The following is a 72089-nucleotide window of genomic DNA, read 5'->3' on the forward strand; positions in this document are numbered from 1 at the left end:
ATGGAAATCATATATTTTTCTCTTTTCATTCTCCCTCTGTTATTTAAATACCTTTTTCTTTTCGTTTTTTTTTTGCAATTGATCCTGACGCCAATTACCATCTTTACAGAGGTTGGTACAAAATCATAGTATATTTAGGTTATCAAAAGTGCAGTTTGTTAATGAGCAGCTACTAGCAGAGGTTACGAAATCATGTTCATATATTATGCCTTTTTGTGTGTTAGCAGCAGCTGCAGCACATCACAATGATTTTTATGTTTCTCCCCATGTTTGTATTGTGTAGGTTTGATTTGGTTGTGGTAGCAAATGAGAGGAAGGAGATCAAGATCACCTCCGTCTTGCCCAACCTCTTCGTGGCAACCCCAAGGCAAACCAGGAGTGGATTGCCAAGGGAGGCTACACCATCCTACTCCAGCTGGATCCGAAGGATGGTACACCATCGTTCACCAACGTCACCGTCGTGACTCGTGAGGTTCGTCGTCTATTTGTCGGTCGTCGTGTGTCTGTTTGCCGGTTGCCCACGACAACTGTGGAGTCGGCTCATTTTGGCGATTTCTTATTGTTGGCAGGTTCATCCAGCACAACGGAGTTTGTGGAGCAGGTGATGACCATCGAGTCTGACATAGTGCCGCTTGAGGATACTACTGTCGTCGAGAGCAATGAAATCTTGCATTGATATCTGTAAGCGGAGTATATATTATAACCTTCAAAATAATGTGCACCTGTTGAGAGATCTCTGATTATGCAATATATCCTCTCTCCTCCTTTGGATGTTGATGTCAATTCCCCATCTCCAAGGTAACCAGACAATCATTTTCATACAAATTTACAAGCTTTGTTTCTCTCAAGTCATGCACTCACCCCCGTACAATATTTCATCGAGTCTGTGAATTTTCTCCTGAACTAATAGAACCAGTTGCAGGTCAAAATGTTCTGATATGTGGAAATGGAAATATTTATGGAGGAAATTTACTTTTACACATTCTATAGATTATCTTTATCCAAATCATGTGGTCTTTTTTCAATTATGAGTTGCAGTAGTATAACATGAAGATTATAAATTAGGTTAGATAGTTTTTGCTCTCTAATTCACAAGTACGTGAGTATAGACTTAGTATCTAATTTTTACCATGTGATGGCACATACACCGTGCAGCGAATATGATTGAACCTTATAAGCTGGCCTCAAGAACACAAAGATATGTTCATTTTATTTTTCCTCAACCTCATAAATACTTGTTTTGTTTATTACAGTTCCAAAGTATGCAAAAGAAAGCAAAGAAAGCAATGTTTGCTACAGATTCCTGTATTTGTCTTTCTTAGAGATAAAACCACATAATCTAGCTGGGGTCTAAATTTATGACATTATTTTTTAGTTGTCGAACAAGGTTTCACAACAGTGGTAGCGATAGTTCAAACTTCAAACTTGCAATAGTTCTGTGTCAAATGAAATAAATACAAGAAACGAGCATGCCAATCAAGGGTAGACTGTTAATGCTCAACTTTTTCAGTAGTGTTGCAGTAAACCTGATTATTGCCAGTTCAATAGATGTTATGTTTTCAACGAGGATTCAAGTTTCCTCTTCTATGTATGTAGATACTCATGAAATAAAATTTGATTGAATCTTTGGTGAAATGTATTTCTGTACTAATGCATAACTAAGTAATGATATCTAGCTTGAGCAGCTCAAGTACGGCGCACTGGATACGTGCTAGGTGTACTGACATCTTACACATAATTTACATTTATTTCTGTTATCATTTTTGTTGTAATACTCTCTGTCTTTTATCTTATACATAACGTTACTTGCTATATCAGCTACTTGTCTTGACCGGGAAGTTCTTTTTTTACTGTATGCAATATAGGTGGTTGCTGATTGGTGGACATTTCAATTTACGCCTTACATAATTCATGCAAGTGAGCGACACCATTTTTCATGTTGGTTTTGTTTTGGTAAGATTTTTCATGTATAAAACGGAATTGCCCGTCTACCACTTTCTTACATATAGCTTTCAGCCTGGTTGCTCTTTAACAAAAAGCCAGCGATTTTTTTTGAAAAATATGAGTACCACATATACGCGTTGCTGCTCCTATGATAGTACTTAGTATATTGTTATTTGATATTGCAACTAATTTAATCCTTGTTAGGACTCTTGTTCCTATGAATGTGATGCCCCCCTTAAGCAATGGCTAAGTGCATTAGGCTGACATAATTCTTCTTTGTTTCTGAACGTTTGGCCCTTTGGTAGAAGCATGTGAAGATTTTTTTTATGCACCGTGTATACAATTTATTTATTATTGTCTATTGTATTTACTTATTAGTTCTATTTTACAATCTAAATTGTTGTGTATGTTGTTACACCATGACAATTTGTATATGTAACCTTGCTTTTACAGAGTATATATGAGATTCCTTGGATTACCGAGTAATGTATTATTATGTTTAGGCAAATTCAATATATTTCATGTGATCATATATTTATCAAAATTAATACCACTTCATTCTATAAATAGACGGGTGCGGCAACGCGCGCCATCAGTGATCTAGTAGTCGCAACAATTAGGACCCGTCCAATATTTGTAAGAGAATGAATTGATTGAACCATCTATTTCATCCATGGTAATTTAAATAAATATATTTACAAAGAATAAATAAATCTATTTCATTGATGGTACACACGATTATATAAACGGCAACTGACACTACAAAGGTTATAACATCTGATCATGGGGGCTTAGGTTTCTCGAACGGTTGACATAGGCAAACCAACGGTAGTTTACACAAGGGAGGATTATTCCTAATTATACTCCCTCCGTAAACTAATATAAAAGCATTTAGATCACTACTTTTTTTATCTAAACGCTCTTATATTAGTTTACATAGGGAGTAGAAATTAGTTTAAATCTCCCAGTAGGCTGCTTGGCAAGCACGACGCGAGAAAAAGAGAATATTGTTCCCTTGTTTCGGTTTGCAAGTGAAAACAAAAACAAGAGAGAAGTGCCTTCACAACTTGGGTTGTCAGATCATTTTACGCAACGCTTAGTCCCAACCACTCTAGAGAAAAATGGGCGATTAGGGTGACGGCAGAACGCTGGTGAAGCCACGACCTTCGCTCACTCTGCCGGCTGCTCCGGTTGTGGATGGAGGGGGAGGATCCCATTCCTATTCCATGGTGTTGTGTAGATATCAGGTTTATGTTTTCATTTGGGCCATACATTTTTTTGTCCGGACCATACATTCGGACCTGGTAGTATCACCTGGTAGTATCCAGAGGACGCATCTATGAACGACACGCGTTCGCATCTGGCGGTGTATAATATATTATTTTATCTATGCGTGGTAGGGGGAATGATTCTTTGGGCAGGTCCAATTGATGTGCTTGAAGTCGTTACACATTTGGAGTGAGTTATTTTTCTTAGGCATCATGACGACGTTGGCGAGCCACTCGGAGTGGTACACCTCACGAATGAACTCGGTGGCTAGGAGTCAAGCGATCTCTTCGCCAATCGCCTTGCGCTTCTGTGTGGAGGAACGTCGAAGGTGCTCTTTGACAGGCTTCATCTTCGGATTGACACGGAGTTGATGCTCACCCAGCTCTCTGGGAACAACCGGCATGTCAGATGGCTTCCATGTGAAGATGTTCCAGTTCTCACATAGGAACTGGATAAGCTCGCCTTCCTATTTCTCACCGAGTGTGTTGGAGATATTGGTCGGAGCTGCACTCGGATGTGACAGATGGATGTGAACTTGCTTTGTCTCTGTAGCCGTCTGGAAAGTGGACTCCGCAGTCGGCTTCTTCGACCTGAGCAATTCAGAAGCATCCACTGTCTTCTTGTACTCCTCGAGCTCGGCGACTCTTATCTGCTCGTCAGCGATCTGAGAGACTTTCTGAAGGCATTCTTTCGTGATCTTGACATCTTGAGTTTGAGATATACGTACATGGTCGGCCCATGAAACATGCGTATGCGGGCCTACGCAGGATATAGTGGTATGCACTATGGAAGTCCACCACCTTGAAGGTCAGTCGTTCCTTCCGGTAGTTCTTCTCGTCGCCAATATGACGTTCAAGGCGATCCGACCGAGAGACTACGCGTAATTTCCAGGGATGACCCCGTGAAAGTGCATGTTTCTCTTGCTCAGTCGGGACAACGAGATATCCATCACACCGAGTCTGTCGACATAGATGATGTTGAGCCCGCTGCCTCCATCCATGAAGACTTTGCGTAGTCGGGCTCCATTGACCGCCGGATCCACTACCAGCGCTTGCCGCCCGGGGATCGGTATTTGGGTTGGGTGATCTGACGGAATGAAAGTGACGGGCGTCTTGGCCCAACCAAAATTTTTTTGACAGTCGAAACTGTCATGTTGACCTCTCAGTTTATCACCTTCAGTTGGCTCTTGCTTTCGATATCCACATTTGGCGTTCGGTAGATAGTTAGAGCATGGTTAATAGTATATCCAACTGTTGGCTATATATAGGACAAATTTTATCTACCACCAGTGGTAGTTACCACCACTTGCGTTTTGGATGTTGTATGGAGTATGTATCAAATTGGAGAGTATGTATGCGTAGTATGTAGTATATAATCATGTTTAGGTAGTATATATACTGTTTTTTTGGTAGTATGTATTATATTTTGTGTATGCTCTTTTTTACATACAAATATATATGTATTTCACAAATATAATAAAAACTATGGTTTAACTTGTAATTTTTTCATGTAACTCACTTTAAATTTTTTTGTATATAGTATATGAACATAATTAAAATGATAAATTAGTATATATACTCCGCATGGTAGTATATTGAACATGTGGGATAACTACCCTGGATGATAGGATGTATTTTTCCTATGTATATATATATAAGCATGCGCAAATATCGGCTCAGCTCGGATCTGTAGGGCGAGCGGACAGCCTGGATAAAGTCCTTCGAGGTGCTCGGCCAACGTTATTCCGTCACTTTTAGTCCCTAATACAAGAATGTTAGCTGTAAGGTTCGCTATAAAAATACTGTTTTTTTATCATCTTCTCTTTCTTTTGAAATATTTATTGCACTTGCCCACAGGGACGAAGCCAACATGCAAGCATAGGGGGGGCAAGTTTGTTCATGGAAGAGGCAAAGTTCATATAAAGTAAAAAAAATTAGATACAACAACCATTATTATAGTAAAAAAAAATCAATTTATAGACCCCCTTATCCCCCCTAGAATCGTCCCTGCTTGCCCAGGAATACGTATATAGTAGGGCCCTTGCATGAAAGTCCATTTCCATCATTTTTTCATGTTCGTTTCCTTTTGGTGTTCTTTGTATTATTTTTCACATGATGGACAGGTTGCAGGTTTCTTAAACAAACATTGAATCGTTATTAAAAAAACTTGTCTTTTGCAATCAAACCAATCAGGACCCGTGCAATATTTTTTTAACAGAGTATAAATTTGAAGCTGCTCATACACACGATCATACACTTATCTCTATAAATGCATACACGTACAATCAAAGCAATTAGGACCCGTGCAATATTGATGAGAGAATGAAGTGATCGAATCATCTATTTCATTGATGGTAATTTGAATAAATATATTTAAAATAAATAATGAATCTATTTCATCAATTATACAATATTATATAAACGGGAACCGACACTACGAAGGGCATATCATCTGATCGTGGGGGCTTAGGTTTCTCGGCCGATTGACATAGGCAAACCAATGATAGGTTACACGAGGGAGGATTATTCCTAATTATAGAAATTAGAGCATATTTGGGAAAACGTAAGGCAAACAGAGTAGCTCCACGATATACCGCTCTGCAAAAAAGCTAGAATCTGGAATCTAACTCCTTGTTTTTTGTGAATCACTCTAGGAGGTGCTTCGAAAATTATAGAAGCTGGAGTTGGAAGAAAATTACCCACCACTACCACCAGTAAGTAGATACCCTTTCGTTTCTCCCTTCTCATCCAATCAAATAGATCCTTGCCATCAAATTTTCCATTCGTGAAGCTGGAGCTAAATGGAAGCCAAACATTCTCTTTGAAATGGTTGCAACTCCTGTATGAAATCGCTTCAAAGTGAATTTGGTGAACTGGAACTGATTTTAATGGGGTAGAGTTGTCCCAAACAGTCCCTTAGTTTAAATCTCTTAGAGCATCTCCAACAGCCGCGCTATACTAGCGCCGCGCCGCAAAAAAAGGGACTATAGCGCGCGCGCAACGCGGCCGACAGCTCCAGCGGGCGCGCAAAAAACGCGCGCGCGCTAAAACGAGTTGGGCGCGCTGGCCATAGCCTCATCCCGCGCGGTTAATTTCGGGCGTCCACTTCCGCGCGCGGCAGACTCGAGCGCGCGCGCGAACTCGCCCTTTCCTTCCTCCTTCGCACCCGCGCGCGCCGGCGCCAGCGCCCCGGCCACCATGGACGCGCACACCGGCGCCGCGCTGACCCCGCTGTACAGCCGCGACCCTCCCGTCCCCGCCGCCGCCGCCGCAGACGCCGCCGCCGCCGCCGAAAACCCTAGCGCTGGCGCCGCCGCCGCCACCGGAGCTCCGCCGATCGTCGGCCTCGCGCGCAGCCTCTTCTTACCGCCGCGGATGACCACGCCGACGGGTGGCGTCGCGCCGGCGCCGTCCCGTGCTGCTGCCGCGCCGTCAAAGCTCCCCAATGCGTCGGAGCCGAAGAAAGGAAAAACATCCGCGAAAAAGAAGGCGGCGGACGGCTCCGGCAGCTCGAAGGCGAAGAAGAAGCTTGCAGGGCGGCGGACGGGCGCGGCGTCTACCGAAGCGCCGATGAGCTCACTCTTTGAGCCGGCGGCTGACGCGCACCACGTGTTCGACGAAATGCTCCCAAGGTGAAAAAAATTCCAACTTTTATTTTCTTGTTATTTTTTCAATGCATCATCATATAGATAGCTTATATTTGCATTTGTAGTCTCAACGATGATGCATACATGTCAACAATGGGTGTTGGGTCCAACAATTCGCATTGGTCTCAAACCAATGACATCCATTTGGACGACCATGAGTTTGAGGTGGACGAGGAGGGTGAGGGCATTGTCGAGGCGCCGAAAGGAAGAGCGGGCAATTACACCACCAACGATGACAAATTACTATGCAATACTTGGTTGCAAGTGTCGAGGGATCCATCCATTGGAGGTGATCAAAGTAGAGATGCTTATTGGGGGCGAATGAAAGAATACTTTGATGCTCAGAACGTGAGTGGAATTGACCGCTCCGAGAGATCACTTCGGTCCCGATGGTCGACAATCAACTCGGATTGTCAAAAGTGGGCGGCCGCACAAAAGGCAGTTGACAAGCTTAACCCAAGTGGCACAAACGAGGATGATAGAGTAAGTGGCATCTCATACATGTTCATCATACTTGTTTTTGGTGTCCGAAGTGCTAACTTGTTTTGTTTTTCTTGTAGTACAACATTGCACAAAACTTGTTCAAAGAAGAGACGAGGACAACCAAGAAGGGGAAGATCAAGAAAGGAAAGATCTTTACCTTGCCTCATTGCTATGAAGTGTTGAAGGATGATGAGAAATGGAAGAAGCGTGAAGATTTGGATGATTTGCATTTGAGCAACAAACGCAAGCGCACAATTGAGTTGAATGATGATGAGGAGGAGGATGATGCATCAAGTGATGACGGCAAGAGAAGCCACACACCCAACTCGGTTTCATACTCGAAACCAAAACGACCGGATGGGTGCAAGAAGGACAAAACCGAAAAGAAGAAGAGGAAAGGAGATGATGAGCTCACAAATGCTATGGAAGCTATTGTGAAGGCAAGAAAAGAAGCGAACGAGGTGAGGAAAATGGCAAGGAACCAAGATGCCGCGGCCGAGGAGAGGAGGTTGGCGGCCGAGGAGAAGAGGGTGGCCGCCGAGGAGAGGAAAGTGACATTGGAGGAGAGGAAGGTGGGCATGGAGGAGCGAGCTAAGTTGTTGGAATGGGAAAAGCACTTGTTCTTCTTGGACACATCTTTGTTCAATGATGCGCAAAAGGAATATGTCAACCTTGCCCGTGAAGAAGTCTTGATTCAAAAAAGAGCCATGATCCGCGGTGGCCTTGGCGGCATGGGAGGCATGGGCCTCGGCGCCATGGGAGGCTTGGGTGGCTTTGGCGCCATGGGAGGCATGGGTGCACCTCCGGCCGCCATGGGAGGCATGGGTGGCTTTGGAGCATCCTCCAACGCTATGGGAGGCATGAGTGGCTTTGGAGCACCCTCCAACGCTATGGGAGGCATGGGTGGCATGAGTTTTGCTTCTCTCATGGGAGGCATGGGTGTACCTCCGGTCGTCATGGGAGGCATGGGTGCACCTCCGGCCATGGGTGGAATGTCTTTCGATGTGCCTCACACACATACCCATGAAAATGCCATTGAAGAACTTGCCAAAACCGTCGGAGCTACACGTGATGCGGTGCGTGATGAGGTTAGGGAGGAAGATTCATCTTCGAAGGCGGAAGAATCGTCGGCGGAAGAAGAGGAAGAAGAGGAAGAAGACGAGGAAGATGGTTGATGTGTTTATGTCTTCAACTTTGTTGGATGAACTTGTATTTTGAACTTGGTTTGCATTTTGAACTTGGTTGGATGAACTTGTGGGCATGACTTTTATTCATCAACTTGTTTGTGTTAAAAATTTCACATGTTCATTGCATTTTGATGAATGTTTCAAACTATTTTGTGTCCATATGCCCTATATTTAAAAGCTGCTGGAGCGGCGCGCGCGCTGCATTTTAAAGCTGTCGCTGGAGCCAGCGCTGCGCGACGCGGCAAACCAGGCGACCAGCGCGCGACAAACAGGTTTTTTAGGCGCGGCGCGTAGCGCGGCCGTTGGAGATGCTCTTAGTAGGCTACTTGGCAAGCACCGAGCGAGGAAAAGAGAGTATTGTTCCCTTGTTCCGGTTTGCAAGCGAAAACAAAAACAAGAGATAAGTGCCCTCACAACTAGGGTTGTCGGATCACTTTACGCAACGCTTGGTCCCAATCACTCGAGAGAAAAAAAGACGATTTGGGTAGCAATTGACTCCCTTGCAAAACGCCGGTGAAGCCATGACCTCCGCCCCCTCTCTCCGTGCTCCTGTGGTGGATGGAGGGGGAGGATCCCATTCCTCTTCCATGGTGTTGTGTAGATAGGTTTATGTTTCGTTTGGTTGCGCCGGAGCGAGGAGGACGGCGTCACATCGAATAAATATGCTTCGGCCTTTTCCTCTCCAGGACGACGATCTTTATGACGATGTTAAGAAGCCGGTAGCCTCGTCTTCTTCCCGGCTATTTCAGATGGTGAGACCTATTGTTCTTTGTGTTGTTCATGGCTTCGGTCTCTCGCAACGGTGCCATTGGTCAAGACAAGGTGATGATATAGAAGCCAGTGGTCCGACGACGGCGGTTCCAGCGTTCTCTCCAGACTTCATCGGTGGGAAGCGATGGATGCGGGTCCAGGCCAGCATGGGGATATTCCCCAACCGACATGCCATAATGACAAGTGCCTTGCTGCATGTAGGAGGTCTGTTCATCGGGTTTGAAAGCCGTTTCGGCGATGATGATTATGCCCTGGATCTTTGAGATGTTGGAGGTTGCGTTTCTCTTCTGGTGAGCGCTTCTGCGACGTCAGAGTGTGGAGACGGCTGTTGGTTTCAATATGCGCGGAGATCTCTTGGGAAACCTTTGTAAATTTTATTTACTTGGGATCCTTGATGCATACTTTTCTAGCGATTTTTAGGTGTGTTTATATTGATTGCATTATTTTATCTTTCCCTAATACTCCCTCCGTTTCTAAATATAAATCTTTTTAAAGATTTCGTTAGGAGATTACACACAAAGCAAATTGAGAGAATCTATATTCTAAAATATGCCTATAAACATTTTTATGTAGTCATCTAATAAAACGTCTTAAAAGATTTATAATTAGAAGGAAAACACTTTGGATCAACCGACTGATTTTATCCAAAAATCAGTCGGCTCACTGCTTCCTTACGTGCCCCCCTGCCATCTGTTTCCTCCACACCTTTTCCTCCACACCTTATCCCTTCGAGCGCTCTCTCCTCCATTCATTCTCCTCCTCATCTTCTCCTCTTTTTTCCTTCCATGGCCGGAGCCCCGTCCAAGCCCGGTCCGCCATGGCCTGCACCCTGCTGCTGTTCATGCGCCCGGTGATGCTGTAGTGGAGCTTCACCGATGGTTAATATGGAGCATCACCGGCGGCGTCAAGATCTGCGATGCAACACTCCGAGCTGCAATGGAGCTTCACCGGCGGTGGGCGGCGTCAAGAGCTGCGATGCAGTCCCGAGCTGCAATGAAGCTTCACCAGCGGTCGCAATGGAACTTCACCGGCGACGTCAAGATCTACGATGCAGCGCCCAAAGCTGGAATGAAGCTTCACCGACGGCTGCAATGGAGCTTCACCGGTGACGTCAAGATCTGCGATGCAACGTCCGAGCTACAATGAAGCTCCACTCGCGCTGCAATGGAGCTTCAGCACGACGAGCGGTCGTTGCTCACGTTGACCCGATCGAACGTCTATGTGAAACACATCTAGTGGCTCGGGCAGGCCCGGGCCCACAGTGGTGCCACATGTGCAGCCCGCACAGGGCCCACGATTTTGGGGGCCCCAATATATATATATATATATATATATATATATATATATATATATATATATATATATATATATATATATATATATAGTTGTATATAAAGGAAAATCGGCTGGACGTGGGCGTGCGATCGATCTGGGCATGCCAACCGCGCTGTAGGCCGTAGGCTCCTCGAGCGAGCTGGGAAATCGAGCGAGCGACCTGGGCGAGCTGGTGGTTTAGGTCATGGACTGGCTCATGCAGTCTTTTTCTGCCTCAGCCTCCTAACCCCAGCATTTGGTCGAGCAACATTTTATGTCGAAAGGTGCTCAAGGATGCCATTTTTCCTTGTGTCAGGTATGTCCACATTTTCTTCACTCCCTAATATGAGTCAGCAAGGAGGTGACGAAGCTTCCTTCGAATTAGATTGCTGCCGAACAAAATTTCTGAGACTACTCTGTTGGTTGTAGCGCAGTTTATGTTATCTTGCCAGCATAGTTTGTTTCTCCAAGATCCTGGTTGTATTGCAAGCCAAATCTTATTTTCCTGATTTTGTTCTTCTTGGCTAAACCTTATGTGCTTTTTGGCAGCAATTATTTCACTTGGATTCTTGGTCATCCATACTTCCTCGATGATTATTGCTTTTAATGGATATGGAGAGAGAAAGAAGAGAGACCAAATTTTTGTCCCAGTGGTTCACCTGATTGCTGCTGTAATGGTAAGAACTAGGTCTTAAATTGTTTTTGCTGGATGATGAAGTGCCTCGCTGCCCCTTAACAACGGACCTGACAATGCTTGATCAGATTTATGTTCATGAACAGATGACTGAATAGTTAAAAACATTTTCATATTTGCACTATTACAATTTTTGTGGCATCATTTTTTCCCGTCTATATCATATGACTGAGTTAGGCTAGGCAGCAATGTCTTTTATGCTGCAACCAAGTACTTTTGTTATCAAGTAGTTACTGCATGGAAATGTTGGTGTCATACTTGTTGCTATTTTAGACGGTAAGTGCATGATTCAAACTATGTCGTATACACCACTGATTTTGCAATATGTTTGTTTCAGACGTTAATCAACCTTGTGCCAGGGGGTTGCCTCATCGGTACACCTTTACTGTGTGTGACAGCTGCGATGACCTTGTACCACTCCTGGCGAGTGGTAGGGCAGAGAATAACCGAGCAGCAACATCGACAGTCTTAACAGCATTGAATGGAGTTTCCTTGTGGGCTAATCCTTGTACTAGGACAGCTGTATGTAGATCTGGTGGTCTTGCCACTCGCTAGTGGACTTGTCATCTTATGAAGGCCCGACCGTGTAGAACGGTGGCCGCGAGAATCTGATGCCCTTATGATGGGAGGTAGTACATGGCACTTGTAATGAGATGTTTTCAGTGCTATCTGGATAGCCACAAGAATGCGTCTGATCGATGCTCTGTTAAATAGTTAGTAATCTCTTCATCATCACAAAAGAGTACTTGTTCATAATCTCCTTGCTTTGAATATCGTGTTTTTTTTTCTTTTCTTGCAGTATATGTAGTTTAGTGGTGTTGCAGATGCTCTTTTTTTTTCTGTTGAGAAAGCCCATCAGAAGAAGAGCGGCGAGTGGTGAATGGGAATTGCTGAGAGAATTCCAGTAGGTTTAAAAGAGTAACATGCATGTGTTGAAACTTCCTGTTACTGATTTCTAAACACTACAAGTCTACCCTCTAGTAGGTAGCCAAGAACCACTTGGTGCAACCTAGAGACAGAAATTGCTTGCATCGTTTGAGTCGTATCGATGTTGTATCCCCTCCGTCCCAAAATTCTTGTCTTAAATTTGTCTATATATGAATGTATCTAGTCACGTTTCAGTATTTACATACCCATTTCTAAACAAACTTAAGATAAAATTTTTGAATGTATCTAGTCACGTTTCAGTATTTACATACATCCATTTCTAGACAAATTTAACACAAGATTTTTCTAGACAAATTTAAGACAAGATTTTTGGAACGGAGGGAGTAGATTACATCAACCACCAGCATACATACCCAAGTTTCCAACTTGTGAATTTGCAAGGGAAACAAGTCACTGCCACTGGAAACAAATCAAACGGTGTTTCTTTTGTTGAATAATACTTTATAATTATTCCTTTTTTCGGGGGAGCGAAACCATACAATTATAACAACAAACTTCCTGTTATGATAAATCCAGCCAGCAGCAATCCAGTACTTGAGAGCATAGAGATTACATCTTCGGAATAATACCAACATCAAAGATTACATTTTCCAGCCAGCATACTTTCAGCGGCATAAGTTCATGTCTCGGTATATCAACTGCCCCCATAATCACGGTTTAAAATTATGGGTGAATGCTAGCAACAAGGGAAATCAGGTTCCAATCACAAGCTGCTACAACAATCAAACATTATCGATGATCGCAACAACACAAAGGGGTCAACATCTAAATTCGCATGGAAACGAGGCATCGCCTCTGGAAAAAAACAAATCAAACGGTGTTCCTTTTGTTGAATATATATTATTCGAGTCAAAGTGGATCAAACTCCCTGTTACAACCAAATTTGACCTGATGTCGCCCAGCAGAACTCAGTATGGTATGGTGACCTCTGGTCACATTGACCAAATCGATCGGTTAGATGAAACGCAGGCCATCTCAGTTCATTATGTCCGGCTTATCATGGTATATGGATTCCAGACATTCTTTCGCTCGGTGGACTTTTGACTGCAGATAGAAGCTTCCGCTCTTGGCGTTCTTCTCAAACATCGTATCATACTTCTGCAAAATATTCAGAAGGGGAAATCTGAGCAGCAGTTTGTGTGTCTAAAGCAAATGGATATAAATGTGCCCCCCACAATCATAACTATGAGATGTTGATACAGAGCAATAAAATGACTGTGTACATGATGTTCGCATTGTTCAATATTCATGCAATTTAACATCAGTATTACGCTGAAGCAAACTAGTGTATGTGTGCTTCGATACTCTTAATCTGATGAAACAAACCCATGTAGAAAAAACCTTGGTTCATGTGAATATCAATGATGGGAGCTAGAAGATATCAAGAGAAGTGGGCTTATATTTTCACACCTGCACGATCTCTTCCCAACTCGTCTTTTCACTGATACCCAATATTTGCCGGGCTTCTTGCTCGGTCATGGCCTTGCTAGCCCTTCGAATACCGTTGACAGCTTCCTGGGCAGCTCCGGTTCGCTGTGCATCTATAAGACAAATCAGGAATTATTAGTTGCATCCAGAAAATTGAATTGTTCGCTGTGCATCTCTATGCATCTATAATAAGCAACCAAAGGAAGAAGGGCTCTCCAAGTTAGCTTTTATAATCACATCAGGAGTGCGTCCTGTGCAGGATAAGGTCAATAATACATCCCATATGAGTATTGACAAAAATTTCCAACGAGATCCTAAACTAGTGAATGCCATAGGTAGGCAAACAAAGAGCCGATCTAAAGACTTGGGAGTTGTGTGGAATGCATGAAGTTGACTACAACTGTGGAGAAATTTCACAAGAAACAGTTCCAAACAGGGCCTTATGGAACAAAAAGACGGAACGGGTTTTCATTCATTTTAATCAAATGATAGATAGAATTCCCTGTGTGCATCCTTCAATCTAAATGATAATCATAATAATAGATGACAAGAAGAAACACCAGTAAAGTGGAAGACAAGAAACTTTTTTGCACCATTCATTCACATCTTAACTAACAGTGTAGCATTCCAGAGTGCAGACTACGTCCATCAAGCCAAGCCGAAATGAAAATCCTGTCACCATCACCTCCATCGGCACTCAAGTTTTGGACAGCCACGACAAGTTCAGGAGGAGTAAAAAAGAGGCATCTTTTTGGCATCGACGCTGTGACCGACCTAGATATTTTTACGGAGTAGGGGGCAAATTAAAGGAGCACTCACTGACGATGGCCTGGCGGTAGGCCTGCACGACGGCCCTGCCGACGACGGCGCCGCCCATGACGAGGAGTTGTCCGAGGAGCCTTCCGGCCTGCCGAGTCATCATCAGCCACACGATTCACAAAGCTCGAGTATGGATTCGATCGCATCGACGAAAGGATCGAGAGGCCAGCGCACGTACCATCTCGCTCTGGCTCTGGTTCTGTTCCTCCCCTTCCCCCCTTCCCCCTCCCCTATCCGGCGGCGGCGGAAACCCTAGATTCGAGGGAGACGCGGGCGGGGCGGCTTGAGGGGGAGCGGGGGGCGCGACGGCGAGTCTGTTGGTGTTGGGTGGCCGGAGGGGATCGCTCCCTGGAGGCTTGACGCCGGCGGCGGCGGCGAATCGCTCTCTGGCTGGCTCTGGGCTCTGCCTGGTGCCGGAGACGGGCTCGGCTCTGTGGTAGAGGCGAGTCCGGGAGTGCGGGCTTTTTTTTCTTTTCCGGGAGGCTGGTCATGTCCTGAGTTCTGACCATGGAAAACCCGACCCGGTCGGTCTGACCCGACCTTGCCCATGGCCCGGGCCTGGGCCTGAGTTTTGAGTCCGAAGGCCAAGCCGGACTTAGCCTGAGGCCCAATGGGCTTTTCCTTCAACGGTTGGGCTTGGGCCTGACGACCGAGCCCGGCCTGGGCCTAGGTTTTTTGGATCGGGCTTGACTCGGTAGCCGGTGCCTATCTTCAATCAATATGGATGGCGGTACATTAATAGACTAGGTGTTTAATCATCGTAGACTATTTTTTATTTACATTGCCGGATGTAGCATTTGGTTTTGTTCTCTTTTATGCGATATCTGTGCTTTTTTTTTGAAATATTAAACTTTTTTGGAGCCTTATTTGCTTAATAATATGGCTGCTTGCATCACTATGATGCAGAGGCCGGGGACGATCCTCCTTTTTCAAATATATATATATATATATATATATATATATATATCATACTCCCACGGTCTCATTATATATCGCTTGTTTCAAGTTCACTCACAATCCGGCGTACAAAGCACCCAAAGTATTAGGAATTAATTTCGTAGTTTTGAGAAATGCGGAGTCAAATCCTTCCTAGCCATCTATAACAAAACAATGGGTGTCCATTTCTCTAGGGATAACTGGCACCCACTCTTCACCCTCTAGCAATTCCTGGAGCGGTTTATTGATATTCCATACAACTTGCAAACGTATATAAATTCATGAATTTTAGTGTAAGAAAATGAGAAGCAGTTATTTGAATATATATGTAAACAAACCCTTTCGTTTGGATTTAAAGGGATCGAGGGCCAAAACTCTACCAAGAATTGTGGCGTGAAGATTAAATGCATCAAACTGTAGCGTGAAAAGGCAGTTTCCACATAAATATTATATTTTGGCTACCATGTGAGCTAGTTGGCCCTGCATAGAGTTCACCAATTGGAGGAAAGAAAGCCATCACATACATTGGCTGGTGCTCTGCAACATCCACTGGAGAGATTAAATCAAGCATTTTCCTGAATGACCGAAAAAAACCGATGTATTCTTTGCACTGGCTTATAATAATAATGGGTGCATGTAGTAGATAGAAGTACAAGCTAGCCTAATTTACTCCAGCATTTGTGTTTGACGTGCAGGTTTCATAATTTCGTTGCAAATTCAAAAAATATTGTGGGAATTTCATAAAATGTTCACGTTTTAATAAAATGTTCATGATGTTGGAAAGTGTTTGAGTTTTTCAATTATGTCCCTGTTTTTTTTAAAAAAATATCATGTTTAAATATTTGTCCATAGTTTCGTAAAATGTTCTCATATTTATTTTTGTTCCTTTTTAAATCAAATGTTTCAGATTTACAAAAAATGTTGGAGTCTTCAATTTTTTTCATATTTTAAAAGTATTTGTTTTACCAAAAGCATTTACTTTGTTAGAAAATAAAACCATGTTCAAAATTCAGAAAAGTTTAAGTCTTTCGCTGCACATAGTTTATGTAAACTGAATTGAAGACTCCCTCGAGGGTGTGTGTGTTTGTCCCAGTCAAACAAAATTGTTTTGCTAACTGTTTTGCCATTGCCGTCAGTTGCCTTATTAGGACATGTACAATGGAGGCATCACCTTGGTGCTGCCCCAGACATCCACAAAGATAAATTAAAACGAACCTACTAGTGTGTGCCACAATCAGCCAACGGAAGCTACTTTCTTTAATGTCATCATTTTACTTTTTCTTCTCCAGCTACTAGTGTGCACAGGATGCCCGGATCCTGCACCGCGTCGCCCCAGCAGCCGCCTCGTGCTTTCTTTAGGGAAGAGCCGAGCTCTTCTGCAGGAGCCCGTTTTGCTCTGCAGGCGATAGGTTTGGAGGGGGTGTCATCGAACATGTCGATGTGGCGAATGAAGCATCGGTCCAGTCTGGAGCAGTGTACCTGCCCTTAAAGGTCGCCCTTTAAACTTTGCAGAACAATCAGCCGTTCCCATTGGCTAGCACCTAGTAGTGTGGGTGTAGCGGCCACAGGTTGCGGGTGCGATTCCGTTCTGTGGGCCTCTAATATTTTTTAATTTTTACCTGACGAAAAAGAGAATTGGGACGAATGAAAAACTTTAATAATCCCACGACGAACGAAATAATATCCGTGTCCCATCAAAAATGAAAATAAAGAAACAATGCTCCCTTTACTATTAGGTATAGATGAAGAAAAAAATTAAAACAACAAAAGACTTAATGTCTTGAAATAGCACTCCATTTGGCGCCAGATCACATGCGCTTGAGGGGATCGCCTTCATCAAATCTTGTGCATAACTATGGACACAACCATTGGTTATAAAAAAAGTCATCTCTAGTTTCTAAGAAAACCCCTTCTAATGGGTAATGGATGCTTGTCACTAAAGCGGTCTACCCTAATCACAAGCCGACTCTTCTACGAGGAGCGTCTATCACATATTAGTATGTAATGTTTACCCATCTTACATTGCTTCACACGCTCGCATCAACTTCTGCTTGATGGGCGTTGGTCCGACCGAATCATAGCCTTGATGATTTCCCGGTTGCAAGCAACAAAATCGGCCCGGCTTCGGTAGTGGGTTGGCGACGGTGGCAGCGCGCCATCGGCTCTTTCTAGGACGCCCCCACCCCCAGGTTAAGGACCTGGATGCAATTTCTTATTTTCTTTGGGGTGCTTTGCAATGCTGGAGTTTGCTTAGACTTTTGCAAAGAAAAATAATAATCCAAAGTATCCTTGGCAAGCACGGCAGCAAGGAAAAGGAAAGGAAAGGAATTGTTGTTGGAGTTTCCAGTCCAGGTGAAAAGAGTAAAAAACAAGTGTCCTTGCGGGTCAAGCAAGCTGTCCCGTACGTATATACAAATGCTCCCCGGCCGGTCGAGTTTCACCAGCCGGATTCGAAGCTTTTTCTCGCCCTCCAAACCGAGTTTCTCCCGCCGGATTCGAACCAGCTAGCGCCCGAGCTTTTTCCTCGCTCGCCATGAAGCCCTGGCAGCCGGCCGCCGGCGAGTGCTCTCGCCAAGGTAACACCATCGCCTCTCATCGCCATCTCCTCTCCCGTTCTAGTCCGAGATTTCGTTCGTGAATCACTACGTACGTACTAGTTTCCTCTTCCGATGGATCTATAGTTAAGTTAACCCGATTGTTTCCGCGTCGCTGGTCGGATCGGTTCGTGTCTCTCTCATCCGATCGCCTTTTCGCGGCTGGTTCCGGGCGGGTTTTACTTGCCGGGAAGAAATTAGAGTCTTCGCGGGAAGGATTAGGGCCAGTTACGACTTTGTCCAGCAGTGATTTTCCATGGATTCGGCGTGCAATTTTTTTGCCAGATTCCTTCTCGTCTCAGTTAGTCCTAATCTGAGTTTTGGGCATAGTCCTTAGTCCTTACGCAACTGTACCTACCCTCTGAACATGTGGATTTTGTTATTACTACTAATACTCCTGTAATCATCAACTCTGTTCTTGGTCTATGATCTTGTATTCTACTCCTAAATTCACGTGCTCTTAATTGCAGCTGGTACGCAGTATGAATTATGATACTAAATTAGTGTCTTGAACAGATTTCATGTTTAGTGCCTCTGTGACTCGTTGTCTTTGGCCTGAAGCTTCTTAATCTTTATCAATTTTGCCATGCTTGTCGTTGATTATGTAACAATTCCTACCTGCCATTATATGTCAGTAGCTAATTCAACACTTTCTTCTTTTTTGTCTATCATCATGAATGTTCATATACCTTATTCTTATACAATACTGGATGTTATGTTTTGTAGGTGAAGGCAGAGGTAACAACACAACCAACATGGCGGACGGTCATGATAACGACAAGAACATCGAGATGTGGAAATTCAAGAAGCTGATCAAATGACTAGATGCTGCCCGTGGAAACGGGACAAGCATGATATCGCTGATCGTGCCACCCCGTGATCAGGTCTGTCGAGTCACCAAGATGTTGGGTGATGAACATGGGACTGCCTCAAACATCAAGAGGAGAGTCAACAGGCAGTCTGTCTTGGCAGCTATTACCTCTGCCCAGCAAAAGTTGAAGCTGTACAATCGAGTTCCCACCAACGGATTGGTGCTTTACACCGGCACCATTGTCACCGATGAGGGCAAAGAAAAGAAGGTGAGCATTGGTTTTGAGCCATTCAGGCCAGTCAATGCCTTCCTGTATCTATGTGACAACAAGTTCCACACTGAGGCCCTGCATGAGCTGCTTGAGTCCGATGACAAGTTTGGCTTCATTGTCATGGACGGTAATGGAACGCTGTTTGGAACCCTGAGTGGCAACACTAGGGAGGTTCTACACAAGTTCTCTGTTGATCTCCCAAAGAAGCATGGGCGAGGAGGGCAGTCAGCACTTCGCTTTTCCCGCCTGCGCATGGAGAACCGACACAACTATGTGCGCAGGACGGCTGAGCTCGCTACCAGATTCTTCATTAACCCTGCCACTAGCCAGCCAAATGTTTCCGGTCTCATTCTAGCTGGTTGTGCTGACCTAAAGACTGAATTGAGTCAATCTGACCTGTTTGATCAGCGCTTGGCAGCCAAGATACTGAAGGTTGTCACGGTCTCTCATGGTGGAGAGGATGCCTTCAACCAGGCAATTGAGATATCTGCTGAAGTCCTTTCCAATGTCAAGTTCATCCAAGAAAAGAAGTTGATCGGGAAGTACTTTGAGGAGATAAGCCTAGACACTGGGAAGTATGTTTTTGGTGTGGATGACACCATGTCTGTCCTTGAAATGGGTGCAGTTGAGACACTGATTGTGTGGGAAAATCTTGATATCAATCGATACATCTTGAAGAATTCTGCTACCGGAGAAACTGTGGTAATGCACTTCAACACGGTGCAGGAGGCAGATCATAGCAACTTCAAGGATGAGGCAACATCTGCAGACCTGGAGGTGGTTGAGACGACCTTGCTACTGGAGTGGTTCGTCGAAAACTATCGGCAGTTTGGTTGCGCGCTGGAGCTCATCACGAACAATACGGAGGAAGGATCTCAGTTCTGTATGGGCTATGGTGGGATAGGAGGGATCCTCCGCTACCGGGTTGACTTGAACGCTTACGAAGACCCATCTGATGAGGAGTATGATGAAGGCTTTGAAGAGCAATCAACTGAAACATCTGTCCTGGAGGAGCCTGTGCTAGCTCGGAACAGAAACACGCCGCGGCAGGAGGCCGAGGCATTTACAAACTCTTCCAGGAAAAATTAAGGTTTGTACTAAATTCCGCTAGCTCCTCTCTCATTCAAATGATCATGTTTTAATGTTCGGTTTGATATTCTAATTTTAGGGAAACAAGGAGAAGAGTTTAGAAGTGGTGATCACGATGGTTTATCATGGGGCGAACCATGCTGCTGCTGCTTGAGTGAAGAATTCCTCTCAGCATGATTGGGAGGAAGGCTGCATTTCTGATCTCCAACAGAAGATTATCCTATTTAGCATCGTTTGTGTTAGTATTAATAATCATGGATTCATAGCTATAATTTAGTATTAAGCGTCTCTTGTGTGATAGTGTGAGGCTTGAACTTCCGTGTTAAATTTCAGCTGCAGCTATACTCTATTTTTCTTAACCGAAGCTGTGATATCAGCACTATATTTATGTTTGAATGGATGTATCAGTGCGTCATCATACTTGAAATAAATCCGGTGTGCCTTTATCTGCCATAGCAATAGTCTTGTCCATTTGGGCATGCATTTTATTTCTTTGAAAATTGCTGACTTAGTACTTAAGACCGATGGCGCTCTAACAAGAATCATATAATGGATCATCAAAAGTCCGTGGACAAGCGAGCTGTGACAAGAATCATCTAATAGCGGATCGGTCCGAACTGTTTTGATGACTCGTGTTGGAGGCGTAGAATGGTAGAAGTGTTCGGACCGATGTATATATACCATGAACCAACCGGCATTTCCCGTGTATTGCTCTTCTTGATGCAGAATCGGGTGCGTATTTCAGGGGCAAAAAATAAACAATGTGTATAGCTTCTTGTCGAGGCCTACTGTAACAAGAGAAAAATGGATATTTGCCACTTTGAATATCTGGCTTCATAAAAATGCCATCATCAAGATGGGCTTCACAAAATTGCCACCCACACCGTAGACACGTTGATTACCATGCCATTATCCTTCTTTGACTAATTTTCGTCTTCTATTCCAATTTAAAAGTAATGAAAAGGACTGCAATGCCCCTGTAGCTAGCTCATTATGTATCGGGATGAGGGCTACATGCTCGCGTCGCCACTCATGCCGCACTCCGTCGTTAGAATGGAAATACTACATTCCTTCTGAATCAAAAGATATGAAATTCATGCTGCTAGATCTGAAGGAGCAAGGGATACATAATTGAGAGATCAAACCTTCTGGTGGATTCTGAACTTCCCCAATAAAACTGGCATGCGCTCGTTCTACGTGTCCATGGAGAAGCTGCCATCGGCTAGCCAGAGTTCCTCTAACCGGCGTCCGTGAAGAAGCTGCCGGCGGCTAGCTGGAGTTCTAATAACAGGCTAGTGCACAGAGTTTGTGGTGTTATGCATCAGCAAATTATCCATGTCTGCGGCACAGGCTGTTTGGAAGATCAGTTGTGCAGAGTCGTCCCATGTAATCCCGTCGTGCGTGTATGGGTCTGTCGGTCGGACACATGCGGCGTAGAGGCAACCAGCATCAAACTGGCATCCAGGCGATTGGCAGCTGCGCGTGGTGTCCTCGGCTGGCTGCAAAACGCCAACCGTACTGCCTACAGTATGCGATCAAGTACATGTACGCTAGTCCCTAAAACCAGTACATGTACATAGCTATGGGCACTATGGTCTTTTTCACTGCTTGTAAATGGAAAAAGAAAACAGAAATCAGTCGAAAAGGGATAATGGCATGGTAATCAAACTGTCCACGGTCTGGATGGTAATTTTGCGAAGCCCATCTTAATAGTGGCATTTTTGCGAAGCCAAATATCCCAAGTGGCAAATATCCGATTTTCTCCTGTAACAATCATCTACATGATCCAAATACAAACCATAACTGTTGCCAGTAAAAGTTCAAACATCAAAACGCAAGCATAATAGTACTAAATTAAACCTTGGCATTAGTGTTTTCTACTCCCTCCGTTCCTAAATATATAGAGGTTCCACTAGAGAATTACATACGGATGTATATAGACATGCTTTAGAGTGTAGATTCACTCATTTTGTTCCGTATTTAGTCCCCTAATGAATTCTTTTTAAAGACTTATATTTAGGAACGGAGGAAGTATTTTTTACTTTGCCTTTTCTTTTTTGTTTCTTTGTTTTTCATCGATTTTCATTGGTTCCCTTTTTTGGTCAACACATATTAATTTCTTTTCAATATCTTTCAAATACATCAGATTTTTTTTCTAAATTCATGATTACCATTTTTTGAAAACTTATATTCTTTTATCTCTAATTTCTTCTACACAAATTGTATATTTTTTGGGTATATATATACTACTCCTCCGTAAACTAATATAAGAGCATTTAGAACACTACTTTAGTAATCTAAACGCTCTTATATTAGTTTACAGATGGAGTACTTTTTTTAATATGTTTAGTTTTTTCATACAAGATTAACAATTTTTTTTATATTTTTGATACATTTTCAGATGCTTGATTCACATTTTTATTAAATAAGATTAATATTTTTAATACATGATCAACACTTTTTCCTATACACATTTAACATTTTTGTTTACATATATAACATTTTCAGATGCTTGATTAACAATTTTTAAGACAATATTAAAAGTTTTTTTAATACAAGGTCAACATTTTTTTCTATATACAGTAAACATTTTAAAATGTCTGATTCACATTTTCAAATACTAGATTAATATTTTTGAGTACATGGTCAACATTTATTCTATACACATTTAACACTTCCAAATGTTTGGTTAATATTTTTCAAATACAAGAATAACATCTCTTTAACACTACATGGTCAACATCTTTTAATACATGAACAACATTTTTTTAAGTGTATACATTTTTTTGAATACGTGGTAAACATTGATTTAATACATGATCAATATTTTTTCTTTACACATTTATCATTTTTCAAATGTTTGATTAACATTTCTTAAATACAAGATTAACATTTTTTCAAAAGCTTCGTTATATATTTTTTAATACATGATCAACTTTTTTCATACACATTTACATTTTCTCTTCAGGCATTAAACATTTAAATGCTTCGTTGACAAAAGAACTGAAATGTTTTTACGTAATGTGTTTTTGTAATATATTTATTTATAATATATTGGAATTATGACAAAACTATAAAAAGAAAGCAAAAAAACGAAAACCATGAAGAAAAACGAGGTTGTGTCCTCCCCAGTGTCTGAGGTGAGTTAGAAGGGAGGTATAGCCGCGCCCCAAACTATACAACGCTGTAGGTGGCGAGCAAGTCTGTGGTAGGATTTCACAGCCCATCAGCATATGTGGCATTAGCTTCAGTCAGACGAGATCACGAGCGCTATTTTTCGCATTAAGCGAGACGGACGGGACCTCCTATTTGCCGCGTTACGCGACAGAATGTCGAGGCTGCAGACAGAGCAACCCCGACAGGGCCGGCCCAGGCCGGTTGCGAGCGTTGTAAAAAATTAGCAGACAACACGAATACATTAGAACTAGTCACATCGATAGATCAGATTATTTACCTTCTTTTAATCATTTTTGGAAATTTCAGAATGTTTTTAAATAAACTTCCAAATGTTTTTGGAAAACACACATTGTTTAAAAAAAGGTGTGTTTTAATAAACTTCCAAACGTTCTTGGCAACGATTTTTAGGAATGAGAACTATTTTGCAAATTCATGAACATTAAAAAAAAATGAACATCGTGTGTGCAACGAGGCAGCGTGTGAGCCTGTGTACGCTGTGTAGACGCTGTGGTTGTTTCATTCGGAAGAAAGTGTCGATCTTGTCAGGGTTGGCATCGATCCCACCTTCGTAAAAGAGGAAACCGAGTAACTTGCCCGCGGGTACCCCGAAGGTGTACTTTGCCGAGTTGAGCTTAATTCCAAAGCAGCGCAGGTTCATGAAGGTTTCGGCGAGGCCAGTCAGGAGGTCAGAACCTTGCCTAAAATTGACCACGATGTCATCCATATATGGCTCCACGTTGTGACTAATCTGTTGTAAACATTTCTGGATCAAGCGCTGAAAAATAGTTTCGGTGTTTTTAAGCGCTGAAAAGTAGTTTCGGCGTTTTTGGATCAGGAGGTCGAAGGGTGTGTAGTGGTGTGTTTTTGCCAGATCTCGCGGGATTCGGTCGGTGCTGGTCTTTAATGGATCCGTCTTGAATCTAGTGTTTGATGAATTAGTTTAGATCTAGTCTTCGATCTTGTTGTCTACAAGCTTGATACTTCGTTTATGACTCGCTTGTCCATGTTTGCTTCTCTAGCACGCCGTTCATGTGGGAGCTGAGGACAACTTCTGACGGCCTTACGACAAGATTTGCCCGACTCCAGCTAGACATGGGTGATAATTAATGACAGCACACCTTCAACCCGTTCCAATGGTTGTAGGCAGTACTAGGTTGTTCATGATCCTAGTTGTATTCCATATGCTGAACATTGGTGGCCGTTAGATCTTCCATAAACACTTTTCTTTCGGGACATGGGCTGGCTGTCCTAAAGGGCAGCTATTCCCGTAGCTTTTTTGGCCCATCGTGGTTAACTGAGCTGATATTTAGTTTCTAGCCCATTTCTTCTACCGATTCGTCGTTGCAAATCTCTCCGCCTCGACTCCTCCTATCCCTGACATGTTCCTCTTTCTATGCGCCTGCAGGGTTAGCGCCCGGACTGCCGCTGGGGAAGGAGACCACGCGCGCGCTTGACCGCCGGTGGGGCTTGCGCCCGGGCCGGGATAGTTGCTGCGGCGGGTGAAGGAGACACTTGAGGATCTAGAGTTCTGGACAACCTCCAACGCAATCCGATACTTCGGCTTCTCCTTGGTCAGGGAACTAGCGAAGGGTGCTTGTGCGCAGGCTTCGCCGACGGGGCCGAAGGCCGGCGGCTCCCGCCTGCTTCGACGCTGGCGGCGCTAACCAAGCCGGCTTGGGGCCCGGCGACGCTAACAAAGATTGTTTGTGTCATTGTACAGTGAATAAACCGGAGCCACTACCACCTTGGACAGAGGCGAGGAGGGCTTGAGGTTTGTGCCAGCGACGGGGCTTGGCTTGGAGGGACGCGGCTAAGGTGTGGAGATGCATCCTGTTGTCCAGCCATCGCCATTTTGCATCACCGAACATGCAAGGAAGATCATATGGGCGAGAGGAAGGCGTTGCAACCATTCAGATCCGCGGCGAACCATCCAGTCCCTACCTCAAGCTGTATGTTACCCAGCCGCTACCGCCAAAAAAGTACAGGACAACATATACCCCATCTATGGACGCAGCGGTCAGCAGCCACTGTTGGATAGAGGAGCTATACTTGTTGCGTCAAGATTGTGTGAGCATAGGTGAACGAGGAATCTGTGTGCCGAGCTGTCGTATGTGATGTACCATGGAAATCATATATTTTTCTCTTTTCATTCTCCCTCTGTTATTTAAATACCTTTTTCTTTTCGTTTTTTTTTTGCAATTGATCCTGACGCCAATTACCATCTTTACAGAGGTTGGTACAAAATCATAGTATATTTAGGTTATCAAAAGTGCAGTTTGTTAATGAGCAGCTACTAGCAGAGGTTACGAAATCATGTTCATATATTATGCCTTTTTGTGTGTTAGCAGCAGCTGCAGCACATCACAATGATTTTTATGTTTCTCCCCATGTTTGTATTGTGTAGGTTTGATTTGGTTGTGGTAGCAAATGAGAGGAAGGAGATCAAGATCACCTCCGTCTTGCCCAACCTCTTCGTGGCAACCCCAAGGCAAACCAGGAGTGGATTGCCAAGGGAGGCTACACCATCCTACTCCAGCTGGATCCGAAGGATGGTACACCATCGTTCACCAACGTCACCGTCGTGACTCGTGAGGTTCGTCGTCTATTTGTCGGTCGTCGTGTGTCTGTTTGCCGGTTGCCCACGACAACTGTGGAGTCGGCTCATTTTGGCGATTTCTTATTGTTGGCAGGTTCATCCAGCACAACGGAGTTTGTGGAGCAGGTGATGACCATCGAGTCTGACATAGTGCCGCTTGAGGATACTACTGTCGTCGAGAGCAATGAAATCTTGCATTGATATCTGTAAGCGGAGTATATATTATAACCTTCAAAATAATGTGCACCTGTTGAGAGATCTCTGATTATGCAATATATCCTCTCTCCTCCTTTGGATGTTGATGTCAATTCCCCATCTCCAAGGTAACCAGACAATCATTTTCATACAAATTTACAAGCTTTGTTTCTCTCAAGTCATGCACTCACCCCCGTACAATATTTCATCGAGTCTGTGAATTTTCTCCTGAACTAATAGAACCAGTTGCAGGTCAAAATGTTCTGATATGTGGAAATGGAAATATTTATGGAGGAAATTTACTTTTACACATTCTATAGATTATCTTTATCCAAATCATGTGGTCTTTTTTCAATTATGAGTTGCAGTAGTATAACATGAAGATTATAAATTAGGTTAGATAGTTTTTGCTCTCTAATTCACAAGTACGTGAGTATAGACTTAGTATCTAATTTTTACCATGTGATGGCACATACACCGTGCAGCGAATATGATTGAACCTTATAAGCTGGCCTCAAGAACACAAAGATATGTTCATTTTATTTTTCCTCAACCTCATAAATACTTGTTTTGTTTATTACAGTTCCAAAGTATGCAAAAGAAAGCAAAGAAAGCAATGTTTGCTACAGATTCCTGTATTTGTCTTTCTTAGAGATAAAACCACATAATCTAGCTGGGGTCTAAATTTATGACATTATTTTTTAGTTGTCGAACAAGGTTTCACAACAGTGGTAGCGATAGTTCAAACTTCAAACTTGCAATAGTTCTGTGTCAAATGAAATAAATACAAGAAACGAGCATGCCAATCAAGGGTAGACTGTTAATGCTCAACTTTTTCAGTAGTGTTGCAGTAAACCTGATTATTGCCAGTTCAATAGATGTTATGTTTTCAACGAGGATTCAAGTTTCCTCTTCTATGTATGTAGATACTCATGAAATAAAATTTGATTGAATCTTTGGTGAAATGTATTTCTGTACTAATGCATAACTAAGTAATGATATCTAGCTTGAGCAGCTCAAGTACGGCGCACTGGATACGTGCTAGGTGTACTGACATCTTACACATAATTTACATTTATTTCTGTTATCATTTTTGTTGTAATACTCTCTGTCTTTTATCTTATACATAACGTTACTTGCTATATCAGCTACTTGTCTTGACCGGGAAGTTCTTTTTTTACTGTATGCAATATAGGTGGTTGCTGATTGGTGGACATTTCAATTTACGCCTTACATAATTCATGCAAGTGAGCGACACCATTTTTCATGTTGGTTTTGTTTTGGTAAGATTTTTCATGTATAAAACGGAATTGCCCGTCTACCACTTTCTTACATATAGCTTTCAGCCTGGTTGCTCTTTAACAAAAAGCCAGCGATTTTTTTTGAAAAATATGAGTACCACATATACGCGTTGCTGCTCCTATGATAGTACTTAGTATATTGTTATTTGATATTGCAACTAATTTAATCCTTGTTAGGACTCTTGTTCCTATGAATGTGATGCCCCCCTTAAGCAATGGCTAAGTGCATTAGGCTGACATAATTCTTCTTTGTTTCTGAACGTTTGGCCCTTTGGTAGAAGCATGTGAAGATTTTTTTTATGCACCGTGTATACAATTTATTTATTATTGTCTATTGTATTTACTTATTAGTTCTATTTTACAATCTAAATTGTTGTGTATGTTGTTACACCATGACAATTTGTATATGTAACCTTGCTTTTACAGAGTATATATGAGATTCCTTGGATTACCGAGTAATGTATTATTATGTTTAGGCAAATTCAATATATTTCATGTGATCATATATTTATCAAAATTAATACCACTTCATTCTATAAATAGACGGGTGCGGCAACGCGCGCCATCAGTGATCTAGTAGTCGCAACAATTAGGACCCGTCCAATATTTGTAAGAGAATGAATTGATTGAACCATCTATTTCATCCATGGTAATTTAAATAAATATATTTACAAAGAATAAATAAATCTATTTCATTGATGGTACACACGATTATATAAACGGCAACTGACACTACAAAGGTTATAACATCTGATCATGGGGGCTTAGGTTTCTCGAACGGTTGACATAGGCAAACCAACGGTAGTTTACACAAGGGAGGATTATTCCTAATTATACTCCCTCCGTAAACTAATATAAAAGCATTTAGATCACTACTTTTTTTATCTAAACGCTCTTATATTAGTTTACATAGGGAGTAGAAATTAGTTTAAATCTCCCAGTAGGCTGCTTGGCAAGCACGACGCGAGAAAAAGAGAATATTGTTCCCTTGTTTCGGTTTGCAAGTGAAAACAAAAACAAGAGAGAAGTGCCTTCACAACTTGGGTTGTCAGATCATTTTACGCAACGCTTAGTCCCAACCACTCTAGAGAAAAATGGGCGATTAGGGTGACGGCAGAACGCTGGTGAAGCCACGACCTTCGCTCACTCTGCCGGCTGCTCCGGTTGTGGATGGAGGGGGAGGATCCCATTCCTATTCCATGGTGTTGTGTAGATATCAGGTTTATGTTTTCATTTGGGCCATACATTTTTTTGTCCGGACCATACATTCGGACCTGGTAGTATCACCTGGTAGTATCCAGAGGACGCATCTATGAACGACACGCGTTCGCATCTGGCGGTGTATAATATATTATTTTATCTATGCGTGGTAGGGGGAATGATTCTTTGGGCAGGTCCAATTGATGTGCTTGAAGTCGTTACACATTTGGAGTGAGTTATTTTTCTTAGGCATCATGACGACGTTGGCGAGCCACTCGGAGTGGTACACCTCACGAATGAACTCGGTGGCTAGGAGTCAAGCGATCTCTTCGCCAATCGCCTTGCGCTTCTGTGTGGAGGAACGTCGAAGGTGCTCTTTGACAGGCTTCATCTTCGGATTGACACGGAGTTGATGCTCACCCAGCTCTCTGGGAACAACCGGCATGTCAGATGGCTTCCATGTGAAGATGTTCCAGTTCTCACATAGGAACTGGATAAGCTCGCCTTCCTATTTCTCACCGAGTGTGTTGGAGATATTGGTCGGAGCTGCACTCGGATGTGACAGATGGATGTGAACTTGCTTTGTCTCTGTAGCCGTCTGGAAAGTGGACTCCGCAGTCGGCTTCTTCGACCTGAGCAATTCAGAAGCATCCACTGTCTTCTTGTACTCCTCGAGCTCGGCGACTCTTATCTGCTCGTCAGCGATCTGAGAGACTTTCTGAAGGCATTCTTTCGTGATCTTGACATCTTGAGTTTGAGATATACGTACATGGTCGGCCCATGAAACATGCGTATGCGGGCCTACGCAGGATATAGTGGTATGCACTATGGAAGTCCACCACCTTGAAGGTCAGTCGTTCCTTCCGGTAGTTCTTCTCGTCGCCAATATGACGTTCAAGGCGATCCGACCGAGAGACTACGCGTAATTTCCAGGGATGACCCCGTGAAAGTGCATGTTTCTCTTGCTCAGTCGGGACAACGAGATATCCATCACACCGAGTCTGTCGACATAGATGATGTTGAGCCCGCTGCCTCCATCCATGAAGACTTTGCGTAGTCGGGCTCCATTGACCGCCGGATCCACTACCAGCGCTTGCCGCCCGGGGATCGGTATTTGGGTTGGGTGATCTGACGGAATGAAAGTGACGGGCGTCTTGGCCCAACCAAAATTTTTTTGACAGTCGAAACTGTCATGTTGACCTCTCAGTTTATCACCTTCAGTTGGCTCTTGCTTTCGATATCCACATTTGGCGTTCGGTAGATAGTTAGAGCATGGTTAATAGTATATCCAACTGTTGGCTATATATAGGACAAATTTTATCTACCACCAGTGGTAGTTACCACCACTTGCGTTTTGGATGTTGTATGGAGTATGTATCAAATTGGAGAGTATGTATGCGTAGTATGTAGTATATAATCATGTTTAGGTAGTATATATACTGTTTTTTTGGTAGTATGTATTATATTTTGTGTATGCTCTTTTTTACATACAAATATATATGTATTTCACAAATATAATAAAAACTATGGTTTAACTTGTAATTTTTTCATGTAACTCACTTTAAATTTTTTTGTATATAGTATATGAACATAATTAAAATGATAAATTAGTATATATACTCCGCATGGTAGTATATTGAACATGTGGGATAACTACCCTGGATGATAGGATGTATTTTTCCTATGTATATATATATAAGCATGCGCAAATATCGGCTCAGCTCGGATCTGTAGGGCGAGCGGACAGCCTGGATAAAGTCCTTCGAGGTGCTCGGCCAACGTTATTCCGTCACTTTTAGTCCCTAATACAAGAATGTTAGCTGTAAGGTTCGCTATAAAAATACTGTTTTTTTATCATCTTCTCTTTCTTTTGAAATATTTATTGCACTTGCCCACAGGGACGAAGCCAACATGCAAGCATAGGGGGGGCAAGTTTGTTCATGGAAGAGGCAAAGTTCATATAAAGTAAAAAAAATTAGATACAACAACCATTATTATAGTAAAAAAAAATCAATTTATAGACCCCCTTATCCCCCCTAGAATCGTCCCTGCTTGCCCAGGAATACGTATATAGTAGGGCCCTTGCATGAAAGTCCATTTCCATCATTTTTTCATGTTCGTTTCCTTTTGGTGTTCTTTGTATTATTTTTCACATGATGGACAGGTTGCAGGTTTCTTAAACAAACATTGAATCGTTATTAAAAAAACTTGTCTTTTGCAATCAAACCAATCAGGACCCGTGCAATATTTTTTTAACAGAGTATAAATTTGAAGCTGCTCATACACACGATCATACACTTATCTCTATAAATGCATACACGTACAATCAAAGCAATTAGGACCCGTGCAATATTGATGAGAGAATGAAGTGATCGAATCATCTATTTCATTGATGGTAATTTGAATAAATATATTTAAAATAAATAATGAATCTATTTCATCAATTATACAATATTATATAAACGGGAACCGACACTACGAAGGGCATATCATCTGATCGTGGGGGCTTAGGTTTCTCGGCCGATTGACATAGGCAAACCAATGATAGGTTACACGAGGGAGGATTATTCCTAATTATAGAAATTAGAGCATATTTGGGAAAACGTAAGGCAAACAGAGTAGCTCCACGATATACCGCTCTGCAAAAAAGCTAGAATCTGGAATCTAACTCCTTGTTTTTTGTGAATCACTCTAGGAGGTGCTTCGAAAATTATAGAAGCTGGAGTTGGAAGAAAATTACCCACCACTACCACCAGTAAGTAGATACCCTTTCGTTTCTCCCTTCTCATCCAATCAAATAGATCCTTGCCATCAAATTTTCCATTCGTGAAGCTGGAGCTAAATGGAAGCCAAACATTCTCTTTGAAATGGTTGCAACTCCTGTATGAAATCGCTTCAAAGTGAATTTGGTGAACTGGAACTGATTTTAATGGGGTAGAGTTGTCCCAAACAGTCCCTTAGTTTAAATCTCTTAGAGCATCTCCAACAGCCGCGCTATACTAGCGCCGCGCCGCAAAAAAAGGGACTATAGCGCGCGCGCAACGCGGCCGACAGCTCCAGCGGGCGCGCAAAAAACGCGCGCGCGCTAAAACGAGTTGGGCGCGCTGGCCATAGCCTCATCCCGCGCGGTTAATTTCGGGCGTCCACTTCCGCGCGCGGCAGACTCGAGCGCGCGCGCGAACTCGCCCTTTCCTTCCTCCTTCGCACCCGCGCGCGCCGGCGCCAGCGCCCCGGCCACCATGGACGCGCACACCGGCGCCGCGCTGACCCCGCTGTACAGCCGCGACCCTCCCGTCCCCGCCGCCGCCGCCGCAGACGCCGCCGCCGCCGCCGAAAACCCTAGCGCTGGCGCCGCCGCCGCCACCGGAGCTCCGCCGATCGTCGGCCTCGCGCGCAGCCTCTTCTTACCGCCGCGGATGACCACGCCGACGGGTGGCGTCGCGCCGGCGCCGTCCCGTGCTGCTGCCGCGCCGTCAAAGCTCCCCAATGCGTCGGAGCCGAAGAAAGGAAAAACATCCGCGAAAAAGAAGGCGGCGGACGGCTCCGGCAGCTCGAAGGCGAAGAAGAAGCTTGCAGGGCGGCGGACGGGCGCGGCGTCTACCGAAGCGCCGATGAGCTCACTCTTTGAGCCGGCGGCTGACGCGCACCACGTGTTCGACGAAATGCTCCCAAGGTGAAAAAAATTCCAACTTTTATTTTCTTGTTATTTTTTCAATGCATCATCATATAGATAGCTTATATTTGCATTTGTAGTCTCAACGATGATGCATACATGTCAACAATGGGTGTTGGGTCCAACAATTCGCATTGGTCTCAAACCAATGACATCCATTTGGACGACCATGAGTTTGAGGTGGACGAGGAGGGTGAGGGCATTGTCGAGGCGCCGAAAGGAAGAGCGGGCAATTACACCACCAACGATGACAAATTACTATGCAATACTTGGTTGCAAGTGTCGAGGGATCCATCCATTGGAGGTGATCAAAGTAGAGATGCTTATTGGGGGCGAATGAAAGAATACTTTGATGCTCAGAACGTGAGTGGAATTGACCGCTCCGAGAGATCACTTCGGTCCCGATGGTCGACAATCAACTCGGATTGTCAAAAGTGGGCGGCCGCACAAAAGGCAGTTGACAAGCTTAACCCAAGTGGCACAAACGAGGATGATAGAGTAAGTGGCATCTCATACATGTTCATCATACTTGTTTTTGGTGTCCGAAGTGCTAACTTGTTTTGTTTTTCTTGTAGTACAACATTGCACAAAACTTGTTCAAAGAAGAGACGAGGACAACCAAGAAGGGGAAGATCAAGAAAGGAAAGATCTTTACCTTGCCTCATTGCTATGAAGTGTTGAAGGATGATGAGAAATGGAAGAAGCGTGAAGATTTGGATGATTTGCATTTGAGCAACAAACGCAAGCGCACAATTGAGTTGAATGATGATGAGGAGGAGGATGATGCATCAAGTGATGACGGCAAGAGAAGCCACACACCCAACTCGGTTTCATACTCGAAACCAAAACGACCGGATGGGTGCAAGAAGGACAAAACCGAAAAGAAGAAGAGGAAAGGAGATGATGAGCTCACAAATGCTATGGAAGCTATTGTGAAGGCAAGAAAAGAAGCGAACGAGGTGAGGAAAATGGCAAGGAACCAAGATGCCGCGGCCGAGGAGAGGAGGTTGGCGGCCGAGGAGAAGAGGGTGGCCGCCGAGGAGAGGAAAGTGACATTGGAGGAGAGGAAGGTGGGCATGGAGGAGCGAGCTAAGTTGTTGGAATGGGAAAAGCACTTGTTCTTCTTGGACACATCTTTGTTCAATGATGCGCAAAAGGAATATGTCAACCTTGCCCGTGAAGAAGTCTTGATTCAAAAAAGAGCCATGATCCGCGGTGGCCTTGGCGGCATGGGAGGCATGGGCCTCGGCGCCATGGGAGGCTTGGGTGGCTTTGGCGCCATGGGAGGCATGGGTGCACCTCCGGCCGCCATGGGAGGCATGGGTGGCTTTGGAGCATCCTCCAACGCTATGGGAGGCATGAGTGGCTTTGGAGCACCCTCCAACGCTATGGGAGGCATGGGTGGCATGAGTTTTGCTTCTCTCATGGGAGGCATGGGTGTACCTCCGGTCGTCATGGGAGGCATGGGTGCACCTCCGGCCATGGGTGGAATGTCTTTCGATGTGCCTCACACACATACCCATGAAAATGCCATTGAAGAACTTGCCAAAACCGTCGGAGCTACACGTGATGCGGTGCGTGATGAGGTTAGGGAGGAAGATTCATCTTCGAAGGCGGAAGAATCGTCGGCGGAAGAAGAGGAAGAAGAGGAAGAAGACGAGGAAGATGGTTGATGTGTTTATGTCTTCAACTTTGTTGGATGAACTTGTATTTTGAACTTGGTTTGCATTTTGAACTTGGTTGGATGAACTTGTGGGCATGACTTTTATTCATCAACTTGTTTGTGTTAAAAATTTCACATGTTCATTGCATTTTGATGAATGTTTCAAACTATTTTGTGTCCATATGCCCTATATTTAAAAGCTGCTGGAGCGGCGCGCGCGCTGCATTTTAAAGCTGTCGCTGGAGCCAGCGCTGCGCGACGCGGCAAACCAGGCGACCAGCGCGCGACAAACAGGTTTTTTAGGCGCGGCGCGTAGCGCGGCCGTTGGAGATGCTCTTAGTAGGCTACTTGGCAAGCACCGAGCGAGGAAAAGAGAGTATTGTTCCCTTGTTCCGGTTTGCAAGCGAAAACAAAAACAAGAGATAAGTGCCCTCACAACTAGGGTTGTCGGATCACTTTACGCAACGCTTGGTCCCAATCACTCGAGAGAAAAAAAGACGATTTGGGTAGCAATTGACTCCCTTGCAAAACGCCGGTGAAGCCATGACCTCCGCCCCCTCTCTCCGTGCTCCTGTGGTGGATGGAGGGGGAGGATCCCATTCCTCTTCCATGGTGTTGTGTAGATAGGTTTATGTTTCGTTTGGTTGCGCCGGAGCGAGGAGGACGGCGTCACATCGAATAAATATGCTTCGGCCTTTTCCTCTCCAGGACGACGATCTTTATGACGATGTTAAGAAGCCGGTAGCCTCGTCTTCTTCCCGGCTATTTCAGATGGTGAGACCTATTGTTCTTTGTGTTGTTCATGGCTTCGGTCTCTCGCAACGGTGCCATTGGTCAAGACAAGGTGATGATATAGAAGCCAGTGGTCCGACGACGGCGGTTCCAGCGTTCTCTCCAGACTTCATCGGTGGGAAGCGATGGATGCGGGTCCAGGCCAGCATGGGGATATTCCCCAACCGACATGCCATAATGACAAGTGCCTTGCTGCATGTAGGAGGTCTGTTCATCGGGTTTGAAAGCCGTTTCGGCGATGATGATTATGCCCTGGATCTTTGAGATGTTGGAGGTTGCGTTTCTCTTCTGGTGAGCGCTTCTGCGACGTCAGAGTGTGGAGACGGCTGTTGGTTTCAATATGCGCGGAGATCTCTTGGGAAACCTTTGTAAATTTTATTTACTTGGGATCCTTGATGCATACTTTTCTAGCGATTTTTAGGTGTGTTTATATTGATTGCATTATTTTATCTTTCCCTAATACTCCCTCCGTTTCTAAATATAAATCTTTTTAAAGATTTCGTTAGGAGATTACACACAAAGCAAATTGAGAGAATCTATATTCTAAAATATGCCTATAAACATTTTTATGTAGTCATCTAATAAAACGTCTTAAAAGATTTATAATTAGAAGGAAAACACTTTGGATCAACCGACTGATTTTATCCAAAAATCAGTCGGCTCACTGCTTCCTTACGTGCCCCCCTGCCATCTGTTTCCTCCACACCTTTTCCTCCACACCTTATCCCTTCGAGCGCTCTCTCCTCCATTCATTCTCCTCCTCATCTTCTCCTCTTTTTTCCTTCCATGGCCGGAGCCCCGTCCAAGCCCGGTCCGCCATGGCCTGCACCCTGCTGCTGTTCATGCGCCCGGTGATGCTGTAGTGGAGCTTCACCGATGGTTAATATGGAGCATCACCGGCGGCGTCAAGATCTGCGATGCAACACTCCGAGCTGCAATGGAGCTTCACCGGCGGTGGGCGGCGTCAAGAGCTGCGATGCAGTCCCGAGCTGCAATGAAGCTTCACCAGCGGTCGCAATGGAACTTCACCGGCGACGTCAAGATCTACGATGCAGCGCCCAAAGCTGGAATGAAGCTTCACCGACGGCTGCAATGGAGCTTCACCGGTGACGTCAAGATCTGCGATGCAACGTCCGAGCTACAATGAAGCTCCACTCGCGCTGCAATGGAGCTTCAGCACGACGAGCGGTCGTTGCTCACGTTGACCCGATCGAACGTCTATGTGAAACACATCTAGTGGCTCGGGCAGGCCCGGGCCCACAGTGGTGCCACATGTGCAGCCCGCACAGGGCCCACGATTTTGGGGGCCCCAATATATATATATATATATATATATATATATATATATATATATATATATATATATATATATATATATATATAGTTGTATATAAAGGAAAATCGGCTGGACGTGGGCGTGCGATCGATCTGGGCATGCCAACCGCGCTGTAGGCCGTAGGCTCCTCGAGCGAGCTGGGAAATCGAGCGAGCGACCTGGGCGCCTGCCGCCTGGGCCAGTGGGCGCCCCCACAGAGCCTCGAGCGACCTGGGCCTGTGTTAGCTACAGCCGTACAACGCTACGATAGTATGATCGATCGAGGCACGACGCTGTGATCCAGCGATCGCTCGCCGCCTCGCCCCTGTCGCTCGCCAAAACAGGAGATCGCTCGCCAAAACACGTGATCTCGAAACGTGAGGAACTGGTGCTCGCGGCTCGCCGTCTCGTCCTCGCAGTTCGCCGAGTCGCCATCGCCAAAACGTTTTCCCATCAGCATCAGGCTTCGATAAGAAAATAATATCTCGTCGTCAGGTACTTAGGTGCTCGTCGCCTTCGTCGTTCGCATCATCACTGATCAGTTCATCTGTTCATCAGATCGATCTCGCGATCCGATTCAGGCCGCCGCCGAGACTCGTCGTCTCGTCGGATCGATCACAGTTCATCCGTGCAGGACCCAAAACTAGGTGAGTTAGACACTTCGTCTAAGTGCCATCATGCTACTGTATAACTTCAATTTCATTTTATTCATCTTTTTAATATTGTATTTCAATAATATAGATTTGAGTCATCATGGGGAAACATCAGTCTGGTGCCTATAAGCGCAAGAAAAAAGCAGAAGAACAAAATTTAATTAATAAATCTTATAAAGGCGGCATGGACAAATTTGTTAAAAAAAACCACCGCAAGTGTTATCCGGTAATCAGTCTGTTGATCCTTCTATCCTTGCACTTGCAATTGTTCCTTACAATGATGATAGAGATGGTCAGACAGAGACATATAATATGGAGGTAGAGGAAGATCATATTGATGTTAACTTGAATAGTTCACCTCGTGAGGATGTTGATGATTCTTTTAAGTCTAATATATTTGATCCAAGAAACTGGAATTCTCTTGATTCTAAATAGATTGATATCTTAGCACAAAAGGGTCCAAAAAGAGACAATTCAATTAAGAAAGGTCCTAAAGATAGATATCGTAAAAGGTTTACCGCATTATTCTATACTAGATTTCTATCAAATGGAGAGTGTTGTGATAGAGGCTGGCTTGTCTATTCTAAACAACTTGATAGAGTCTTTTGGTTTGCTTGTAAGTTATTTAGAAAAAGTCATCAGAAAGGTCAATTGGCAAATGAGGGCTGTAATGATTGGTCACATATGACCAATAGACTAAAAGACCATGAGACAAGTGGGGATCATGTTTTGAGTATGACTAATTGGTATGAGTTGCGCAGTAGATTGGAAAAATATCAAACTATTGATAAAACCAGCTCAACGTCAACTTGAGAAAGAGAAGGACCATTGGAGAAAGGTATTATTCAGAATTGTTTGCATTGTGAAATTTCTTGCCAAGCATAATCTAGCATTCCGTGGTACTAATGGCAAGTTGTATGAAGATAGCAATGGTAATTTCTTGGGTTTGGTAGAGATGTTGGCTGAATTTGACCCCATTATTCAGGAGCATGTTCGTCGTATTACAAATGAAGAAACTCATGCTCATTATCTTGATCATAAGATTCAGAATGAATTGCTACACTTGCTTGCTTCTTGTATTAGGTCTGAAATTATCAAGAAAATAAAGAGCGCAAAGTATTTCTCTGTCATACTTGATTGCACCCCTGATGCAAGTCACCAAGAGCAAATGTCTTTAATTATAAGATATGTGGATTCATCTTCAAGTCAAGTTTGCATAGAAGAGTCTTTTCTAGGATTTCTTGATGTAAATGATACAACTGGCCAAGGACTTTTTGAGGTGCTACAGAATGAGCTAAAACTTCTTGATCTTGATATAAATGATGTGCGAGGACAAGGTTATGATAATGGATCAAATATGAAAGGTACGCATCAAGGGGTACAAAGAAAACTTTTGGATGTAAATCCTAGAGCTTTTTATTCTGCTTGTGGTTGTCATAGCCTTAATTTAACACTTTCTGATATGGTCAAGACTTGTGGTAGAGCAAAAGACTTTTTTGGGATCATCCAATGCATCTATACAATTTTTGCAAATTCTACTAAGAAATGACATATTTTGAAAGAAAACATATCAGGATTGACTCTCAAGTCTGTGTCAGCTACGCGTTGGGAGAGTCGTGTTGAAAGTGTTAAACCAATTAGATTTCAATGTTCAGACATTCGCGAGGCTCTACTTCAGGTAACCAATATGTTCATATTGTTAATGATGTAATTTATTGAGACTTTGACTAGTCCAACCATAACATTTATGAACTTTATTTTAATTTCAGGTATCTGAAATTGATAGTGATCCAAAGGCAAACAGTGAGGCTCTAGGTTTGGCAAACAATGAACTTGGAGAGTATGAATTTATCGTGGCAATAGTCATTTGTATGAGGTATTGTCTGCTATTAATTTAGTAAGCAAGAACTTGCAAACAAAGGATATGCTTATTGATGTTGCAATTGAGAAAGTGAAAGGGCTTATTTCTTTCTTTGAGGGGTACAGAGAAACTGGTTTTTTAGAAGCATTGCAGATAGCCAAAGAAATTGCACTTGAGATGAATATTGATGCAACATTTCGTAAAAGAAGAAAAATTAAAAGAAAGAAACAGTTTGATGAGAACCCAGATGACACAAATATTGCCCCACAGTCTGCACAGGAATCATTTAGAGTCAACTATTTCATACGTGTTGTTGATCAAGCAATTTCCTCACTCACAAGGAGATTTGAGCAATATGAAGGTTATCAGAAAATATTTGGTTTCTTATTTACCTCTGAAACATTGCGTTCATTGGATAAGGATAGTTTGAAATCTTCTTGTGTTAATCTTGAGGCTTCCCTTACGAAGGATAAACAATCTGATATTGATGCCAATGAGCTATTTGTTGAGTTGAAGTCTCTTCAAAATTTCATGCCAAAAGAAAATATCGGACCTGTTGAAATTCTGAATTTTTTAAAGAGGCATGATTGTTTTCCCAATGCAAGTATTGCATATAGAGTTCTGTTGACCATTCCTGTGACAGTTGCATTGGCAGAAAGAAGTTTTTCTAAATTAAAACTATTAAAGTCCTATATGCGTACTACTATGACACAACAAAGACTCAATGATTTGGCCACAATAGCACTTGAGAGTGAAGTCTTGGAGAAGATTGATTACGAGGATATCATTGAAGATTTTATTTCAAAGAATACCGCAAGAATGAGGATGTTCAAATAAATAGCAATCGGGAGTTGCATATGTATGACTTTTTATATGTCCAATTTTTATGTAAGATATTATATTATATACATTATAATTTTTTCTGCAAGACATATATACATTATAATTGCTCGTTAGTTCATATTTTTGTGAGATAGGGCCTCATTTTTTCGTTCCGCACAGGGCCCCGGATTCTGCCGGCCTGGCCCTGGGCTCGGGACCCGACTGATTTATATTTCATGAGAAATCAGTCGGTTGATCGATAGCGCCTAGTTAGAAAGAGAGGGAGTAATAATAAAATAAAACATCGATAGCTTTAAGAAGAAAAACAAAAGAGAAGGTTCGAGCAGAGCAGAGCAGAGCAAAGCGGCCGCCCTTCCTTCCCCGCGTCAAACAAAAGCAAGGAATATTTATATACCTCCCACGCCCCCATAAAGAAAGGAAAAAAGAAAAACACCCCACAGCAACGTTCCGGAAGCGAAGACAAGAGAAAAGAAAAACGTTCCAGAAGAAACGCGCGGACCACGCTCCCTGCGCGCCCGCCGTCCGATCCCGATCGCGCGCCGCAGAGCCCGTCCCGTCCCGGTTCGGTTCCGTTGGGGGCCAGGCGTCGTCCGAGGTCGGGTCAGGTGTCTCCTCCTCCTCGAGTCCACACGATCCCCCCGCCCGCCCGCCCACCGATTTCTCCTCCGCCACCGCCGCCCAGATTCTTCCGCCCAAACCCTAGCGCCGCCCCACCTGCCGCCGGGCGCCGACCGAGGTAACCGCGCCCGCCCCCCTCTCTCGATCAAGCGCACGTACGTACGTACCATGTTTTTTTTTTCACCCGCCGCCGCCGCCGCCGCCGCCGAGTTTCCTGCTGCGTGCCGGCTCGACCACGCCCGCCCGTCCGACCGCGAGTGCCATCGTCGCGCCCGTGCCGCCGTTGGTCGGCGTGCCGAGTGCCCGATCTGATCGCCGCGCCGATCCGCCGTCGCCCCTCCCTCCCCTGTTTTCTTGCTGTTGCTCTTGTTAGGATTGGAGCGTACGTGGGTCGATTTCGCTGCAAGCGGTTACACTTACATTGCCTACGATTTCTCCCCCGAAATTCGTCGAGTAGAGATTCAGAGGCGCGCAAGGTGACGGGTTCGGTGCGCGGCCTCTGTCTGTCCGGTTCATGTTTGAAAGTTTTCGGTTCCAGTGTACCACCACCCGTATGAACGCTGCTTGTTGCGCATTTGATTGAGCGCTGGGTCTGTAGGACATTAGGATGGCCAAATCAACTGTGGCAGCACACTGTTTTAACTGGCTGAGCAGGCATCCGTCCTGTGCTACCCTCCCCTGTTTTAGTATTTCGTTGGGTATTAATGCCGGAGAGGGGTCCTGGATTCTTTGATTTGATCAAGGTTGGTTTTGCGGGAGGAGTTGGATTATTTACGACTTGTCTGCGCTGGTATTTCAATGGGAACATGCGAGATGATGGGTTAAGTGCAATTGTTTGCAAGATCTTTTCGAATCATTATGCAGCTGCTAGTATCACCCCTCTGAACGTCTTATACGTTTAGATTTAGTGGTTACTACTACTACTAGCTTTGCTTTGCGCTTGAGTGCTGGGTCTGTAGGATCTTACGATCATCAGCTCTGCTATTTGTACATACACGTGTAGAGCCGTAAATCCAAGTGTACACGCTGTCTTTTACAGTCTTATTTCAGGTTGTGGTTGTTTGTCCTAACATATGCCAGGTCTCTCTGTTTTTGTATATACATCCCCGTCTCTGATCCATCTGCTATATGCCCTATTAAAGAACATATTCAGTGCCATTGTAATTGTTATCTTTTTTTGGCCTGAAGCTGTTTATTCTTTAGTCAATTTTGCCATGTTTATATTTGATTATGCACATAGCTTTCTAGAAAGCTCCTATTAGCATTTATATAATTACTTTTGATGTTCTATCATGTAGGTGAAGGCAGAGGTGTGGGAACACAACCAAGATGGCTGACGGTCATGATAATGACAAAAACATTGAGATCTGGAAAGTTAAGAAGCTGATTAAAGGACTTGATGCTGCCCGTGGAAATGGGACAAGCATGATATCGCTGATCATGCCGCCTCGTGATCAGGTCTCACGAGTAACCAAAATGTTGGGTGATGAGTATGGAACTGCCTCAAACATCAAGAGCAGGGTCAACAGGCAGTCTGTCTTGGCCGCTATTACCTCTGCTCAGCAAAGGTTGAAGCTGTACAATCGTGTTCCCCCCAATGGATTGGTGCTTTATACTGGAACCATCGTGACTGATGAGGGTAAAGAAAAGAAAGTCACCTTTGACTTCGAGCCATTCAGACCAATTAATGCTTCCCTGTATCTCTGTGACAACAAGTTCCACACTGAGGCACTGAATGAGCTGCTTGAGTCTGATGATAAGTTTGGCTTCATTGTCATGGATGGTAATGGAACACTTTTTGGAACACTGAGTGGCAACACTAGAGAGGTTCTTCACAAGTTCTCTGTTGATCTCCCAAAGAAGCATGGCAGAGGAGGCCAGTCAGCACTTCGCTTTGCCCGCCTGCGCATGGAGAAACGCCACAACTATGTGCGCAAGACAGCCGAGCTCGCGACACAATTCTTCATCAATCCTGCCACCAGTCAGCCAAATGTTTCTGGGCTCATTTTAGCTGGTTCTGCTGACTTCAAGACTGAGTTGAGTCAATCTGACATGTTTGATCAGCGCTTGGCAACCAAGATACTCAAGGTGGTTGATGTTTCCTATGGTGGAGAGAATGGCTTCAACCAGGCCATTGAGATATCTGCTGAAGTCCTTTCCAATGTCAAGTTCATCCAAGAAAAGAAGCTCATCGGAAAGTACTTTGAGGAGATAAGCCAAGACACTGGCAAGTATGTTTTTGGTGTGGATGACACCATGGCTGCCCTTGAAATGGGTGCAGTGGAGACACTGATTGTGTGGGAAAATCTTGACATCAACCGGTACATCCTGAAGAATTCTGCCACTGGAGAAACTGCGGTGAAGCACTTCAACAAGGCACAGGAGGCAGATCAGAGCAACTTCAAAGATAAGGCAACAGCTGCAGACCTGGAGGTGGTTGAGAACACCTCGCTACTGGAGTGGTTTGCCGAAAACTATCGGCAGTTTGGTTGCACACTGGAGTTCATCACGAATAAGTCGCAGGAAGGATCTCAGTTCTGCAGGGGCTTTGGTGGGATAGGGGGGATCCTTCGCTACCAGGTTGAGGTGAATGCTTACGAGGATGTGTCTGACGAGGAGTATGATGAAGACTTTGAATAGCAATCAATTGAAACTCCAGTGAATCCGGTCCGGGAGGAGCCTGTGCTGGCCCGGAACCGGAACGCGCCGCGGCAGGAGGCCGAGGCATCCACAAGCTCATCGAGGAAAACAACTTAAGGTTTGTACCCGATTATGCCAGCTCCTCTTCTACTCTTATATATAAACAAAAGGTATGCTTGTATTGTGTTCCCTTTGCTAATGATTGATTCGATATTGTTAATTTAGGGGGATGAAGAGCAAGACTTGAGAACAGGGGTGATCACCATTACCGTGCGATGAAGCATGAAGTCTTGTCGGCGTGATATGGAGGAAGGCTGCATTTCTGATCTCTATCAGAAGACTGTCCTATTTAGCACCATCATTATTATTTAGGAAGAATAAATCATAGCTATAAGCTATTGTCCGTGTCATCTGTGTTAGTCTTGAACTTGTCTGTCAAGTTTGTGGGTCATTGTTGCTGCAGCTGCAGCTATCCTTTATTTCTCTGCACCAAAGTTGTGATGCTACCACTACATTTGAACCTGCTATTGGATATAGACGCTGCTGTGTCTGCGTGTCACCATATTTGAATGAAATAAACGTATGCATTATATGCACATGTTTGTTGATTTTCCTGTACATTTGCTCATCGTCGCCGCTGAGTGCTTTGCGTTTCGCTTACCATCCTTGGTTGTTGTCGACGATTAACCTGCATGCTCAAGATCTTTTGCTGAGCTTCAGAACTAGTTTTTGTTTGAGATTGATGAATCACGATGTGGTATCTGATTGTTTTCTGTCAAGAATTCATTATTTTTATTTCGAAGTTGCTATCCATAACAATAATGGACTCAACCACAACTTTCTCCTTTTCTTCTTTTTTTAATGTTCTATATTTATTATTGAAACGTATGTTAGCCATGGACTCTGAACGTAACAGAGGTCTACAAAAGCTCAGGCTGCTGCCAGCAGTTTCAGAATGGAAAACCATTCAATTTTATTCTTACAATAGTTCAGTTTGCCCTGCTGCCCAGATTGTAATATTCACTTTAGCGTGTCCTGGATGATCGTAGCCACTGCAAATGATGCCAATTTCAAAATTCTTCTGAGCACAAAGCACCAAACCTCTAGATAGACATACATCTCAGATAAATATACGAATAAAATGCATCCCTACCTCTTTGTTTAGATGATCTGATAGTGCCGGTGAGACTGTTTTTCGAAACATTTCTGCGTGAAGTAAAAATTATTGGGTCAACCGGAGATCACCGGGGAAGGAAGGAATAAAGTAAATGCAATTGGTGGTGAGTAAAACAAATTCTATGTATGTACTGGTACTACTCACAGCTTAGTCAAATCCCCCACAAAAACAAGAGACAGGACCTCCAGCGGCACCGTGCCGGTCAGCATGTTCTCCTGAAGCTCCAGCCTGAGAAGCTTCGTCAGGCGGCCCAACGACGCCGGTATGCCTCCTGCCAGTCTGTTCCGATGCACCCTCCTGAGGCAGACACCAAGACATTGTCTTTAGCCGCCGGAGAGAATCGGCATTTCAGCATCTCAATATCTTAAAAAAGAGCTTGTTGCAGCAAGACTCATCATACAGGAAACACAGTGTCCCGATGTTCCCGAGCGAGGCCGGTATTATGCCGGTGAGATGGTTGCTGTAAAGATCAAGACTGACCAGTCTCCTCAGGTTTCCCAGGGTAGCTGGTATTGGTCCACTCAACTTGTTCTCATACAGCTCCCTGTGAAGATGAGAAGGTCATACTTTGGATGTAATTTTGACAGGTCTCCACTCTGCAGCAAGTTGCAGTAGTGCTTACAGGTACCGAAGGTTCTTCAGTTGTCCCAGTTCAGGAATCAGGGGGCCTGAGATGCCTGCATTCCCCAAATCCCTGCACAGTGAGGAAGAACTCAGGCACTGTAACTTTTGTCCAGGTTAGATGGTTCTGAATGTCGAAAAGAACTACCCCCTCCGTTCCTAAATATAAGTCTTTTTAAAGATTTCACTAGGAGACTACATACGAAGCAAAATGAGTGAATCTACACTCTTAAGTATGTCTATATACATTTGTATGTAGTCCCCTAATGAAACCTCTAAAAAGACTTGTATTTAGGAACGGAGGGAGTATGATCAAACCGGTTTCGGCATTCAGTTCAGAACAAGGAAGAGAAAAGAAGAACAAGAGGGTGGCATATATACACTCGGGTGACGGACTTGTCGCCGTTGCAGCAGACATGAAACCAAAAGCAGGGATCAACAAGGGTCGGATCCCAGCTCTGGAGCACGCCGTTGGGGTCATTCCACGCCTGCCTTTGCGCGTAAAGGATGTCGCCTTCGGATGCCAACAAATTGTGTGTTAGTCAGCATCACCAAACCTTTTGAGCAGAGTAGCAAATTAGTTAGCATGTGCTGTGTGTACCTTCAGTGTTGCTGCTGGCGATGGTTGCAAGAGTAATGAGGAGGCTGGTGAGGAGGAGCGCTGCTCCAGTCTGAGCTGCCATTGCTGGAAGGAAACCTGAGGTGTATTGGGCTCGGTATACTGAACTGATAGAGGAGAGGGTGTACGGGTCCTTATATGCAACAACTCCATTGGGCAGTCGGAAGCTTTCAACTTTCCTCTATTGACTGGCTTATCTTGTGCTCTTATGCGAAGCCTGTAAAGGCCAGCTGAATTCCCGGAAGATTCGTAGACTGGCTGGGAGATTCACCGTGACGGGGAAGGAACTTAATTTGTAGCAAACGGTCATATGTCTCATGTTTTTTTGTTTTTGAGTGGATGACTCATGTTATTTGCGTCAGCAAAACACTAAAATTTGATACTTCAACAATATCTGGAAGTTTAGATCAGGGATTCATCATACATGTGTTCAAGAACAAAAAGAACTGCTCATATTTTAAACCAGCAACTACTCATATTTTGTTACTGTTGCAAGTCAAGTCTAGAGCTTTGAATGTGATTAATCCTCGATGCCAATTTTGACCTCTGAAGCATTCTTCTCGCACACGCATGCTTTCTTCTCGGCCTTCTGTAGTGGCAGATTTCACGGGGCCACATCAGCAAAATGAGTTCGGTTGCTCTGTCTTGGTCCTAATACACGAGTCAATTATCAACTTTGTAGTGAAAGCAATTGCCATCTGTGTTGTGATGTGGTCAATGCTTATCCTTAGGTTAACTTTTGTGTGATAGAAGACACTGCTGACTACTTGATGTCAATGCAACTCAAAAGTAGTAGCTTCCCATGGTGCAGGCATGCGCCCAGATATTGCTGTCAGAAACTTAGTATATATGTGGAAGAGACGATTTTTGTATTCTTGATATTATGTGTTAATTTGGGGATTCTTGGTATCCTATCACTGAAATTCTGGTGCACAGGGTTTACTCTCGCGTAGCTAATTAGTGAAGAGGGAGAGACCATGGGTTGGTCTACTTCTACTTGTAGCATGAGAAAAGAGAGAAACATAGAGCACACTCACTCACTGACTTGTCTCACAACACAACACAAATGCATGTCCCTTAGCGGACAATTTTTTTTGACCTTTTGGGCTAAGAAATTTCCGAATTGACCTCACATTCAATTTTTTTTTTCCGAATCTGACCTCTTTTGATGATGCCAACATCCCTAACGCCTCGGTTGCACTGGATACACTAGGGGTACGGGGCTCGCACGACCGGCTGGCCCGTTGACTCGCTAACGTGGCAAAGGGCCAGACGCCAGGGACCCTGGTGTCTGGTCCTAGTAAGTGAGCCAGCACGTGGGCCGAGCCCAGCCGCCCCATCTTCTTCCTCCTGCAAACCGAAATAGATCATGGCGCTCTCTCTCTCACCCCTCTTCCCCCTCACACCAACACCCCCCTTGATCTACTCCATCCTCCAATCAACTCAGTGGATCTAAGCCCCCGAAGCATCCTTGAGGTATTCTCCCCCAATCCCTCCAATTTTTTTTTGATAGAACATCTTATTTTTAGAGCATTATGCAAGATTGATTGATGTTAGATTAGTAGATGATTTATTATATCTAGGAGTTTTTCTGTAGTTGTTAGATGATATAGATGATTTGTATGTAGTAGATGATGTGTTATTTAATATGTATGCAATTATATTTTGTTTCGTTCAATATGTAGATGGACATATTGTTGTCATATTTTTTTTACAAAATAGATGATGAAATATGATGGTTGTGTGATGAATTCGTTGTTAAAGAGATTTGTTTGTGTACTTCAGATAATATGTGTTTGCAAATTTTGTCAATAGGAATGTTTTAGAGAGATGTTTCATATGATGAAATATTGCATATATTGTCAATGTATTTAAAGATCATGATGTGATTTTGGGTAGGATGGTGGATGATGATGGCCCTTGGCATGACGGGTTAATCGATGTGTTCGATAGAGAGCATCATGCTCATGCAATTGAGAATCAGAAGGTAAGAAGTGAGACTTATCAATTATTCGTCTTTTTCATGTGTTTTCTTGTACTGATATGAAGCTCACATTGTTTGCAGCCTATAATAGCTATGCGCATGAGGGGTCATGGTGTGAATGACTTTCCGTAGGACGTGCGGTAAGAGCCATACATTGTCACATTGGGTCTTCTCCCCTTTGTGTTGCAATTCAAGCGACCCACACCACCGGTGAACCATGCGGCGCTCACCGCACTTACGGATCGTTAGAGGCCCGAGACACACTCTTTGCACCTTCCCCATGGGGAGACAACGATGACCCTAGAGGACATGGCCATGATAATCGGCCTTCCTATTAACGGCTTTGCTGTTACGGGTCATGTTAGCGCTGTTAACTGGCGAGCTCGAGTTGGTGCTTTAATTGGTATTCAGCCCCTCCTCCTGTGCCAAGCAAGGATGATAGTTGTAAAGTGAAGCATTCCTGGCTAATAGAAGTCAGAGGAGTAAAAAATCTGTGCCCCGATGCCAATGAAATGGTTGTGTAACAGTATGGTCAGGCCTATCTTTGGTATGTACTAACCAAAGTAGTCTTCTCAGACGCAACCGGGAATTCATCCCTCTGGATGTATTTGGAGCTACTCAGGGAGTGGGATACTCAGTATAGCTGGGGTTCAGCAGCACTAGCATACTTGTATCGTCAGGTAAGAGCTATCTGCAGACATTTATCTTTCATTTTCCATGCGCCACACATTGCTGACATGTATGTTTAATTGCAGTTGGACCAGACGTCAACGAGGATAAAAGACACATCTTCATTGTCCCGGTTGGTGTGGAGCCTATCCGTGTGGATGTGGGAGCGGTAGCCGCTTGGACAGCCGTGGTAAAGAACTCCGATAAGCCAAACCCCAATTAGCATGAAGGGCTTCATGATAAAGATCCATATCGGAGCCCCACGATTGCACATTGTTGGGATCAGGTGTCTGTTTATACAGGAAGCTCTCATATGAATGAGCTGGACACCTTAACTACTGAACAGGTACCAACATTTCAGCTAATTGAGATACAGATGCACTGACGACCGAAATGTGTACCTAACATCTGAGGTCCTCCTATTGTATGTTTTCTAGCGGCATTATGTGAATGATAGTCAGTCCGACCTCAACTAGATGTGCACACGTGATAATCATCTTTGTCTTGCGAGGTGTCCAATGATATGCTTTTATGCTGTCTGATGGCACTTTGTAGACCTGTGTTGCCACACAATTTTGGAAAAGACAAGGTATTCAAATTGAGGAGAACAAGGAGGCAATCACATATCTGCATCGGTGAGCAAAAATGTCTATGAGATTTGTACTCGAGCATTGTGAAAGTCTATGTTTGTCAATGGTTTAAAACGTGCATCGTTTGTAGGTTTAGTCGAAGGAACAATCAGAGAGAGACGCAACTAGAGTCAGAGAATAGACCCCATAATGATTCAGCATACCAAAAGTATCTTGTGTGGTATGGGCAGCACAACAGTGTTGAAGCTTAAGCCCGGTTGGAGTGAGGAGGAGTGGTCCGTGTTGGTGTCGGAAGACCCGTCAACTGCAGAAGGTTGTCATGCCTTCAACATGTCTGTGAGAGAGACCGGAAGGAGTCAAGTTGACTACGCACCAATGCATGACGAATTTGTAAGTGAATGAACTAACTTGTATTACCTTGTATTTTTTAAATATGAATGTTTGTTGTGTTAATGAATTGCAGGACAGAGAGTTGCTTATGTGCGTGAACGATGCCAATATAGCACTCAGTCATCCCCAAGGAGGTGGATTATTCGAGAGAACTTTAGGACCACGATGGAGGTATGGCCATCCTTACAAATACTTATCTTAATGGATTAGTTATTTGCTTCTAACATATTTTGTTGTGTTGTTGGAGAAGTTTAGGACAAGGTTCCACAAGATGGCAGCTATGCTTTCTTGCCACGGTACTAAGTCCGTGGACATGTTTACATCTGGTACTAGCCGCTCGTCCATAGCTAGACATCATCATCTCCGCAACGATGATACAGAGGAGGGCATACAAGAAGAGGAGCAAACACAAGAGGAGCAGGCACAAGAGCATAAGTACGATATTGATGCTCCAGAGCCATCACAACCTACACCACGTGTGCCGATAAAGAAGAAATGGAATACTAGGTTAAATAGTTTGGAGTATCCTCATAAGGTTTTGCCTAATGGGATGACTAGAGAAGAGGAGGAGTCTAGCAAGGAAGAGGATGAAGAGGAAGAGGAAGAGGAAGTGCCTAAAAGAAAGGGAAAAGCCACGAAGAGAGGAATAAGGAAGTGAGCAAGAAAGGTCCTTCGTAGTTCTTGAGTGCCACTTCATATGTTTACGAGAACTTGTCGTATGCTTGTTAAATTTGTATGAACTTGTCGTGTAATGAACTTCTTATGTTATCTTGAATTCGTGAACCTCTCGTGAAGTAAAGTGAACTTGTCGGGAAGTAAAGTGAAGTGAACTTTTTATGTTATCTTTAATTTGTGAACTTGCTATGAAATTGCTTTGATGTCAAGAATTTATGAAATTGCTATGAGGTAGATATGATTTCATATGTTACAGTCTGAACAGGGAAACCAAACGCGAAGGACCATGGTGTCTAGTTTGAACAAGGCAACCAAACACCAAGCACCATGGCGTGTGGTTCTTGGCATATTTTTTAAATTTATGCATAATTAACCAAACCATATTTAGATCAAACATAAACATTACATAAAAATTACAGTCTCAAATGACACAAATAGTAAATGACATAAGCATCCTTCGTTCAAATCACATAAGCATTACACAGTCTCAAATTACACAAATAGTAAATGACATAAGCATACTTAGTCCAAATCACATAAGCATTAAAGAGCCTCAATTTACGCAAACATGCTCTACATACCAACTCGGTTTCTTGTAACAATGCAATTAAACAACCCTTGTCCATTTGAATTCTTCCAACATAAGAGGTAACAGAGAAACTGCTCTCTAGTTAAGAATAAACACAGATAGTTAGTACAATGAGAAGTTCATCACACGCTCTGATAAGTCTCGAATGACATACATAGTTACTACAAAAATAAGTTCATCACACACTTGATTCACATACATAGTTTCGACAACAGCAAATTCATTACACACTTGGTTCACATACATAGTCTCGACAACGAAACGTTCATCACACACAAGAGGTCTCGAATAATATGAAAAGTTCATCACACACAAGAGGAAAGTCCATCATCGATGCCATTTCCATGAACCCCCTATCTACTGAATAGTATGGGGCCATTTTCCCTTCTTGTCGCGTGTCATGTCCCCTCATGTGCATCACTAGCCCTTGCAAGCTTTCTTGCCCTCTCTTCTTGGCAAGCCTCCTTCTCTTTGCGCTTCCTATCCTCCTCACGCTTCTTGTGCCCCTTCTTCTCCTTCTCATGACGCCCCCTCTCCTCCACACGTGCTAAGGATTCCTCGAAAAGGCGTTGCCTCCACATGCAATCTCGATATTGGTCCTCTTGGATACATCCTGGTACTTCGTGATCTATCCAAGTGAAGTACTTGCAAAGATGTTGAGGCGGCTACATAAAAGACATGTTTGAATTAGTAATATGAGTTCAAACAAATTGAAATTATTTGGATGTCACATCTAACATACCGGTGGTACGTCATATGCGTTAGTTGGCGCGCACGATCATGTGCATAGTTGGGACACACGAAAAATCTTCTACCTTCTCTCCATGACTTTTGACGATCAGTGGACACCTTTACCTTGCAAACATCACCACACCAACATGGTGGTGTGGGCACATCCTTCTCCTTGATCTTGTCCAACTCGGCCTCTCTCCACGTTTTCGGCACGTCCTCGCAGTCGGCGCACGGCGGCCTCGTCATGGAACCGGATGAAACCATGCCTACAAAATGAATAATTGTTAGCAAAATACAAAAACAAACTAAATGTGTAAATACAATAAAACAAGAAATCATATGTGTTGGGGAACGTCGCATGAGAAACAAAAAATTTCCTACGCGCACGAAGACCTATCATGGTGATGTCCATCTACGAGAGGGGATGAGTGATCTACGTACCCTTGTAGATCGTACAGCAGAAGCATTAGAGAACGCGGTTGATGTAGTGGAACGTCCTCACGTCCCTCGATCCGCCCCGCGAACAATCCCGCGATCAGTCCCACGATCTAGTACCGAACGGACGGCACCTCCGCGTTCAGCACACGTACATCTCGACGATGATCTCGGCCTTCTTGATCCGGCAAGAGAGACGGAGAGGTAGAAGAGTTCTCCGGCAGCGTGACGGCGCTCCGGAGGTTGGTTATGATCTTGTCTCAACAGGGCTCCGCCCGAGCTCTGCAGAAACGCGATCTAGAGGAAAAACTATGGAGGTATGTGGTCGGGCAGCCGTGAGAAAGTCGTCTCAAATCAGCCCTAATTGCTCCATATATATAGGAGGAGGGAGGGGGGACCTTGCCTTGGGGTCCAAGGACCCCCAAGGAGTCGGCCGAGCCAAGGGGGGGAGGACTCCCCCCAAACCGAGTTGGACTTGGTTTGGTGGGAGGAGTCCCCCTCCCTTCCCACTTCCTCCCTCTTTTTTTTTCTTTTCCTTTGATTTCTTATTCTTGGCGCATAGGCCCCCTTGGGGCTGTCCCACCAGCCCACTAAGGGCTGGTGTGTCTCTCCAAAGCCTATGGGCTTCCCCGGGGTGGGTTGCCTCCCCCCGGTGAACTCCCGGAACCCATTCGTCATTCCCGGTACATTCCCGGTAACTCTGAAAACCTTCCGGTAATCAAATGAGGTCATCCTATATATCAATCTTCGTTTCCGGACCATTCCAGAAACCCTCGTGACGTCCGTGATCTCATCCGGGACTCCGAACAACATTCGGTAACCAACCATATAACTCAAATACGCATAAAACAACGTCGAACCTTAAGTGTGCACACCCTGCGGGTTCGAGAACTATGTAGACATGAACCGAGAGACTCCTCGGTCAATATCCAATAGCGGGACCTGGATGCCCATATTGGATCCTACATATTCTACGAAGATCTTATCGTTTGAACCTCAGTGCCAAGGATTCGTATAATCCCGTATGTCATTCCCTTTGTCCTTCGGTATGTTACTTGCCCGAGATTCGATCGTCAGTATCCGCATACCTATTTCAATCTCGTTTACCGGCAAGTCTCTTTACTCGTTCCATAATACAAGATCCCGCAACTTACACTAAGTTACATTGCTTGCAAGGCTTGTGTGTGATGTTGTATTACCGAGTGGGCCCCGAGATACCTCTCCGTCATACGGAGTGACAAATCCCAGTCTTGATCCATACTAACTCAACTAACACCTTCGGAGATACCTGTAGAGCATCTTTATAGTCACCCAGTTACGTTGCGACGTTTGATACACACAAAGCATTCCTCCGGTGTCAGTGAGTTATATGATCTCATGGTCATAGGAATAAATACTTGACACGCAGAAAACAGTAGCAACAAAATGACACGATCAACATGCTACGTCTATTAGTTTGGGTCTTAGTCCATCACGTGATTCTCCCAATGACGTGATCCAGTTATCAAGCAACAACACCTTGTTCATAATCAGAAGACACTGACTATCATCGATCAACTGGCTAGCCAACTAGAGGCATGCTAGGGATGGTATTTTGTCTATGTATCCACACATGTAAATGAGTCTTCATTCAATACAATTATAGCATGGATAATAAACTATTATCTTGATACAGGAATTGTAATAATAACTATACATTTATTATTGCCTCTAGGGCATAATTCCAACAGTCTCCCACTTGCACTAGAGTCAATAATCTAGCCTTCACATCACCATGTGAATTACATTGTAATAAATCTAACACCCATACACTTCTGGTGTCGATCATGTTTTGGCCGTGGAAGAGGCTTAGTCAGCGGGTCTGCTACATTCAGATCCGTGTGCACCTTGCATATATTTACGTCCTCCTTCTCGACGTAGTCGCGGATGAGGTTGAAGCGTCGTTTGATGTGTCTGGTCTTCTTGTGAAACCTTGGTTCCTTTGCTAGGGCAATGGCACCAGTGTTGTCACAGAACAAGGTTATTGGATCCAGTGCACTTGGCACCACTCCAAGATCCGTCATGAACTGCTTCATCCAGACACCCTCCTTAGCCGCCTCCGAGGCAGCCATGTACTCTGCTTCACATGTAGAATCTGCTACGACGCTTTGCTTGGAACTGCACCAGCTTACTGCACCCCCATTAAGAATAAATACGTATCCGGTTTGCGACTTAGAGTCGTTCGTATCTGTGTCAAAGCTTGCATCGACGTAACCTTTTACGACGAGCTCTTCGTCACCTCCATACACGAGAAACATCTCCTTAGTCCTTTTCAGGTACTTCAGGATATTCTTGACCGCTGTCCAGTGATCCACTCCTGGATTACTCTGGAACCTACCTGCCATACTTATGGCCAGGCTAACATCCGGTCTAGTGCACAGCATCGCATACATGATAGAACATATGGCTGAAGCATAGGGGACGGAGCGCATATGCTCTCTATCTTCATCAGTTGCTGGGCACTGAGTCTTACTCAATCTTGTACCTTGTAAAACTGCCAAGAACCCTTTCTTGGACTGTTCCATTTTGAACCTCTTCAAAACTTTATCAAGGTATGTGCTTTGTGAAAGTCCTATCAGGCGTTTTGATCTATCCCTATAGATCTTAATGCCTAGAATGTAAGCAGCTTCTCCTAGGTCCTTCATAGAGAAACTTTTATTCAAGTAACCTTTTATGCTCTCCAAAAGCTCTACGTTGTTTCCAATCAGTAATATGTCATCCACATATAATATTAGAAACGCCACAGAGCTCCCACTCACTTTCTTGTAAATACAAGATTCTCCAACCACTTGTATATACCCAAATGCTTTGATCACCTCATCAAAGCGTTTGTTCCAACTCCGAGATGCTTGCACCAGTCCATAAATGGATCGCTGGAGCTTGCATACTTTGTCAGCATTTTAGGATCGACAAAACCTTCGGGTTGCATCATATACAACTCTTCCTTAAGGAAACCGTTAAGGAACGCCTTTTTGACATCCATCTGCCAGATTTCATAATCGAAAAATGCAGCTATTGCTAACATGATTCTGACGGACTTAAGCATCGCTACGGGTGAGAAGGTCTCATCGTAGTCAACTCCTGGAACTTGTGAAAAACCCTTTGCCACAAGTCGAGCTTTATAAACGGTCACATTACCGTCAGCGTCCGTCTTCTTCTTAAAGATCCATTTGTTTTGAATAGCCTTGCGGTCCTCAGGTAGTATCTCCAAAGTCCACACTTTGTTCTCATACATGGATCCTATCTCGGATTTCATGGCTTCTAGCCATTTGTTGGAATCTGGGCCCACCATTGCTTCTTCATAATTTGCAGGTTCATTGTTGTCTAACAACATGATTGATAAGACGGGATTACCGTACCACTCTGGAGCAGCGCGTGATCTCGTCGACCTGCGTGGTTCAACAGAAACTTGAACTGGGGTTTCATGATCATCATCATTAACTTCCTCCTCAACCGGCGTTGCAACGACAGAGGTTTCCCCTTGCCCTGCGCCACCATCCAGAGGGATGAGAGGTTCGACAACCTCGTCAAGTTCTATCTTCCTCCCATTCAATTCTCTCGAGAGAAACTCCTTCTCGAGAAAAGTTCCGTTCTTAGCAACAAACACTTTGCCCTCGGATTTGAGATAGAAGGTGTTCCCAACTGTCTCTTTTGGGTAACCTATGAAGACGCATTTTTCCGCTTTGGGTTCCAGCTTTTCAGGCTGAAGCTTTTTGACATAAGCATCACATCCCCAAACTTTAAGAAACGACAACTTTGGCCTTTTGCCATACCACAGTTCGTATGGTGTCGTCTCAACGGATTTTGATGGTGCCCTATTTAAAGTGAATGCAGCTGTTTCTAATGCATAACCCCAAAATGATAACGACAAATCAGTAAGAGACATCATAGATCGCACCATCTCTAACAAAGTACGATTACGACGTTCGGACACACCATTACGCTGTGGTGTTCCAGGCGGTGTTAACTGCGAAACAATTGCACATTCTCTTAAGTGAGCACCAAACTCGAAACTCAGATATTCACCCCCACGATCAGACCGTAGGAATTTGATCTTCTTGTTACGATGATTTTCCACTTCACTCTGAAATTGCTTGAACTTTTCAAATGTTTCAGACTTGTGCTTCATCAAGTAGACATAACCATATCTACTTAAATCGTCGGTGAAGGTGAGGAAATAACGATATCCGCCGCGTGCCTCTACGCTCATTGGACCACACACATCGGTATGTATGATTTCCAACAAGTCACTTGCACGCTCCATTGTTCCGGAGAACGGAGTCTTAGTCATCTTGCCCATGTGGCATGGTTCGCACGTGTCAAGTGAATCAAAGTCAAGTGACTCCAAAAGTCCATCAGCATGGAGTTTCTTCATGCGCTTTACACCAATATGACCCAAGCGGTAGTGCCACAAAAATATGGCGCTATCATTGTTTACTCTAACTCTTTTGGTCTCAATGTTATGTATATGCGTATCGCTATCAAGATTCAATATGAGCAATCCTCTCACATTCGGTGCATGACCATAAAAGATGTTACTCATAGAAATAGAACAACCATTATTCTCAGACTTAAAAGAGTAACCGTCTCGCAATAAACAAGATCCAGATATAATGTTCATGCTCAACGCAGGCACTAAATAACAATGATTTAAGTTCATCACTAATCCCGATGGTAGCTGAAGTGACACTGTGCCGACGGCGATTGCATCAACCTTGGAACCATTTCCTACGCGCATCGTCACTTCGTCTTTCGCCAGCCTTCGTCTATTCCGCAGTTCCTGTTTCAAGTTGCAAATGTGAGCAACAGAACCGGTATCGAATACCCAGGCATTACTACGAGAGCCGGTTAAGTACACATCAATAACATGTATATCAAATATACCTGATTTTTCTTTGCCCGCCTTCTTATCTGCCAGATACTTGGGGTAATTGCGCTTCCAGTGACCCATACCCTTGCAATAGAAGCACTCTGTTTCAGGCTTAGGTCCAGCCTTGGGTTTCTTCGACGGATTGGCAACAGGCTTGCCGCTCTTCTTCGAATTGCCCTTCTTGCCTTTGCCGTTTCTCTTGAAACTAGTGGTCTTGCTCACCATCAACACTTGATGCTCTTTACGGAGTTCAGACTCTGCGACTTTCAGCATCGCAAACAACTCGCCGGGAGACTTGTTCATCCCTTGCATGTTGTAGTTCAACACAAAGCCTTTATAGCTTGGCGGCAGTGATTGAAGGATTCTGTCAGTGATAGCCTCTTGTGGGAGTTCAATCCCCAGCTCAGCCAGACGGTTTGAGTACCCAGACATTTTGAGCACATGTTCACTGACAGATGAGTTTTCCTCCATCTTGCAAGCATAGAATTTATCGGAGGTCTCATACCTCTCGATCCGGGCGTTCTTCTGAAAGATAAACTTCAACTCCTGGAACATCTCAAATGGTCCATGACGCTCAAAGCGACGTTGAAGTCCCGGTTCTAAGCCATACAAGACTGCACATTGAACTATTGAGTAGTCCTCCTTACGCGCTAACCAAGCGTTCTTAACATCCTGATCAGCCGTAGCGGGTGGTTCATCTCCTAGCGCAACATTAAGGACATAATCCTTCTTCCCAGCTTGTAAGATTAGCTTAAGATTACGAGCCCAGTCTACAAAGTTGCTTCCATCATCTTTCAACTTAGCTTTCTCTAGGAACGTATTAAAATTCAGGATGACACTCGCGTGAGCCATGATCTACAACACAAATATATTCGAAGTGGACTTAGACTATGTTCAAGATAATTAGAGTTTAACTTAATCAAATTATATGCTAAACTCCCACTCAAAAAGTACATCTCTCTAGTCATTTGAGTGGTTCATGATCCACTTACACTATCCCAAGTCCGATCATCACGTGAGTTGAGTATAGTTTCAGTGGTAAGCATCCCTATGCTAATCATATCAACTATATGATTCATGATCGACCTTTCGGTCTCATGTGTTCCGAGGCCATGTCTGCACATGCTAGGCTCGTCAAGCTTAACCCGAGTGTTCCGCGTGCGCAACTGTTTTGCACCTGTTGCATGTGAACGTTGAGTCTATCACACCCGATCATCACGTGGTGTCTCGAAACGACGAACTGTAGCAACGGTGCACAGTCGGGGAGAACACAATTTCGTCTTGAAATTTTAGTGAGAGATCACCTCATAATGCTACCGTCGTTCTAAGCAAAATAAGGTGCATAAAAGGATTAACATCACATGCAATTCATAAGTGACATGATATGGCCATCATCACGTGCTTCTTGATCTCCATCACCAAAGCACCGGCACGATCTTCTTGTCACCGGCGCCACACCATGATCATCCATCAACGTGTTGCCATCAGGGTTGTCGTGCTACTTATGCTATTACTACTAAAACTACATCCTAGCAAAATAGTAAACGCATCTGCAAGCACATATGTTAGTATAAAGACAACCCTATGGCTCCTGCCGGTTGCCGTACCATCGACGTGCAAGTCGATATTTCTATTACAACATGATCATCTCATACATCCAATATATCACATCACATCGTTGGCCATATCACATCACAATCATACCCTGCAAAAACAAGTTAGACGTCCTCTAATTTTGTTGTTGCATGTTTTACGTGGTGACCAAGGGTATCTAGTAGGATCGCATCTTACTTGCGCAAACACCACAACGGAGATATATGAGTTTCTATTTAACCTCATCCAAGGACCTCCTCGGTCAAATCCGATTCAACTAAAGTTGGAGAAACCGTCACTTGCCAGTCATCTTTGAGCAAAGGGGGTTACTCGTAACGATGAAACCAGTCTCTCGTAAGCGTACGAGTAATGTCGGTCCAAGCCGCTTCAATCCAACAATACCGAGGAATCAAGAAAAGACTAAGGAGGGCAGCAAAACGCACATCACCGCCCGCAAAAACTTTTGTGTTCTACTCGAGAAGACATCTACGCATGAACCTAGCTCTGATACCACTGTTGGGGAACGTCGCATGGGAAACAAAAATTTTCCTACGCGCACGAAGACCTATCATGGTGATGTCCATCTACGAGAGGGGATGAGTGATCTACGTACCCTTGTAGATCGTACAACAGAAGCGTTAGAGAACACGGTTGATGTAGTGGAACGTCCTCACGTCCCTCGATCCGCCCCGCGAACAATCCCGCGATCAGTCCCACGATCTAGTACCAAACGGACGGCACCTCCGCGTTCAGCACACGTACAACTCGACGATGATCTCGGCCTTCTTGATCCAGCAAGAGAGACGGAGAGGTAGAAGAGTTCTCCGGCAGCGTGACGACGCTCCGGAGGTTGGTGATGATCTTGTCTCAACAGGGCTCCGCCCGAGCTCCGCAGAAACGCGATCTAGAGGAAAAACTATGGAGGTATGTGGTCGGGCAGCCGTGAGAAAGTCGTCTCAAATCAGCCCTAATTGCTCCATATATATAGGAGGAGGGAGGGGGGACCTTGCCTTGGGGTCCAAGGACCCCCAAGGAGTCGGCCGAGCCAAGGGGGGGAGGACTCCCCCCAAACCGAGTTGGACTTGGTTTGGTGGGAGGAGTCCCCCTCCCTTCCCACTTCCTCCCTCTTTTTTTTTTCTTTTCCTTTGATTTCTTATTCTTGGCGCATAGGCCCCCTTGGGGCTGTCCCACCAGCCCACTAAGGGCTGGTGTGTCTCCCCAAAGCCTATGGGCTTCTCCGGGGTGGGTTGCCTCCCCCCGGTGAACTCCCGGAACCCATTCGTCATTCCCGGTACATTCCCGGTAACTCCGAAAACCTTCCGGTAATCAAATGAGGTCATCCTATATATCAATCTTCGTTTCCGGACCATTCCGGAAACCCTCGTGACGTCCGTGATCTCATCCGGGACTCCGAACAACATTCGGTAACCAACCATATAACTCAAATACGCATAAAAAAACGTCGAACCTTAAGTGTGCAGACCCTGCGGTTCGAGAACTATGTAGACATGAACCGAGAGACTCCTCGGTCAATATCCAATAGCGGGACCTGAATGCCCATATTGGATCCTACATATTCTATGAAGATCTTATCGTTTGAACCTCAGTGCCAAGGATTCGTATAATCCCGTATGTCATTCCCTTTGTCCTTCGGTATGTTACTTGCCCGAGATTCGATCGTCAGTATCCGCATACCTATTTCAATCTCGTTTACCGGCAAGTCTCTTTACTCGTTCCGTAATACAAGATCCCGCAACTTACACTAAGTTACATTGCTTGCAAGGCTTGTGTGTGATGTTGTATTACCGAGTGGGCCCCGAGATACCTCTCCGTCATACGGAGTGACAAATCCCAGTCTTGATCCATACTAACTCAACTAACACCTTCGGAGATACCTGTAGAGCATCTTTATAGTCACCCAGTTACGTTGCGACGTTTGATACACACAAAGCATTCCTCCGGTGTCAGTGAGTTATATGATCTCATGGTCATAGGAATAAATACTTGACACGCAGAAAACAGTAGCAACAAAATGACACGATCAACATGCTACGTCTATTAGTTTGGGTCTTAGTCCATCACGTGATTCTCCCAATGACGTGATCCAGTTATCAAGCAACAACACCTTGTTCATAATCAGAAGACACTGACTATCATCGATCAACTGGCTAGCCAACTAGAGGCATGCTAGGGATGGTATTTTGTCTATGTATCCACACATGTAAATGAGTCTTCATTCAATACAATTGTAGCATGGATAATAAACTATTATCTTGATACAGGAATTATAATAATAACTATACATTTATTATTGCCTCTAGGGCATAATTCCAACAATATGACTTGTATGAACACATAATATACCATTCTTCTTCTATCAACCATCTAGATTAAGCAAATAACCGAATGCTGATCCATTAGCATCGTGCCCTCTACGATGAGCACCACCTCTAATACTTGTGCTTCCTCTACGACCACCACCACCTCTAGCACCTCTCCTTCCTATACGACGACGACGACCACCACCACCTCTAGCACTTGTACTTCCTGTACGACGACCACCACCACCTCTAACACTTGTCCTTCCTCTTCGACCACCACCATCACCTCTTCCCCCATCGTTCACCACCAGATCCTCCTCCGCGGCTTGTCCTTTCTTGACGACTACTGCTAGGAATGCCCCCTTCGACGTTTTACTTTTCTTGCATGTCCGTGCATTGTGTCGCCCTTCATCACAGCCCCCACAATTGATAGTATCACGAGCCTCTATGAAAGGACCGCTACCAAATTGATTCATGCCAGTGTATCCAGCAAGGTCATCCATATCACCCTTGAACCTCTTAGTTCTGCTTCTACCCTTGGTCTCCACCTTTGAGAGAGGGTCTGGATTAATATGGGTGCCATGATACTCAAGCCAGTGTGACTGGTCTAAGAAAGGGTGAAACCAAGGCGCCCATGTCAACCTATTATCTTCCACATGGAACTCTTGCATCTGCATGATTTTTCCATTGCAAACTGATATGTGTGCTGCCTTCGCCGCTGTTATCAAATGACAGCATGGCCAATGATACTTACTAGGCCTATCACACAAGCACCATCATGTCTTGAGGTGCACCTCAAATGCGGCACCACCATATGAATGACCATCTCGTGTTGTGCCACCTGGCTCGCCGAATTGATATTTCATTTCAGTTCTGTCGAATTGATAATTTGTTGTTGCAAAGACTTGCTTGCTTGTAACTGAAGCCATTCATCAACCTTGTCCGGATAATCCATTTTCTCACCTATCCATTTGGAAGTACCTTCCAAATGCGTGTGAAAGTACTCATTAAGTTTGAAGAAGGTATACTCCACTATTGCAGTCACCGGTAACGAACGAGCACCCTTGAACACGTTGTTGAAACATTCAACCAAGTTGCTTGTCATGTCACCATATCGCCTACCTCCATCACCATGAGCGCGTGCCGACTTGTGCTTCTCAATGAAATTCCTTGTTAAGAAATCTTTCCCCCTTTGTTCACGGCTGCAAAGAGTTTGTTGTAGCAAGCATCGAAAGTTTGGGTGGTGAAGGCCACACATACATGGGTAAGGTCTTTACCAAACTCCTTGCTCTTACATGCGCGGTAAAAGTTGGCCACGAAATGCCTCATGCACCATTTGTGGTGAAGCTTTGGAAAGCCTGGAATAACAGTGTCCACTGCCTTTAGTATGCCATGGTGTCGGTCCTATATGGTGTTGGAAATATGCCCTAGAGGCAATGATAAATAGTTATTATTATATTTCCTGTTTAAAGATAATCGTTTATTATCCATGCTATAATTGTATTGAATGAAAACATAGATACATGTGTGGGTACATAGACAAAACAATGTCGCTAGCAAGCCTCTAGTTGGCTAGCCAGTTGATCAATGATAGTCAAGGTTTTCTCGCTATGTGCAAGTGTTGTCACTTGATAACTGAATCGCATCATTAGGAGAATCATGTGATGGACTAGACCCAAACTATGAACGTAGCATATTGATCGTGTCGTTTTATTGCTATTGTTTTCTGCATGTCAAGTATTTGTTCCTGTGACCATGAGATCATATAACTCACTGGCACCGGAGGAATGCCTTGTGTGCATCAAACATCACAACGTAACTGGGTGACTATAAAGGTGCTCTACAGGTATCTCCGAAGGTGTTCGTTGAGTTAGTATGGATCAAGAGTGGGATTTGTCACTCCGTGTGACGGAGAGGTATCTCGGGGCCCACTCGGTAATACAACATCACACACAAGCCTTGCAAGCAATGTAACTAAGTGTAAGTCATGTGATCTTGTATTACAGAACGAGTAAAGAGACTTGTCGGTAACGAGATTGAAATAGGTATGCGGATACCGACGATCAAATCTCGGGCAAGTAACATACTGAAGGACAAAGGGAATGACATACGGGATTATATGAATCCTTGACACTGAGGTTCAACCGATAAGATCTTCGGAGAATATGTAGGATCCAGTATGGGAATCCAGGTCCCGCTATTGGATATTGACCAAGGAGTACCTCGGGGCATGTCTACATAGTTCTTGAACCCGCAGTGTCTGGACACTTAAGGTTCAGCGATGTTTTAGTATATTTGAGTTATATGTGTGGTTACCGAATGTTGTTCGGAGTCTCAGATGAGATCACAGACGTCATGAGGGTTTACGGGATGGTCTGGAAACGAAAATTGATATATAGGATGGTTTCATTTGGTTACCGGAAGGTTTTCGGGCATTACCAGCATTGTACTAGGAGTGACGAATGGGTTCTGGAAGTTCACCGGGAGGGGGCAACCCACCTGGGGGAAGCCCAATGGCCCTAGGGGTGGAGCACCAGCCCTTAGTGGGCTGGTAGGACAGCCCAAGAGGGCCTTGGCGCCAAGAGAAGAAAACCAAAGAAAGAAAAAAAGGGGAGGTGGGAAGGAAGAGAAGGACTCCACTTTCCAATCCTAATTGGAGTAGGATTCCTCCTCTCCTCCTTAGCCGGCGCACCCTTGAGGGCTTGGCCCTCAAGGCAAGCCTCCTCCCCCTCCCTCCTATATATAGTGGTGATTTAGGGCTGATTTGAGACAACTTTTGCCACATGCAACTCAGATCTAGACACCATAGTTCTTCCTCTAGATCGTATTTCTGCGGAGCTCGGGCGGAGCCCTGCAGGAGTAGATCGTCACCACCACCGGAGCACCGTCACGCTGCCGAAGAACTCATCTACTTCTCCGTCTTGCTTGCTGGATCAAGAAGGTCGAGATCATCGTCGAGCCGTACGTGTGCTGAACGCGGAGGTGTCGTCCGTTTGGCACTAGATCGAAACGGATCACGGGACGGTTCGTGGGATGGTTCGTGGGGCTGATCGAGGGACGTGAAGACGTTCCACTACATCAACCGCGTTTCTTAACGCTTCCTGCTGTGCGATCTACAAGGGTACGTAGATCCAAATCTCCTCTCGTAGATGGACATCACCATGATAGGTCTTCGTGTGCGTAGGAAAATTTTGTTTCCCATGCAACGTCCCCGAACATATGGTGCATACCTCCCTATCACCAATCACCAATCACCTTGGACCTCACATGACCCATTAACCACTCCCAATTGTCTTGGTGCTCGGAAGGCACCAAAGCAAATGCAACTAGTAACACCTTCTCGTTCGACGAGTGCGCCATTCCTACCATTAGTGTGCCCTTGTATCTGTCGGTCAAGAAGGTGACATTTGCAGAAAAGGTCGGACGACAATGGTTAAATGCTGCCACACATTGTCCATAACTCCAAAAGGCACGGTGGAACACTCCGCCGTTATCATCGACCAGATGATACATGCCCGGGTTCCTATGTGCAACTGCTCCCAATAATCTTGGGAACTGGTTGTATGCTTCTTCGTAACCACCATACAACATCCTAACAACATTTGTCTTGGCCCTCCATGCCTTCAAATACTTGACTTCATAATCAAATAGTCCTTTCACCGTCCTCATGAGAAACCTCACTTTGATAGTGAGATCAACAACTATGCCTTTCATAAATTTGTATCCGATGTACTCAGAAGTGAGCTGACGACGTGTCGTACGAAGCATTTCTTTGGTGGTTTCAACCTATGAGTGGGAACACAACTTCTTAAATCATACCAATATATTTGACAAGGTTGCATGTAGACCACAGTGAATCACAATCACATGTACTTAATTTCCAGAAACAAAGCGCACATGTACTGACACACATGTTGGAAAAGGAAATCCATTATCCTTAACTACCGATCAAAACATATATAGGTATCAATACTACTCCCAGATGATGACAATAGTACTAAAATAAGTTCATGTCCCAGAAATGTAGTCGACATACAGAGAGGCTGAACATTCCATCCCTAAACAATCAACACCACGTGTTCATCAAAAGTGTAAAAGCTCGCACACATCAGCTCCAACATAGTCAATAGGCAAAGCGCATATTCAATGTTTGAGTCACACTAACATAAGAAATATGCTTAAGGTAAATGGTAACTTGCAGATTTTCCTTTGCAATTATCAAAAGAAGCTGATACTTTAGGTTGACACAGAAGAAATATCTACATCGTAGGAACACTACAAGAGATATGCTAATACACGATGGCATATTTTCGTCGCTACATCGTCACGGTTTTTAATTTACGACGATCTTACGACGAAAAACCAAGCGTCGAAAATGAAGCGTAAAAAACGGACAACAACGACGTTTTGATCGAAATCGTCGTAACTTTTACGACGATTCCTGGATCGTCATAACATTTACGACGATACTAAATCGTCGTTGGTACTCTAACCCAGTCCTACGTGGCAATCCTAGGTGGCAAAATTACGACGAAATCAAAACGTCATGGTTGAAATCAGCCCAACCCATTTCAATTGATCACATGGGTTGGTTTTATTTTTGTGGGCTTTTTCTTATTGGGCTTCTTTTGGGGCCTTAGCCTATTTACAACCACTTCTAGTATTTTTTTTTCAATTTTTTTTGTATCATTATAATTTGGGCCCTGGCCTTTTAGTGCCCAAATACATTTGGTCCAGCTTCGATTTTGGCCTTTTTTCATTTTTGAATTCAGTAACTTTTTGTTTCAGAACTTGGTTTCATTTCTATTTGTTGGGCCTTCTCAACCCAATTATTTGTCCAGTATTAAATCCAACACTATTTCATATTCAAATCAAGAAAACTCCAAGTCAAATTAAAATCATCCATCATATAACATCACATAATACATCTTCCAGGTTTACATAACACAATAAGTTATTGTACAGCTCCATGAAGTTGTTCTACAGTACTGTGGCATTACATCCATGATAGCTAATTGTACAAAAGAGTGAATGAAATGAACTACGAAAATCCAGCATCATAGTTCTGCAGACGGGCTTCTCAGAAGTGAGCCAAGTTGTATACTAGAGTCCATGAAAGCTGCAAGCCGAGAGAAGAATCTGTTAGTAATTGATGACGTCCAATTTATTCAATGTGCGAACAGAAAGACGCAAGAACTTAAAGGAGTTCATTCAATGTTACAAGCTTGTGTTTTTTGTTTGACAGCTCCTACTGAAACAGCAGAATCACGTGATAGTGCTAGTTTTATGTGCCTGTAGCGGTTGCTAGTTAGGAGGCAAGATGATAACATGTGAAAAGAAATCACTAGTAAGACATGTGCATGTGTGGTAGAAATGAGTTCAACGTCGGTGCAACTAGGAGGTCGTGATGGAGAAGACATGATTATGGATGATAGCTTACCAAGGAAAAGGGTGAACGAGGCAAAGAGCCCCTCCTGAATTAGGGCGGCATGGCCTCCAAAGTCTTCCTCATCAATCTTCAGCAGATGTGCATAGTACAAATGAACTATTACGGTGGAAATAGTAAAGAATCTGCAATAGAGAAAAACAGAATATGCCACATGGTCAATTTGGCTGAGAAGAGGTAAAGCATTCTGCATTTATTGAAAGGGTGTTGAAGCTATCCTAATACGGCATGCGGATTTTAGAAATTCACTCGCTAACTTGTAACAAGTCATATGGGTTATTATAGTCCTGAATAGCTGATACCAATTACAATATAATCCAATATGCCATGCGCTTTAAGCAAACGGGCATAGTACTGCCCATGGGAAATGTCAAGCCTTGATTTCTAAGTGTCCGAATATAGAAAATGCTCAGGTGTTCAACAAAGATGAGCAATCACGCAATATCACTGCTCACAACACAATTTTGCACCAGAAATATCCCATGCTGAAGGGAGCAGATAAATATACTCTCGTGGACTGAATAAAAAGTACAACTCATATCTAAATGTCAAAGTTTGCATTTTGTTTGAGATTGTTAATTTTACCAAGGAACTCTAGCAAGATGAACAGAACTAGCAAATCATACATCAGCAACGCTTTACCAATTTATTCACTAATGAACACCTAGAAACTCAGAGCAGTTCTTATCCCATTGTGGCAATTGTGTTTGTTTGCTAATGTTTGCAATGTAGGTGTGCGAGAAGTTGCCGCTCTCACTTTGAATCGCCATTCGTGTGATTTGATTTTACTTAGTGAAATGAAGCCCACGGACTGTAGCAGATTCGCCGAACGCCACTGGAAGGAAGAAACACTTCACACATCAGTTTCAATACAATAGGCCAGCTTTATAAGGAAGGAAGAAACACTTCACACATCCATCTAATCAGTTTCAAAACTAGTTCAAACGCCACTGTAATTAGATGAGTATACAGGTGACCAGGAGCATGTAGCTGCCACGATAGGGCGTACTTACCAATTCTAGTTTCAACATTGCTAAATACAGTATTAAACTTATTCTTGCATCATGATACGTCTCCAATGTATCTATAATTTTTTACCGTTCCATGCTATTATATTATCAATTTTGGACATTTTATATGCATGAAAATGCTATTTTATATTATTTTTGGGACTAACCTATTGACCTAGAGCCCAGTTCCAGTTTCTGTTTTTTCCTTGTTTTTTAACCTTTTTCAGATAGGAATATCAAACGGAGTACAAACGGAATAAAACTTTCGCCGTGATTTTTTATGGAAAATATCAAAAATACCAAAAGAAAAAGATACCGGAGAGGAGTCCCGAGGAAGCCACGAGCCAGGGAGGCACGCCCACCCCCTAGGCGCGCCTGGGGGGCTCGTGACTCCCTCGTGGGTCCCCCTGACTTGCTCTCGATGCCATCTGGTCTTATAAATACATAAACCTCCAGAAATAAACCTAGATCGGGAGTTCCGCCGCCGCAAGCCTCTGTAGCCACCAAAAACCAATCGGGAGCCCGTTCCGGCACCCTGCCGGAGGGGGAATCCATCTCCGGTGTTCAGCTTCATCATCCCGGCGTTCTCCATGACGAGGAGGGAGTACTTCACCCTCGGGGCTGAGGGTATGTACTAGTAGCTATGTGTTTGATATCTCTCTCTCGTGTTCTTGAGATGTCATGATCTCGATGTACCGCGGGCTTTGCTACTATAGTTGGATCCTATGGTGTTCCTCCCCCTCTCCCTTCTTGTAATGAATTGAGTTTCCCCTTTGAAGTTATCTTATCGGATTGAGTATTTAAGAACACTTGATGTATGTCTTTCACGTGTCTATCTGTGGTGACAATGGGATATTCATGTGAGTACTTGATGTATGTTTTGGTGATCAACTTGCGGGTTTCGTGACATCGGGAACCTATGCATATGGGTTGGCACACATTTTGACTCTCTGGTAGAAACTTTGGGGCACTCTTTGAAGTTCTATGTGTTGGTTGAATAGATGATTCTGAGATTGTGTGATGCATATCGTATAATCATGCCCACGGATACTTGAGGTGACAATGGAGTATCTAGGTGACATTAGGGTCTTGGTTGATGTGTGTCTTAAGGTGTTATTCTAGTACGTATTCTTGAATAGATCGATCAGAAAGAATAACTTTGTGGTGGTTTCGTACCCGACAATAATCTCTTCGTTTGTTCTCCGCTATTAGTGACTTTGGAGTGACTCTTTGTTGCATGTTGAGGGCTAGTTATATGATCCAATTATGTTATCATTGTTGAGAGAACTTCACTAGTGAAAGTATGAACCCTAGGCCTTGTTTCCACGCATTGCAATACCGTTCGTGCTCACTTTTATTATTAATTACCTTGCTGTTTTTATATTTTCAGATTACAAGAACCTATATCTACTATCCATATTGCACTTGTATCATCATCTCTTCGCCGAACTAGTGCACCTATAAAACTTACCATTGTATTGGGTGTGTTGGGGACACAAGAGACTCTTTGTTATTTGGTTGCAGGGTTGCTTGAGAGAGACCATCTTCATCCTATGCCTCCCACGGATTGATAAACCTTAGGTCACCCACTTGAGGGAAAACTGCTACTGTCCTACAAACCTATGCACTTGGAGGCCCAACAACGTCTACAAGAAGAAGGTTGCGTAGTAGACATCAAGCTCTTTTCTGGCGTCGTTGTCGGGGAGGTTAGCGCTTGAAGGTATATCTTTAGATCTTGCAATTGAATCTTTTAGTTTCTTGTTTTATCACTAGTTTAGTTTATTAATAGAAAACCACAAAAAATGGAATTAAGGTTGCCTCATATGCTTCATCTTTTTAATTTCTTTCGTGAAAATGATGGAAATGAAAATTGTGCTCAAGTGCTAAAAGAAGAATCACATAGAATGCTTGGCATAAAATATGTGAATGATGAGCATGATTGCAATGTTGTTATTATGAATTCTTTGAATACCCATGATGCTAATGATATGCAAAGCCACAAGCTTGGGGATGTTATGTTTGATGAAGATGATCTTTTTAGTTCCCCCACTTTGAATGATCAAACTTATTATGATGAAAGCATGCGCCCTATCTATGATGATTATTGTGATGATACTTATGCTATAAAGAAAAATGATAATAAAACTTGTCACAATTATGAGTACCCTCTTACTGAACATTACTCTTTTAATGTGGAAACAATCCGTAGTGTTCAAGTCTTTTACGATACTCCCACTACTATTGATGAGAATAAAATTCCTTATGTGGAGAGTAGTAAAATTTCTATGCTTGTAGATCATGAAAAGAATGCTTTAGGCTCACCCACCCTCCAGCTCCTCGTCCAGCCCGTCGCACCCACCCTCCAGCTCCTCGTCCAGCCCGTCGCACCCACCCTCCTCTTCCTTCCCCTTCCCAGAACAGGTCGGATGAATCTGTAGCAAGGAAACAGCGGCACATCAGAGAAGACTAGCTGCTGAAAATATTGGACATGGGCGGATGGGGAAGGATGTCCGGAGGGTACCGCGTCTAGGTTTTGCGGGACGTCGGGAGATCTCCCGAGGTGTCGCGGGAGCCTCCTATCTCGCCATCGTGAAGCCGTGTGCCACGCCCAGGTGAGAGAAGCGGATGCGACCAACTTGGGTCTGCCGCTAACCTCAATCACGCTGTTGGTGCAACAAATGCTGTAGGTTGGTGCGTCTCTGGCACCGTCTTCACCCCATCCATGGGTTTGGGGCTGGTGCAGCAGACGCTATGCCTGTGGAGGTTGGACGCGACGGTTTGGGTGTGGAGGACGAGTGCACGGTGACCGTGGGAGGAGGAATCCGCCGCGCCCGAGTGGATCTAGGGCGTAGGGAGAGGGGGAAGGAGAAGTTATGAGCGCCGCCGCCGGCATCTCCGTGGGTTAGGGGGTCAGTGCCGCGCCACATGACCCGGGGCCAGGGACGGGGCTGGGGTCGGGGCCGGGGCCGAGTCCGATGGAGGGCGCGTGCTACCTCTTGAGCTTGCATTGGTTTTTCCCTTGAAGAGGAAAGGGTGGTGCAGCACAGTAGGAGTAAGTATTTCCCTCAGTTTGAGAACCAAGGTATCAATCCAGTAGGAGTATCAAGCCAAGTCTCTAAAGTACCTGCGCAAAAACAGCAAACTTGCACCCAACGCTATAAAGGGGTTGTCAATCCCTTCAAGATTGATTGCAAAGTGAGATCTGAAGGCCGAAAGTGCAACGAAGTAAAATTGTAAGGCTGAAAATATGGTGTGCAGTAGACCCGGAGGCCATAGTGTTTACTAGAGGCTTCTCTCAAAATAGCAAGTATCACGGTGTGTGAACGAATTACTGTCGAGCAATTGATAGAACCGCGCAAAGTCATGAGGATATCTAAGGCAATGATCATACATATATGCATGCATCACGTCCGACACAAGTAGATGGAAGAGGGGAGAAAATAAGAGAATCATCTGTGGATGATTCAGTAGTAAACAACCAGTCCATCAGTTGGACAGTTTCAAAAAGCATTTGACTTTGATAATGAGAAAATACCTGATTATTTACTGTACATGTTCACATGTGAATGGTTTTTCCGGGGTTTATTGAAACTTATGCGTACATGACCAGTCCTACTACTACTTGGATTAGGACACACACGTAACTACCAAGCTAACACACGTCTAAATAGCTAGAAAGCTAAATCACGTTATGACACTACTACTCAATCTAAGGTTATTTCTAACAATCTCTTCCTAATCTTGATATTTTGTCTTCCGCTCTTCTCCCGCCTTGACTCGTTGAAAATTCATCCCTTGTCGACTCATCCATCTCGCACCACAACAAGTTAAATTGATAGGCTTCATTGATCGCAACAATCTCTCCTCAATTTCAACTTGGCGAATTTACGGATCACCTGAAATATGCCTTGGACTACCCAGTCTCGCTAGTAACCTGTGGAATACACCACCCGGTGGACTACATCGTCCACCCTAACGAGATACATGCCGGCTCCTTGTGGATCACACCACCCTGTGCACTACACCATGCACTCCAGCCTCATGTAGAGACATGGCCTCATTGAAGAGACTCACCTTTACCGGTTTACCATCCCCACATACTTGAACTTGATCCTCCCGTCGAGACACATAGACGACCTGAGCTTCATCTTCAACACCTCCTCACAGAGACGAGCACTTGGACACGACGACACTGACACGACGACGACAACGATGACAACCAAGATGTGCTAACCCGCACGACACCTTGACTCCCCGGACGATGACCTTGACGGCTTTTCCGGCACCGCACCTCGGCACCACCGCTCCCGTCAACGATCTTCTTCCATCGCCTTGTTGAGGACAGCCTGTCGTCTCCCTCCATGCCGCTCCACCGAACAACAATCACCAGATCCTCCTCATCGCTGCTCCACCCAGCAACTCCATGGCCCGCCCCGAGGCCCTAGTAGGTCACCACCCCGGGGCAAGTGCGCGGCTTCAAAGACCTTGCTCTGATACCAATTATTGGAACTTATACGTACATGACCAGTCCTACTACTACTTGGATTAGGACACACACGTAACTGCCAAGCTAACACACGTCTAAATAGCTAGAAAACTAAATCACGTTATGACACTACTACTCAATCAAAGATTATTTCTAACAATCTCTTCCTAATCTTGATATTTTGTCTTCCGCTCTTCTCCCGTCTTGGCTCGTTGAAAATTAATCCCTTGTCGACTCATCCATCTCACACCACGACAATTTAAATTGATAGGCTTCATTGATCGCAACAATTGAAGCCCCCTGTGATAGTGCACACAACAGTTACAAGTTGTAAAACCGAAACCCCGTGTGTTACCATTATAAATTTATAACTTGCAAGTGATGAATAATTTGACCCTGCAAATACTGCTTGCACTTCCCATGTGTATTCAGAATATAAATCAATATGCCACATGTGTTAATCATTCCATAAATTGATCAACGATAGAGGTTCTTTACTATTTCACATTCAATCAAACAATTTCAATCAACTTAATATGGAGCGAAGTAGAAAAATGCAAGTCACAACAGGGAGAAAATATATCAATTGAGGAATTAGTGAATCACCTACAGAATATCGTGCGGTCGGTGCAACCTCGTGGGGTAAGGAGGCAACGTCAGCACAGTTGCAGTCTGTCGAGGAAAGCAATAAACAGATATTTCTGCAAAACTCACAGATCGTTCTGTTCCGTTATGTTATCATCTGACATTGGGCATGTACCCTGTTCAGTTGTTGTTTTCGCAGATTTCCACATGGGGCATTTGCGTTCCCATTATCAGGCGTGATCCTCAAACACTCCTCTAATCCTAAAGGAGATGCATGTGGATGAAGCTAAAATCATGGCGGAGTGAAGAAATTAGTACAGGCATATAATTGAATATAAGAACTTAATCAGAACGATCATGATATACCGGAAGAAAATAAGGGTGTCGTCGGTTTTCCAGTTGGCGAGGAATTCGTCACACAAAGAGCTCCACGGGAAGGTACAGAGGGCCGTCGGCGGCGTGCACTGGGAGGCGTGGAGCGGACGTGGGCTAGACAGAGCGGCGGTGAGCGGCATGAGGGGCGGGGG

The 72089-nt window shown here is 44.1% G+C and overlaps 4 protein-coding genes and 1 pseudogene across 4 annotated transcripts; 3 read left to right on the top strand and 2 right to left on the bottom strand.

Moving 5' to 3' along the window:
• The first annotated feature begins 10236 nt into the window (after positions 1–10236).
• Positions 10237–12079, top strand: LOC123442149 (gamma-secretase subunit APH1-like). Its single transcript, XM_045118230.1, has 4 exons — positions 10237–10405; positions 10754–10930; positions 11164–11291; positions 11646–12079. Exons 1-4 carry the CDS (start codon positions 10237–10239, stop codon positions 11778–11780), a joined length of 609 nt encoding a protein of 202 aa, XP_044974165.1. The 3' UTR covers positions 11781–12079.
• Positions 12080–13058: 979 nt separating this feature from the next.
• LOC123445426 (mitochondrial import inner membrane translocase subunit PAM16 like 2-like) lies at positions 13059–14967 on the bottom strand. The gene is made up of 4 exons (XM_045122413.1): positions 14682–14967; positions 14504–14591; positions 13667–13797; positions 13059–13354 (listed from the first exon to the last, which is right to left on the bottom strand). Exons 1-4 carry the CDS (start codon positions 14682–14684, stop codon positions 13232–13234), a joined length of 345 nt encoding a protein of 114 aa, XP_044978348.1. The 5' UTR covers positions 14685–14967; the 3' UTR covers positions 13059–13231.
• Positions 14968–18763: 3796 nt separating this feature from the next.
• LOC123442150 lies at positions 18764–20204 on the top strand (annotated as a pseudogene).
• A 19906-nt stretch (positions 20205–40110) lies between these two features.
• Positions 40111–43339, top strand: LOC123445427 (eukaryotic peptide chain release factor subunit 1-1-like). Its single transcript, XM_045122414.1, has 3 exons — positions 40111–40209; positions 41390–42849; positions 42957–43339. The coding sequence occupies exon 2, from the start codon at positions 41421–41423 to the stop codon at positions 42729–42731; it is 1311 nt and encodes a 436-aa protein (XP_044978349.1). The 5' UTR covers positions 40111–40209; positions 41390–41420; the 3' UTR covers positions 42732–42849; positions 42957–43339.
• Positions 43340–43607: 268 nt separating this feature from the next.
• Positions 43608–45240, bottom strand: LOC123445428 (leucine-rich repeat protein 1-like). Its single transcript, XM_045122415.1, has 7 exons — positions 45131–45240; positions 44911–45043; positions 44531–44602; positions 44309–44452; positions 44053–44205; positions 43885–43937; positions 43608–43783 (listed from the first exon to the last, which is right to left on the bottom strand). The coding sequence occupies exons 1-7, from the start codon at positions 45210–45212 to the stop codon at positions 43752–43754; spliced, it is 669 nt and encodes a 222-aa protein (XP_044978350.1). The 5' UTR covers positions 45213–45240; the 3' UTR covers positions 43608–43751.
• Positions 45241–72089: the final 26849 nt, after the last annotated feature.

Source organism: Hordeum vulgare, chromosome 3H (genome assembly GCF_904849725.1).
Source record: "Hordeum vulgare subsp. vulgare chromosome 3H, MorexV3_pseudomolecules_assembly, whole genome shotgun sequence".
Lineage (NCBI taxonomy): Eukaryota > Viridiplantae > Streptophyta > Magnoliopsida > Poales > Poaceae > Hordeum > Hordeum vulgare.

Excerpts from the sequence above, each read along its gene's own strand:
- LOC123442149 (XM_045118230.1), top strand. The coding sequence starts at position 10,237 with ATGGAGCTTCACCGGCGGTGGGCGGCGTCAAGAGCTGCGATGCAGTCC. Across the intron at positions 10,931-11,163 it reads GCCATTTTTCCTTGTGTCAG|CAATTATTTCACTTGGATTC; the intron begins GTATGTCCACAT and ends GCTTTTTGGCAG. Across the intron at positions 11,292-11,645 it reads ACCTGATTGCTGCTGTAATG|ACGTTAATCAACCTTGTGCC; the intron begins GTAAGAACTAGG and ends TGTTTGTTTCAG.
- LOC123445427 (XM_045122414.1), top strand. The coding sequence starts at position 41,421 with ATGGCTGACGGTCATGATAATGACAAAAACATTGAGATCTGGAAAGTT.
- LOC123445426 (XM_045122413.1), bottom strand. Across the intron at positions 13,798-14,503 it reads CTACCGCCAGGCCATCGTCA|ATGCACAGCGAACCGGAGCT; the intron begins GTGAGTGCTCCT and ends TTTGTCTTATAG. Across the intron at positions 13,355-13,666 it reads GTTGGGAAGAGATCGTGCAG|AAGTATGATACGATGTTTGA; the intron begins GTGTGAAAATAT and ends AATATTTTGCAG.
- LOC123445428 (XM_045122415.1), bottom strand. The coding sequence starts at position 45,212 with ATGGCAGCTCAGACTGGAGCAGCGCTCCTCCTCACCAGCCTCCTCATT. Across the intron at positions 45,044-45,130 it reads CGCCAGCAGCAACACTGAAG|GCGACATCCTTTACGCGCAA; the intron begins GTACACACAGCA and ends TGGCATCCGAAG. Across the intron at positions 43,784-43,884 it reads CAGATCATCTAAACAAAGAG|TGGCTACGATCATCCAGGAC; the intron begins GTAGGGATGCAT and ends CATCATTTGCAG.